Source organism: Bombina bombina, chromosome 6, assembly GCF_027579735.1.
Source record: "Bombina bombina isolate aBomBom1 chromosome 6, aBomBom1.pri, whole genome shotgun sequence".
Taxonomy (NCBI): Eukaryota; Metazoa; Chordata; class Amphibia; order Anura; family Bombinatoridae; genus Bombina; species Bombina bombina.
The window spans coordinates 748,073,314-748,145,402 of NC_069504.1; positions in this window are offsets into that span (position 1 = coordinate 748,073,314).

Consider the following 72,089-nt stretch of genomic DNA (forward strand, 5'->3'; position numbering starts at 1 on the left):
AGTGACGTCATACAAGATGGCGTCCCTTAGATTCCGATTGGCTGATAGAATTCTATCAGCCAATCGGAATTAAGGTAGAAAAAAATCCTATTGGCTGATGCAATCATCTTGGATGACGTCACTTAAAGGTACCTTCATTCTGTTTTAGTCGTCGGATGAAGAGGATGCTCCGCGTCGGATGTCTTGAAGATGGACCCGCTCCGCGCTGGATGGATGAAGATAGAAGATGCCGTCTGGATGAAGACTTCTGCCCGTCTTTGATGAAGTTTTCTGCCCGTCTGGAGGACCACTTCGCCCAGCTTGGATGAAGACGTCTCCCGGTAAGTCGATCTTCAGGGGGTTAGTGTTAGTTTTTTTTAAGGGTGTATTGGGTTTATTTTTTAGATTAGGGTTTGGGCGGCAAAAAAGCTAACTGCCCTTTTAAGGGTAATGCCCATCTAAATGCCCTTTTCAGGGCAATGGGGAGCTTAGGTTTTTTTTTAGATAGTATTTTATTTGGGGGGTTGTTTGTGTGGGTGGTGGGTTTTACTGTTGGGGGGGTTGTTTGTATTTATTTGACAGGTAAAAGAGCTGATTAATTTCTGCCCGGCTTGGATGAAGACTTCTGCCCGTCTGGAGGACCACTTTGCCCGGCTTGGATGAAGACATCTCTGGTAAGTCGATCTTCAGGGGGTTAGTGTTAGGTTTTTTTAAAGGTGTATTGGGTGGGTTTTATTTTTTAGATTAGGGTTTGGGCGGCAAAAGAGCTAACTGCCCTTTTAAGGGCAATGCCCATCCAAATGCCCTTTTCAGGGCAATGGGGAGCTTAGGTTTTTTTAGCTAGTATTTTATTTGGTGGGTTGTTTGTGTGGGTGGTTGGTTTTACTGTTGGGGGGGTTGTTTGTATTTTTTTTGACAGGTAAAAGAGTTGATTACTTTGGGGCAATGCCCCACAAAAGGCCCTTTTAAGGGCTATTGGTAGTTTAGTTTAGGCTGGGGTTTTTTTTTTTTGGGGGGGGGCTTTTTTATTTTAATAGGGCTATTAGATTAGGTGTAATTAGTTTAAATTTCTGTAATTTGTTTATTATTTTCTGTAATTTAGTGGGTTTTTTTTTGTACTTTAGCTAATTTAATTTAATGTAGGTGTATTTAGAGTGTAGTGTTAGGGTAACTTAGGTTAGGTTTTATTTTACAGGTACTTTTGTATTTATTTTAGCTAGGTAGTTATTAAATAGTTAATAACTATCTAATAACTATTCTACCTAGTTAAAATAAATACAAACTTGCCTGTAAAATAAAAATAAATCCTAAACTAGCTACAATGTAACTATTAGTTATATTGTAGCTAGCTTAGGGTTTATTTTATAGGTAAGTATTTAGTTTTACATAGGATTAATGTAGTTGATAGGAATATTTATTTAAATTATATTTAAGTTAGGGGGTGTTAGGTTTAGGGTTAGACTTAGGTTTAGGGGTTAATAACTTTAATATAGTGGCAGCGACGTTGGGGGCAGCAGATTAGGGGTTAATAAATGTAGGTAGGTGGCGGCGATGTTAGGGCCGGCAGATTAGGGGTTAATAATATTTAACTAATGTTTTCGAGGCAGGAGTGCGGCGGTTTAGGGGTTAATATGTTTATTATAGTGGCGGTGATGTTGGGGGCGACAGATTAGGGATTAATAAGTGTAGGTAGGTGGCGGCAGATTAGGGGTTAATAAATATAATGTAGGTGTCAGCGATGTTGGGGGCAGCAGATTAGGGGTTCATAAGTATAATGTAGGTGGTGGCGGCTGTGTCCGGAGTGGCAGATTAGGGGTTAATAATATAATGTAGGTGTCAGCGATGTCGGGGGCGGCAGATTAGGGGTTAATAAGTGTAAGATTAGGGGTGTTAAGACTCGGGGTTCATGTTAGGGTGTTAGGTGTAGACATAAATTTTATTTCCAAAGATAAAAAAGAGTGTGTGTATGAAGCTGTTTCTTGAGAACAAAATTGCCAACCTCAATAGTTGCAAAATCTCACAAATATGCAACTGGTATTGAACAAGAAGTGGAAGTGTTAGAGGAGGCGCCTACGGCTATCTGTTATAAAATAGGTGAATAAAAATAGTGTCTCAAAAAAGTAACATACAAATTGTCACAGAAAATATCTAAAAGTAATATCACAAAAAACACTAATTGACAAAGTTGATAAAAGATTAAAGTATTTATTTAAAGTAGATGTTAATGTTTTAAAAGACAATTCATCGTGATCAGAAATGTGAATCGTAGCTTTCTATATAAAGTGTAGAACAGGTACAGCGGTGGGAGCTAATCACTGGTTATGGGCGGATAACTGGTTGGATTTGTACATATAAATATATCAATCACATCACAGGGATCTTAGCTTAAAGGGACAGTCTAGGCCAAAATAAACTTTCATGATTCAGATAGAGCATGTAATTTTAAACAATTTTCCAATTTACTTTTATCACCAATTTTGCTTTGTTCTCTTGGTATTCTTAGTTGAAAGCTTAACCTAGGAGGTTCATATGCTAATTTCTTAGACCTTGAAGCCCACCTCTTTCATATTGCATTTTAACAGTTTTTCACCACTAGAGGGTGTTAGTTCACGTATTTCATATAGATAACACTGTGCTCTTGCACAAGAAGTTATCTGGGAGCAGGCACTGATTGGCTAGACTGCAAGTCTGTCAAAAGAACTGAAAAAAGGGGCAGTTTGCAGAGGCTTAGATACAAGATAACCACAGAGGTTAAAAGTATATTATTATAAATGTGTTAGTTATGCAAAACTGGGAAATGGGTAATAAAGGGATTATCTATCTTTTAAAACAATAAAAATTCTGGTGTAGACTGTCCCTTTAATATGTATATGATAGTTCTCAAATGGAATACAATAGTGATACATCGGTGTAAAAGAATGATGCAGGTAACAATATTCTAATATATACGTTTGTCTACAATCAACATTATCCCGTTCAAAATACAATATAGGAATAAAAAAAAGTATCATTTGACACAAATAAGGCTCTTGAAAAAAAGTAGGTTTAAAAGAGCTGCAGCTAAAAAATAGAAAAATAATAAAAAATGTTACAATGAAAAAATGTTTGCGTATTTCTTAAAATCCCACATAGGTTATAATCCTCGTATTCTTAGGTTGCATATAATGTTTTGTTAAAATACAATTTGCATGTTGATTTATAGTTGTTAATCCAATAATGACACTGTTCACTGAGTTAGACAACAGTTTCAGAGCTTTAAAATATTGCAATATTGCAACTGAAGAGTAAGTGTTAGAAAGCTTTTATATGGATATCCCTTTAAATTGTGCAACTAAGTAGCTAGTGTACTTTATTGACTTTTTTCAAAGATGTTGTTCACTTGGTAGGATAAAGCAATTGCGGCTTTATTTAAGGCTAGAAAATACCTTTTGAATAATCCTTCTGGTCAGACGGTTCTTTCCCCTTGCATATTTGTAAGATGTATGTATATTAAGATGGTTCAAATTTTCTCACCCTGCTTGACCGGGCTCGCTCAGGTAGTAGTGGCGTCCTTGGACTCTTAACGGATGTAGCAGGATTTCTCAGCAACCAATCCTTAAGCTTGTCTCCTTGTTTGCTGTGAATTCAAATCTCACCTCTCATAGGAAATCGATATTAAGCGGTTCTCCTATCGCCCAATACAAGTGTTTCTGCTACTCACAGTGGGGCGGTCTTGGGAGCGCTGGTGCTCATGTTAACTGGCCAGTTAATTTACGAGTTATGAGCTGGAGCTAGTGGTCTTCTACGCGTTTCGGCTCTGTGATACTTGACAAAGGCTTGCAGTCACAGAGCAAAAGGAGTTTTTACGCTGCTTTTTTGCAGGTGTTGGACTTTTTTTCAGTCGGCTTTCCCCGTTGATTCCTATGGGGAAATCGTGCATGAGCACGTTACACCAGTTCACCGCTGACGTAAGCAGCGCTGGTATTGGAGTGCGGTAATGAGCAAAATTTTGCTCAACGCTCACTTCTTGTCTTTTAAAGACGGGTTTCTGAAAACTCGTAATACCAGCGCTGCATGTAAGTGAGCGGTGAGGGAAAACTGCTTGTTAGCACCGCATAGCCTCTAACGCAAAACTCGTAATTTATATGTAAGAATCTGTACCAGAGTTTTTGTAGCTCCATAAAAAATCTGAATTAAAAATGTATACTTTGTAGACATCTGGTAGATGAAACAATATGGTGGCCCCATTCAAAAAAGCCCTTTGAAGGGGAGGACATCAGATAAAGGGTTACTCTGCAACCTTACTATAATCTTGCCCTTTTAGCAAATATTATTTATGTATTTATTAGTCATAAATTTATATTAGACTCTTAAGACTTCTAAAATATTGATCTGCAGCACCCATGTGTTAGGAAGTTGGCCATCGCTGTACTAAATAATGGCTAGGTCTATGGTTTGTAATAAAGGGGCCACTAAAATACTTGTATGGCCATTTAAAAAAAATCTAACCTCAGTTGCAAGTTGTAATTTACATATACTGAAATACATTACATAAGACTTGATACAAATTGATACTACAGTCATATAAATTCCTAAAAATATTTATCGGAACTATCTATATACATCTATCTATCTACATCTACATATATCTGTCTATCTATCTATCTATACATATTCAAGGAATATAATCATGGAAACAGACGAAAACCAAATGATTGCTTAACAAAATCGATTCATTCATTTGTTTATGCCATAAAAATCCAGAGTGTACACATAGGGGCATATTTATCAAGCTCCGTACGGAGCTTGATGTCCTGCGTTTCCGGCAAGCCTTCAGGCTCGTCGGAAACAGAAGTTATGAAGCAGCGGTCTTAAGACTGCTGCTCCATAATCTGTCCGCCTGCTCTGAGGCCGCGGACATAAATTGCCAGAAATCAACCCGATCGAATACGATCGGGTTGATTGACACCCCCTGCTAGCAGCCGATTGTCCCCGAATCTGCTGTCGGCATTTATCGATGTGTAGCGGACATGATCCGCAATATCGGATCATGTCCGCTCGCACAATCATAAATATGCCCCATAATGTGGCTGAGAACTTTAGAAATACCCATAATGGGTCAGTAGAGGGGCTACAAATTAGAATAGTGGGATGGATCAAACCGGATGTATTAGATCACAACCATTTATTAAAACTAAGGCAGAGAGAGACTATGGGGATAAAAAAGAAGAAGAGAGTTTAACCCCAGGGTCTTAACATAGATTTGGACATACAAGCTTTCCTTTGCCAATATAGAGACAATGGACTAATGTATGTGAACTATTCAGGCTGTATGTATAATAAATTGTTTTTAGCTATTAAAATGTTTTAGCTATTGAGTTGTTTTAGCTAATGAAATGTTTTAATATGCCTTTCCTGCAGGAAATATTCTGGTACATTAACAGTTTGTATATATAAGGGATAGATGGATAATTAATCTGAAGGAGGTAAACCAAGGAAACAACAATAATTATGTTTAATTATGTATTTATATATTTAGTTGCCACTCAAAATGTTTTTTTTTATAAAAGTATATAAGTGGGTGTTTTATACAGAGTATTGTTTTTTATATATTGTAGCCTACTGGAAAAAACAATGTGGGCTAGATTATGACTGGAGTGAAAATGTTTGCGCCTGAGCGATGAGGTTTATTGCTGGTGTTTGTGCTCGTAGGGCATACCGCTGATATTACCAGTTGAAAGTAAATGCGATCGCTTGAGAGCAATCGCAATTTAAGCTAGAATGATTACGACTTAGAGCTCTGGTTAATTGTTTTTGCCAAACTAAAAAGTTGCACAAATCACATCAAAAATACATTAGAAATTACAGTTACACTCATAACACCACCATCTGATAAAAATTATTCACACAAAAGTTATAAAGGCTCATACACATATTTAACCCCTTAAAGACTTTCTATGTGGATTGTGCAATTAATAGCGTGGTCTTGCCGCCATTTCTGGTGACAAGAAGGGAGGAGGGAAAGTATAATAGTGCCTTAAAGGGGCAGTAAACCTACAAACTAATGTTATATAATTCTGCAAATAGTGCAGAATTATATAACATTAGCATAGTGGCAGATTTATACATTAAAGGATTGCAGAGAAATTTTATTTAAAAGTTTATCTTTCCAGAACACCGCTCCTTGCTCTACTGAGCGGGTCTGGTTTTTCCCCAGCGCATCGCGGCAACACTGTCTAGTCACAATGTGCCCAGCCCAGTCGCGCCATTAAACTAAATGTAGCTCGCTCCCGCTCTGGTCTAGTAGCAGGAGTGAGCTACATTCAGTTTAATGGCGCAACCGGGCACGCTGTGACTAGACAGTGTTGCCGTGATGCGCTGAGGAAAAACAAGACCCGCTCAGTAGAGCAAGGAGCCGTGTTCTAGAAAAATTAACTTTTAAATAATAATCTGCAATTTTGTAATGTATAAATCTGCTACTAAGCTAATGTTATATAATTCTGCACTATGTGCAGAATTATATAACATTAGTTTGTAAGTTTACTGCCCCTTTAATGACGGCGACGTATATTGTACGTCGTGGTCCTTAAGGAGTTAAAATGTATATATATGCGTACATATGTATTTATATGTGTATATATGTATTTACAGACATATATACACATAAACACATAACTATTTATGTACACATATATAGAAGTATATTGTAGCCCTTTGCAGTTAAGTAGATGAAAACATGAAAAATCATATTTATGCAATATTCATATTTAATAAAGTGTTATACTGTGTATTTACTGTAACTATTTCACATTCCAATTTTCTGCACATAGAACATATTCTGCTATGCATTTATAAATACAGGGAGTGCAGAATTATTAGGCAAGTTGTATTTTTGAGGATTAATTTTATTATTGAACAACAACCATGTTCTCAATGAACCCAAAAAACTAATTAATATCAAAGCTGAATAGTTTTGGAAGTAGTTTTTAGTTTGTTTTTAGTTATAGCTATTTTAGGGGGATATCTGTGTGTGCAGGTAACTATTACTGTGCATAATTATTAGGCAACTTAACAAAAAACAAATATATACCCATTTCAATTATTTATTTTTACCAGTGAAACCAATATAACATCTCAACATTCACAAATATACATTTCTGACATTCAAAAACAAAACAAAAACAAATCAGTGACCAACATAGCCACCTTTCTTTGCAAGGACACTCAAAAGCCTGCCATCCATGGATTCTGTCAGTGTTTTGATCTGTTCACCATCAACATTGCGTGCAGCAGCAACCACAGCCTCCCAGACACTGTTCAGAGAAGTGTACTGTTTTCCCTCCTTGTAAATCTCACATTTGATGATGGACCACAGGTTCTCAATGGGGTTCAGATCAGGTGAACAAGGAGGCCATGTCATTAGATTTTCTTCTTTTATACCCTTTCTTGCCAGCCACGCTGTGGAGTACTTGGACGCGTGTGATGGAGCATTGTCCTGCATGAAAATCATGTTTTTCTTGAAGGATGCAGACTTCTTCCTGTACCACTGCTTGAAGAAGGTGTCTTCCAGAAACTGGCAGTAGGACTGGGAGTTGAGCTTGACTCCATCCTCAACCCGAAAAGGCCCCACAAGCTCATCTTTGATGATACCAGCCCAAACCAGTACTCCACCTCCACCTTGCTGGCGTCTGAGTCGGACTGGAGCTCTCTGCCCTTTACCAATCCAGCCACGGGCCCATCCATCTGGCCCATCAAGACTCACTCTCATTTCATCAGTCCATAAAACCTTAGAAAAATCAGTCTTGAGATATTTCTTGGCCCAGTCTTGACGTTTCAGCTTGTGTGTCTTGTTCAGTGGTGGTTGTCTTTCAGCCTTTCTTACCTTGGCCATGTCTCTGAGTATTGCACACCTTGTGCTTTTGGGCACTCCAGTGATGTTGCATCTCTGAAATATGGCCAAACTGGTGGCAAGTGGCATCTTGGCAGCTGCACGCTTGACTTTTCTCAGTTCATGGGCAGTTATTTTGCGCCTTGGTTTTTCCACACGCTTCTTGCGACCCTGTTGACTATTTTGAATGAAACGCTTGATTGTTCGATGATCACGCTTCAGAAGCTTTGCAATTTTAAGAGTGCTGCATCCCTCTGCAAGATATCTCACTATTTTTGACTTTTCTGAGCCTGTCAAGTCCTTCTTTTGACCCATTTTGCCAAAGGAAAGGAAGTTGCCTAATAATTATGCACACCTGATATAGGGTGTTGATGTCATTAGACCACACCCCTTCTCATTACAGAGATGCACATCACCTAATATGCTTAATTGGTAGTAGGCTTTCGAGCCTATACAGCTTGGAGTAAGACAACATGCATAAAGAGGATGATGTGGTCAAAATACTCATTTGCCTAATAATTCTGCACTCCCTGTAGATATTCCTATATATATATCTGTATATATTTATACATATATATATATATATATATATATATATATATATATAGTGGTAAGGCATGGAATGCACTCGCTGGTCTTTTTCAAACGTGTAATTTAATGTGTAATTTATTGTAATTTATTGTAACTAAAAGAAACAAACAAAACAAATAAATGAATAAAAACCAAATGAATGAGGAGAGATAAAGCAAGTAAAGCTTTACTTGCTTTATCTCTCCTCATTCATTTGGTCTTTATTCATTTATTTGTTTTGTTTGTTTCTTTTAGTTTTACTCTCTACTTCTGTCCCTTTTAGCTTTTTGTCTATGAGCTGTCTGTGCAGCTTCACATGGGGCCGGCTCTGAGTTGTCACTACGGCTTGTCTTGCACTGATAGTGCACGCCGGAATGAGTGGATCAGCTGTGATTTGTTTACCCAGCAGACAGGAGGCGGTCACGTTACACGCACACTCGATGCGACGTGCTCCCTCAGTGGCTTGACCGTGTGGGGGATCGGAGCTGATGCACCGGTTGATGTGCTCCGACATAGGTTTTTAATCCGCCCCTATCTAGACTGGTATGTACCATAGCTATTCATGCTGGCTAAGTTTGTTTTGTATGAGGCGCAGTGGACCCTGCAATTTATGTCGTATATTTTGGAATTTCATGCTGTGTGATTTTCAGTTGACGCTACTGATGCATGTTTGTACATAGTAATGTTTTAATGATGTCATAGGATGTTTGATTATTTTGTTCACATAAATGTACTTGTGGGCACTTCCTTATATTAAGTTCGATGCACCTGTAACAATATTTGTTTTAACGCTTCCAGTATTGTTTTAACACTTCCAGCATTGTTATACCTACAATGATCTGATGATTTCAGTATATTAACTGGTTACACGATTCATGCAAAGTCACATGACACTGAGCTGTTTACTATGGTTGCTATGGCCACCTTTTGGTGTTTTTTTGTCTTAATTGGGGGTGGGGTTTATGTTTCATTGGATACTTGTGTGCTATAAAAGTTTGCTGATCACTGTGCTTCACTGTCTGAGGAAGGGGATACGTTCCCCGAAACGTTACAATAAATTACACGTTTGAAAAAGACCAGCGAGTGCATTTCAATGGCTTACCACTATTGATTCTTTGTCTGCACCCTGGCTGCTGATTTTTGAAGTGAGAGTGCTCTTCATTTGCTAATATATATATATATATATATATATATATAAATATAGATTGTACAAAAAACCCCATCATATATATATAGAAATATGTATTTATGAATAAATAGAACATTTTGCTATGTGCAGAACATTGGAATGTGAAATATTCATATTTTTATGTCAGGTTAATGCACATGAGATTATGCGATCAGGTTTGCCTGAGAGTAAGGTGTCCCCTTTTTTTCTCCATTGACTTCTATTGGGGATAATGTGAACATGCACGCAATATTGTTAGTTTTTGTGCTCGTCGGGTTAGAGTGCGAAAACAGTTTACTTTCAACTCATAATACGAGCACAACGCGACAAGCACAAAAAGCTAACTTCTAGCGCAATTAACACTCGAGCCGAAGCGTTAGAGCTCTACTTGTAATCTGTACCTGTGTGTTTTATGAACAACTATGTTTACTAATTGAAATAGGGATGAGAGGAAATATTTTTTTTAAATCTTTTTTTTTTATAGTTTTTTGTTATATGAAACTTTCGAATATATTTTTGTGGGGATTTTCACATTTTGTGCGGCTGCTCTGTGACTATTAGAGAACTAACTGGATGACAACATGATGGGAACACTATATAAAGCACTGAGCCAACAACACAGGTATATGCTCTTGATAAAGTCCTGAATACGAAACGCGTAGGAAGAGTTTTTTGTCCCAGACGGACTTTCGTAGAAATCCATTGGATGCTGAATAGGGTGACATTGGACACCAGAAGATCAGTAATTAATTGATGACCGTGGAATACGGAGACCAGCAGTGGGGCTTCAAAACGGACCGGCACAGTGGGACTCTTTTACCATTAACTGGTGATATGCTGTTTTACATTTTAAACACTGTACGTGCAATTTTATGTGCTTGACTGCATTATTAAAATAAAAAATGTTAACGTTTGAATCGGAGGATGCTCTGTTTTTTCTTTTCTTACAGCTTCTAATCAATGTAGTTTAGGCCACCATTACACAGGCTGCAACTTCCCATAGATGGCTTCCAATTGGAATCGACAGTCCATAAAGAAGATACCCCAAAAAAAGACTTTTATTTGGAGCATTTTATACTATGGGGCCGATTTATCAACTGTTGAGCGGTACTCGTCGATATCTGCTGCTGAAGAGTCACCGGAAGTGACGTAATTGGAGATTTAGACGAGTTAGCTATTTCAAACGAACACCTGCACACATTTTTCTCTTGTGATTGGCTAACTAGATGTGTTCTTCTAGATACCAGTAGTGCAATGCGGTTCCTTCTGCAAAGCATAACAAGATAATGAAGCAAATTTGATAATAGAAGTACATGGGAAAGTGGTTTAAAATTGTTTGTTCTATCCAAATCATGAAATAATTTTTTTTTGGGTTTCCTGTCCCTTTAATTAGACAATATACCAGCTAGATTAGACAACCAAATCACCAAATGTTGGATAATAAAATATGTAATGTATTAAATAAAGAATGGAGAGATTGTTAGTAAACTTATCCCACTATTTTTAGTAAATCCATCAGTACTCATCATAATCATGCAGCACATTTTTTCTAATCATTTTAGAAAACAAAACCTGTTCATTAACTCCCTCCTACTGCTCCCATGTAACTTGTCCTGTTACACAGAATAAATGTATCTGTAAAACCCTCTACTCACTTTGTAGGGATTCATATAAAAAAAGTATTCTAATACAACGGTACCCACACACATACAAACAGTACACGTGCTAAAAATAAAATGCAGCATTTAAACAACCTGTTGAGATGTGAATATGCAGGTTGGAAGGAAATCTGGAATCAGCGGGAGCTATGGATATATAATTATCATGTTATTTCCATACTTATCATGTTACTGAACCCCCTGGGCTGTAGGACTGTGTGTATTGACATTTAGAATACATATCTGTGGTGTTTGCAAAAACTGCAGAACATCTATAGAGAAAATGATCTGACATCTGACCTGAGAAATAACAGATTTACATAACACAGCACTATAAAGCATTAGTGTGAGATTTATGTACATACAAAGGTACATTTTGTTATAGTCCAGCTGGTGCTGAGACAACTTCAACTCTTCCATTCACCAGTGGGACTGTAAAAAAAAATCCTTTACTGATGAAACCCTTATTATACAGCTTGGTAACATTCTTTCTGCTTCTGACCAAGAAAAAGTGTCATCCAGCCAAATGAACATATTTAATGACACCTTAAAGGCATACCATTATGCCAACTCAACTTGGATTTAAATAGCATTAAAACTGTCTCTTCCACTAAATTTCTAAACTAATTAATTTTTGATACACACAACCATGTCACTGATTGGCTCCATATGCTAATTTGTCTCTCATATAATAATGTGTGTCAAAAAAGAAATTCGCACACAGGTTTACTCATAATCACATTAAACTGCATCAAAATAAAGCTACTATAAGGCAACAGGAATTATTTAGCATGGAGATAAAGGGTTGGTACAGTTTTTAATGATCTTGAAAACAATCTCAGCTTGCATTTTTGTTAATGATATTACTTGTGAAACTGGATAATCAAAACAAAAACCCCTATGGAGATTATCTAAGAAAAACCATAACCGACTAAAGGTTATTCTCCAATTTATTTGTGGCCCAAAAATCAAATTTTCTTACTTAGTTTAATTTTGCCTTCATTAAAACCTGTATTCCTAATGATTGCAAAATGCTTCCATTCTATTGGTTAAATGTGTTGATTTGTACATGGGTGTCCAGGGCAGTGGGGGGGGGGGGGGGGGAGTTAATTGGAATTTTGCTCTTTATATCCAAAAAAAAAAAGAATTGTGTCTCTTTTTTATGCCAATAAAGCCACCATTTTAAAATAATGTGCATATTATGGGGCTTATTTATCATATGTCTGTTGGACCTGATCCGACAGTGCGGATCAGGTCTGACAGACATTGCTGAATGCGGAGAGCAATACGCTCTCCGTATTCAGCATTGCACCAGCAGCTCTTGTGAGCTGCTGGTGCAACGCCGCCCCCTGCAGGGGGCTGTCAATCAACCCGATCGTACTCGATCGGGTTGATTTCCGGTGATTCCTGTCCGCCTCATCAGAGCAGGCGGACAGGGTTATGGAGCAGCGGTCTTTAGACCGCTGCTCCATAACTTGTGTTTCTGGCGAGTCTGAAGACTCGCCAGAAACACGGGCCCACAAGCTCCTTACGGAGCTTGAAAAATGGGCCCATATGTGTTCAACAACCAACCCTCTCCTGCTGCGCAAGATATTATATTATTTTTTGGGGGAATTATTTTCATGCCCCACCCAGAGAAATTTCTGAAGAAATCCATGAATATAATCAATATTTTCCTGGCATCTAGGACACCTACAAGGAAAAAAATGATAAATAGTCAATAGGAGAGGAAGACAAAAATAAAAAGATAAATTCAGTAGCGGGCTTAATCAACAGAAGGCCCAGATGCAAACATTTTTTGGGCTCCCCTCAAGGTAACTCAATAGTAAGCAATAGTAATAATATACATGTTGCTCTGCATAATGATTTTGAAGATAGATAGACAGACAGATAGATAGACAGACAATTGGATAGATAGATAAATAGATAGATAGGCAGACAGACAGACACAATCAGATAGATAAATAGATAGATAGACAGACAGATAGATAGTAGGCCTGTGCATTTGACAGCTTTGTTAGTCCTGATATTAGTGTGTTGCACTTTCACAAGGATAAATCTCGCTCCAAAAAAAGCCCAAAGCTGCGAGCTAACAAAGCTGCCACATGCACAGGCTTAATAGATAGACAGACATGCACTAATAAAAGGTTCCCCTTCATTAGGATTGAACACCTTCTGCAAACAACTATGTATAGATTGGCTGTTATGCCCCCTTCCCCAAGCACTTGCCACTGCACTTGCTGCACCAATGATAGTTCCTCACCTATATAAGGGCAATTCAATTTTTGTGGTAGTTAGAGGTTAAGGGAGAGTTACATTACCTTGCTGAACAGGAAACTCTGTAGCAACACAGAACATTTTGAAATCTGTGGACCATTTTGCCTTTATTTCTATTTTCCCTTTATTTTTTTCCATTGTTGTAGGCACTGGTACAATCTGCTGCACCCTAAAACTTCCCACCTCTAACAATTTCAGTAAATATTTACCTCATGATTTTCTCACTATCAGAGGCCATGACCAGACAAGCAGGGCTCATTCATTTCTAATACAATTATTTAACGATGCACTGCTCCCCCCTATATCTCAGACCTTGTCTCCAGATACTCTCCCTCCCGTCCCCTTCGCTCTGCTCACGACCTCCTACTCTCCTCTCTTGTCACCTCATCACACTCCTGTTTACAGGACTTCTCCAGACTGGCTCCCATCTTGTGGAACTCTCTGCCTCGCTCCGGCAAGACTCTCTTCTAGTTTTAAAAGCTTCAAGCTCTCCCTAAAGACTCTACTGTTCAGGGATGCATACAACCTACGCTAACCTTTCTTTATACCAGGTCCTCTCCTCCATTGCTATCCCCTGAACCCCTTAGCATGTAAGCCTAAGAGTCCAGCTGTTTGTAGATCACCTTTTTATGAGCTGACTACAACAGTGCAACACTTGGCAGGGCCCTCTACCCATTTGATCCCTATAATTGTTTTGTTGTACCCGGCATTTGTTTATAGCGCTGGGGAATCTGTTGGCGCTCTACAAATAAGTGATAATAATAATAATAATAACGAAACATTTGGAGAACATATGAGTGGGAAGGCATCAGATCATACCATAGAACTACACCTGTAAATTTGCCTAAACCTCAATGTCCTATGCACAGGCCTGCTAGATCGAAATATGCTCCTGTTTCAATCCATTTTTTGCATACTGAGTGATTTCATACCCCAGTTCTGAAAGTGGTTTTATTCATCTACTCACTGTATCTACACCTCATTATCCAGTGTTTTTCCTTAAAATCCTACCTTGTTGTTTTCTGCAAGCCAAACACTTTTAGAAAATAACTTAATTTGCAGAAATACCTACATGCTGTAAAAAACAACAACATAGGAAATGAAAAAAAAACAACAGACAAATGATGTAATTTCTATAACTATAAAGCCAATAAAACCCATAATTTGAACTGTTGAGCCCCAACCCTTTCAAATTTGAGGTCTTTATTAGATATTTCTATGGTGAGTGGTTGATAAAGACCTATTTAAAGTCACTAGAGTCTCCAAACTAGGACAATTGCTGTGGGGTATTATTTATTATTGCAAGAAGCTAGAAGGACGAACGTTTATTTGTAAAAAGAGGATTGTTGCTTTTTCAGTTTTACTCCATTATCACATTGTGCATTTTCATTTTATATGCACGCTTTTTTGAGACACCAGCTACTACTAAGCATGTGCAAGAGTCCACAGTGTATTCATATGTGAGTCTGTTATTGGCTAATGGCTGTCACATGTTACAAGGGTTTGGCAAATTGAAACACATTTTGAAATTTGACAGTAAGTGCTATTGCATTGTCTTTTTATTATGTACGTGTTAATTATGCAATTCTACTGTAATTTTGGGGCCAGAAATGTTTCCTACTTTGGACCAACGTGTAAGTACATAGATAGTTTATGTTATATATTTTGCCACTACTAACTAACGGCTAGATTACGAGTTTTGCGTTATGAGCGGTGCGGTGCTAACTTGCAAGTTATTGTCACAGCTCACTTCCCTACAGCGCTGGTATTACAAGTTTATAAAAACCCGGCGTTATCAGGCAAAAAGTGAGCGTATAGCAAAATTGAGCTCCATACCGCACTCCAATACCAGCGCTGCTGAAGGCTGCTGTGAGCTGGTTTTACGTGCTCATGCACGATTTCCCCATAGACATCAATGGGGAGAGCCGGCTGAAAAAAAAGTCTAACACCTGCAAAAAAGCAGCGTAAAGCTCCGTAACGCAGCCCTATTGATTCCTATGGGGAAACAACATTTATGTTTACACCTAACACCCTAACATGAACCCCGAGTCTAAACACCCCTAATCTTACACTTATTAACCCTTAATCTGCCACCCTCAACATCGCCAACACCTACATTATACTTATTAACCCCTAATCTGCTGCTCCGGACATCGCCGCCACTATAATAAACATATTAACCCTAAACCGCCGCACTCCTGCATCGCAAACACTAGTTAAATATTATTAACCCCTAATCTGCCACCCCTAATATCGCCGCCACCTACCTACATTTATTAACCCCTGATCTGCCGCCCCCAAACTACATTTATTAACCCCTAAACCTAAGTCTAACCCTAACACCCCCTAACTTAAATATAATTAAAATAAATCTAAATAAAATTTACTATCATTACCTAAAAAATTCCTATTTAAAACTAAATACCTATAAAATAAACCCTAAGCTAGCTACAATATAACTAATAGTTACATTGTATCTAACTTAGGTTTTATTTTTATTTCACAGGCAAGTTTGTATTTATTTTAAGTAAGTAGAATAGTTAGTAAATAGTTATTAACTATTTACTAACTACCTAGCTAAAATAAATACAAATTTACCTGTAAAATAAAACCTAACCTGCCTTACACTAACATCTAACCTTACACTACAATTAAATAAATTACATACATTAAATACAATTACTTAAATTACAAAAAAAACAAACACTAAATTACACAAAATAAAAAAAGAAATGATCATATATTTAAACTAATTACACCTAATCTAATAGCCCTATCAAAATAAAAAAAGCCCCCCCAAAATAAAAAAAACCCCAGCCTAAACTAAACTACCAATAGCCCTTAAAAAGGCCTTTTGCGGTGCATTGCCACAAAGAAATCAGCTCTTTTACCTGTAAAAAAAAATAAAACCCACCACCACACAACTAACCCCCCAAATAAAATCCTAACTAAAAAAAACTAAGCTCCCCATTGCCCTGAAAAGGGCATTTGGATGGACATTGCCCTTAAAAGGGCATTTAGCTCTTTTTCAAGTGCCCAAACCCTAATCTAAAAATAAAACCCACCCAATAAACCCTTAAAAAAACACTAACCCCCGAAGATCCACTTACAGTTTTGAAGACCGGACATCCATACTCAACAAAGCCGGGAGAAGTCTTCATCCAAGCCGGCAGAAATGGTCCTCCAGATGGGAAGAAGTCTTCATCCAGACGGCATCTTCTATCCTCATCCATCCGGCGCGGAGCGGCTCCATCTTCAAGACATCCAGCGCGAAGCATCCTCTTCAATCGACATCTTCTTGCAGAATGAAGGTTCCTTTAAATGACGTCATCCAAGATTTGGGGGGTTGGTTGTGTGGGTGGTGGGTTTTACTGTTGGGGGGTTGTTTATTTATTTTTTTACAAGTAAAAGAGCTGATTTCTTTGGAGCAATGCCTCGCAAAAGGCCCTTTTAAGGGCTATTGGTAGTTTAGTTTAGGCTAGGGTTTTTTTTATTTTGGGGGGGGGTTATTTTGATAGGGCTATTAGATTAGCCGTAATTAGTTTAAATATCTGATAATTTCTTTTTTTATTTTGTGTAATTTAGTGTTTTGTTTTTTTGTAATTTAGGTAATTGTATTTAATTTAGGTAATTTATTTAATTGTAGTGTAAGGTTAGGTGTTAGTGTTAGACAGGTTAGGTTTTATTTTACAGGTAAATTTGTATTTATTTTAGCTAGGTAGTTAGTAAATAGTTAATAACTATTTATTAACTATTCTACCTAGTTAAAATAAATACAAACTTGCCTGTGAAATAAAAATAAAACCTAAGCTAGATACAATGTAACTATTAGTTATATTGTAGTTAGCTTAGGGTTTATTTTATAGGTAAGTATTTAGTTTTAAATAGGAATTATTTAGGTAATGATAGTAAGTTTTATTTAGATTTATTTTCATTGTATTTAAGTTAGGGGGTGTTAGGGTTAGACTTAGGTTTAGGGGTTAATAAATTTAGTATAGTGGCAGCGACGTTGGGGGCGGCAGATTAGGGGTTAATAAATGTAGGTAGGTGGCGGCAATGTTAGGGGCGGTAGATTAGGGGTTAATAATATTTAACTAGTGTTTGCGATGCAGGAGTGCGGCAGTTTAGGGGTTAATATGTTTATTATAGTGGCGGCGATGTGCAGGAGGGCCTCGGTTTAGGGTTTAATAGGTAGTTTATGGGTGTTAGTGTACTTTTTAGCACTTTAGTTATAAGTTTTATGCTACGGCTTTATAGCGCAAAACTCTTAACTACTGACTTTCAGTTTACGGTATCGAGCTTGGCGGTATAGGGTGTACCGCTCACTTTTGGCCTCCCAGGCAGACTCCTAATACCGGCGTTATGGAAGTCCCATTGAAAAAGGACTTTTTGAAAACTGCGGTAATTACGTTGCGTTACGGCCAAAAAAGTGTGCGGTGCCCCTAAACCTGCAAGACTCGTAATACCAGCGGCAGTGAAAAAGCAGCGTTATGAGCCTTAAAGCTGCTTTTTCACCCATACGGCAAAACTCGTAATCTAGCCATAAACTAGCTATATGATTTATTTTCATACACAGTATTTGTACATTTGTAGATACAAGTTTCCCAGGAAATTTATGAAAAGACATTTTCAAAAGCAACATTAATGATACATTAGTTTACCAAACTAATGTCACCTGGCACATCACCCTTAGCTACTTATTTACTAACGCTTTTATTGGGCACAGTTGCTTTTCAGATACTATAGTCCTAATAACCTTTATTGATCAGAGGTAATCCATGAGGTAATTATTATTGAACAGATAAAAGCTGTATTGTGCTTGAAAATGTTATTCAATACATTTATAATGCTTGTAGGTACATTGAATTGCCTGCTGCCCTCCAAAAAAATACATGATGATCTGCCACTGACTGGGGATGGGCAGTGAGTTTATCGGTTTAAATGCCAGAAACAAACCAAGCACAGATTCCCCTTCCTAGATGCTAGCAATGCACACAGAGGAGTGATATTATCCCCCATTTGGCTGCCAGTAACAAATAAAAAATCATTTGACCTATTCTACTGCTGAGCAGTGGTTTGACCACCTTTGACTACCAGTAACATACACATAGCAGTCACATAAGATAAAAGACTAGGCGCTAGCGAAACACTTGCAACATTATCCGATTGGTTGTGCTTCCTGACCCTCACGGACCAATCAGATAATTCAAAAATGGCAGAGGGGAGATATGCTCCAGAGCACTCTGTTCTAATCAGAGCCTCAGGCGCAGCAACCGGCTCTGGGAACCTAACAATGGGTCCCATCCCCCCACAACGTGCTTTTATGCCCATTCTGTCCGAGAACCTGCAAAAGCACAGTAGTGGGGGTGGGGGTGGGGCCATGGTTAGGTTCCCAGAGGCGGTTGCAGCACCTGAGGCTCTGATTAGAACAGAGCTCTCTGGAGCTTATCTGCCCTCGGCCATTATTGCATTATCTGATTGGTCAGTGTGTCCTTGAGGGACAGGAAGCAGAACCAATCAGATAATGTTGCAAATGTGTCGCTATCGCCTTGTGATATAAGACAGTGACATTTTACCTTCCTTGGCAGCTATTAACACATCCAGTAGTGTGTTTTTAAAAGGACATTACAAACTAAATACATTTTATAAAAATAGTATTGAGGTTATCCTCCACCTGAGTCTAGTCATGGGTGCAGCCATGTTGAAATCTAGCTTTTACAGCATTTCAGTGCTGACATTTGTGGCAATTCTCCTTTATAAGTGTAACCTAGTTCCAAAATGGCAGCACCCATAATTAGAGGGAGATGCATACATAGTATTTACTATTTAATGCACCTTCCTGTTACTGAGGAAGAAGTTTTGGCACTTATTCTGCGCTCTCACCTCATTACCTGTCCTCTTGACCCTATACCCTCACAGCTGCTCCTCTCCCTCTCTGCTACACTTACCCCTATACTAACACACCTTTTCAACCTCTCCCTCAGCACCGGTATATTTCCCTCATCGCTGAAACATGCACTGGTCACACCTATCCTCAAAAAACCTTCCCTTGATCCTACCTACCCATCCAACTACCGCCCTATTTCCCTCCTCCCTCTTGTCTCAAAGCTTCTCGAAAAACTAGTATATGCACGCCTATCCCACTCCCTTCTTGACCCACTGCAATCTGGATTTTGTCCCCATCACTCCACAGAGACAGCTATTGTTAAGGTTACCAACGACCTACTTACAGCAAAATCAAAAGGCCACTTCTCTCTGCTTATCCTCCTTGATCTGTCCGCAGCCTTTGACACTGTTGACCACCCTCTTTTGCTCCAAACCCTCCAATCCTTCGGCATCTGTGACACAGCCCTTTTGTGGCTCTCTTCCTACCTGTCAAACAAGCAAGGCTCTGTCCTCGGTCCCCTTCTCTTCTCAATCTACACGTCATCACTAGGTTCCCTAATAAAGTCCCACGGTTTCCAATATCATTTGTATGCCGACGACACCCAAAACTACTCTCCACCAGACCTAATCTCCTTCCTTGCTAACCCGTGTCACTAACTGTCTTTCTCACATTTGACTCAGATTCTTCTTTCACTCCTCACATTCATTCCTTGGCTAAAGCCTGCCGCTTCCACCTTAAAAATATCTCTAAAATTAGACACTTCATTACACAAGACACAACTAAGATTTTAATCCACTCTCTCATTCTTTCCCGCCTTGTTTACTGCAACTCTGTCCTCTCTGGTCTCCCTAGCTGCCGCCTAGCACCTTTACAATCCATAATGAATGCCTCTGCCAGACTCATCTTCTATACACGTCGCTCTTCATCTGCTGCACCTCTCTGCCAATCCCTTCACTGTCTTCCTCTTGCCTCTAGGATCAAACACAAAATTCTCACTCTAACATACAAAGCCCTCAACTGCACTGCTCCCCCTTATATCTCAGACCTTGTCTCCAGATACTCTCCCTCCCGTCCCCTTCACTCTGCTCATGACCTCCTACTCTCCTCCTCTCTGGTTACCTCATCGCACTCCCGTTTACAGGACTTCTCCAGACTGGCTCCCATCTTGTGGAACTCTCTGCCTCGCCCCACAAGACTCTCCCCTAGTTTCGAAAGCTTCAAGCTCTCCCTAAAGACTCTACTGTTCAGGGATGCATACAACCTACGCTAACCTATCTTTATACCAGTTCCTCTCCTCCATTGCTATCCCCTGAACCCCCTTAGCATGTAAGCCTGAGTCTAGCTGTTTGTAGATCACCTTCTTAAGAGCTGACTACAACAGTGCAACTCTTGGTAGGGCCCTCTACCCATTTGATCCCTATAATTGTTTTGTTGTACTCCCCCTTAGTTTATAGCGCTGCGGAATCTGTTGGCGCTCTACAAATAACCGATAATAATAATAATCTCACTTCTTTCTGGTGCCATATTTGTAATGCATAGAGGCATATGATGCCTTAAGATGCGATTCCACTTAAAGGGACATGAAACCCCAAATTGTTCTTTCATAATTCAGATAGAGAATGCAATTTCAAACTTTCCAATTTACTTCTATTATTTAATTTGCTTCATTTTTCAGATATCCTTTGTTGAAGAAATAGCAATGCACATGGGTGAGCCAATCACACAAGGCATCTATGAGCAGACACCAATCAAGCAGCTACTGAGCCTATTTAGATATGATTTTCAACAAAGGATATCAAGTGAATAAAGAAAATTAGATAATAAGTGGCCGAATTATCAAGCTCCGAATGGAGCTTGATGCCCCTGTTTCCGTGCAAGCCTTTAGGCTCGCCGTAAACAGTAGTTATGAAGCAGCTGTCTTTTTTTTATTTTTTTTTATTTTATTATTCTAGAGAGCAAACTAATGCTGTGCTCAGTGTATTATACCATAAATGAAGCTAACTTTCGAGCTCTTTATTCTCTCTATTCTCTGCTATGCAATCTCCTATTACTGGATAAGGAGAACTTTTCTAACTTTACGTAATTTATTTTTTTAAGTGGCATTACACGATGTAAATGCTCATCACATACTACAGGTTACCTTATTACTAGTTATATGATGCCATATGCTGTTGAGGGTTTCTAACTCATGACAATTATTTGCATATTGAGGTAATACGTGTGTTTGCTCTCAATTAGCATTACGATTTCCGTTATCTGTTCACTCACACAACCCGAATCCTATTGTAGAACGGTAGTAACAGTTTCTACCTACTGTGCTATATACTAAGGGATTGTATTGAACAGTAAGGTTACCTGTTAATTCATCCATATTTTACAGTATAATTAGATTCATGACTTCTAGGCAAAATGTCAGCCATATTAGATATCACTAACAGTCATGCTTTATTACCATCTTGATGGGGATATACTGTGTAAATGCTCACAATACGCTACACCTTGTATAAATAATAGGTCAAACGATATCAAGCAGTTTGGCTATTTATAAACACTAGGTTGTTAACTAAATGTTGCAAAACCACCGGTGAATCCTCTCAATTATTACCCAGGGCTCATTTATGATCTGTTCACAAACGTTATATTAGCCTTTCTTTGCTCAACTAGCAAAAAGCTATTAATTACTCTGCTATACAGCACATGTTAAACAGCACTATTACTGGGTTATTTATAAAGACCTACCAGTTCTGTTTGATTTTTATAGCATTTGTTACATATGTTAAACATTGCTCGAGCTAGCTTTTTCGTGTATTTTTGTATATATACGATTCTGACTATTTTCTCCACTAGTCAATATTAAACCATTAAATATGGTTTTTGTACCTAAGAGTGTCTCTAAAGAACACAATCCTATTTTATTTACACTAAAGTTATGTTTTATTATTGTTTCCACAATGCTTACATTTGGCAACAGTTGTTTATCATTCCTTATGAGCTAAATCAGCTATACAATCTCTTTATAAACCCTAGAGTGCTAGAAGTGTATTCATAATAAGAGTTGTTTCTCTTACCTCTCTTAAACCCCTTTCTACCCCAATATGTGTAATATATTTAACTAGTCCTAAAGCCCGTTCACACGGGCCATTTGTTGCAGTACAGTGGTCCCACCCCTTGCGTTCTCTCCCTCCCACTCTCTTTTGCTTTCTCTCTCTCCCCCTCTCTTTTGCGCTCTCTCTCCCCCCTCTTTTGATCTCTCTCTCTCTCCCCCCTCTCTTTTGCGCTCTCTCTTTCCCCCCTCTCTTTTGCACTCTCTCTCTCCCCCCTCTTTTGCGCGCTCTCTCTACCTCTCTATCTCCCCTCTCTCTCTATCTCCCCTCTCCCTCTCTCCATCTCCCCTCTCTCTCTCTCCCCCCTCTCTCTCTCCCCCCTCTCTCTTTATCTCTCCCTCTCTCTCTCTCTCCCTCTCTCTTTCTCTCTCCCCTCTCTCTCTCTTTCTCTCTCCCCCCTCTCTCTCTTTCTCTCTTCCCTCTCTCTCTCTTCCCTCTCTCTCTCTCTCTCCCCTCTCTCTCTCTCCCCCCTCTCTCTCTCCCCTCTCTCTCTCTTTCCCCTCTCTCAATCTCTCCCCTCTCTCAACCTCTCTCTCTCCTCTCTCTATCTCCCCCCTCTGTCTCTCTCTCTCTCTCCCCTCTCTCTCCCCCCTCTCTCTCTCTCTCCCCCTCTCTCTATCTCCCCCCTCTGTCCCTCTCTCTCTCTCTCCCCTCTCTCTCCCCCCCCTCTCTCTCTCTCGCTCTCTCTCCCCTCTCTCTCTATCTCCCCCCTCTCTTTCTCTCTCCTCTATCTCTCTCTCTCTCTCTCTCTCCCCTTTCTCTCTCCCCTCTCTCTCTCCCCTCTCTCTCTCCCCTCTCTCTCTCCCCTCTCTCTCTCCCCTCTCTCTCTCCCCTCTCTCTCTCTCTCCTCTCTCTCTCCTCTCTCTCTCCCCCTCTCTCACCCCCCTCTCTCACCCCCCTCTCTCTCCCTCCTCTCTCTCCCCTCATCTCCCCCCTCTCTCTCTCTCTCTCTCTCTCTCTCCCCCCCTCTCTCTCTCCCCTCTCTCTCTCTCTCCCTCTCTCTCCCCCCTCTGTCTCTCTCTCTCTCCCCTCTCTCTCTCTCTCTCCCCCCTCTGTCTCTCTCTCTCTCTCTCTCTCCCCCCTCTGTCTCTCTCTCTCCCCTCTCGCTCCCCTCTCTGTCTCTCTCTCTCCCCTCTCACTCCCCTCTCTCTCTCTATCTCCCCCCTCTGTCTCTCTCTCTCTCTCTCCAATCTCTCTCTCTTCCCTCTCTCTCTCCCCCTCTCTCTCTCTCTCTCCTCTCTCTCCCCCTCTCTCTCCTCTCTCTCCCCCTCTCTCTCTCTCCCTCTCTCTCTCTCTCTCTCTCTCTCTCTCCCTCTCTCTCTCTCTCTCTCTCTTTCTCTTCTCTCCCCCCCTCTCTCTCTCTCTCCTCTCTCCCCCTCTCTCTCTCTCCTCTCTCTTCCCCTCTCTCTCTCTCCTCTCTCTCCCCCTCTCTCTCTCCTCTCTCTCCCCCCCTCTCTCTCTCCTCTCTCTCCCCCTCTCTCTCCTCTCTCTCCCCCTGTCTCTCTCTCCTCTCTCTCCCCCTGTCTCTCTCTCCTCTCTCTATCTCCCCCCTCTGTCACTCTCTCTCTCTCCCCCCCTCTCTCTCTATCTCCCCCCTCTCTTTCTCTCTCCTCTCTCTCTCTCTCCCTCTCCCCTTTCTCTCTCCCCTCTCTCTCTCCCTCTTTCTCCCCTCTCTCTCTCCCTCTTTCTCCCCTCTCTTTTTCTCTCTCTCTCTCCCCTCTCTTTTGCTCTCTCTCTCCCCCCTCTCTTTTGCTCTCTCCCTCTTTTGCTCTCTCTCTCTTCCCCCCTCTCGTTTGCTCTCTCTCTCCTCTCGTTTGCTCTCTCCCCCTCTCTTTTGTGCTCTCTCCCCCCTCTTTTTGTGCTCTCTCCCCCTCTTTTTGTGCTCTCTCCCCCCTCTTTTTGTGCTCTCTCCCCCCTCTCTTTTGTGCTCTCTCCCCCCTCTCTTTCCTCTCTCTTTTGTGCTCTCCCCCCTCTCTTTTGTGCTCTCTCCCCCTCTCTTTTGTGCTCTCTCCCCTCTCTCTTTTGTGCTCTCTCCCCCTCTCTTTTGTGCTGTCCCCCCTCTCTTTTGTGCTCTCTCCCCCTCTCTTTTGTGCTCTCTCCCCCTCTCTTTTGTGCTCTTTCCCCCCTCTCCCCTCTCTCTTTTGTGCTCTCTCCCCCCTCTTTACCCCCCTCTTTATCCCCCCTCTTCTGCTGCTCTCTCTATAATCCTTTTTAGAGCTCTCAGTCTCTGTCACTTACTGCTACAGTCGGCATCTGGCCCCGTCCGCGTCACGCCCGGTCACGCCCGCGTCACGCCCAGCCACGCCCATGACGCACCCGGCCACGCCCACGGCGCACCCGGCCACGCCCACTCCACTTCACACGCGAAGCCAGAAGGAGCCGCTGAGGAGGTCAGTTGGAAGGCCAGGTGTGTTTGTCCTCGCGCGCAGTCTCTACTGCGCATAACAGCTTCGGACAAACACACTTGGCCTTTTATTATATAGGATAGGAGATAAAACTGTAAGATTAAAATCCTCCATTACATAAAAGTAAATACAAAAATGTGAATTGCCAATTGTGCTGATAAGCTATATAATATTTTGTATGGTTTATATATATATATATATATATATATATATATATATATATATACACACACACACATTTTAAGATAATAAACTCTGTATATATACTGTATGTGTATGCACTATCAAGCCAGTGTTCAGTAATTTGCTTGCTCTCCATTTGTGTGTGTCACATACATATTCATTACTTGACCATCTGTCTGCTTATTGAGCTGGGCTCCACAGTTTCTCAAACACAAACAAACAAGATTATTATTTTATAAAGATTTTTAAAAGGCTGATCAAACTCTGGATAATATTTTATATCCCTGTAAGAAGAACAGATTGACCTAGTGATAGTGACATTTTTCTAATAGTTTAAACGTTTGGTCTAGTGTGGGAGTAATGTGACCTGATGGCAGCGACTTGTTTATTGGGTTAAAGGGTAGGAATAGTGCAGAAGAGAAGATAATTAATGAATAATTATCCTAATAGATTAGATGAGTGGATCAGAGTGTAGAAAATCAAATTTAATGCCAAAAAGTGTAAAGTAATTGAGTCAAAAGAAAGGATTAACCGGAAAATTTGCTGGAAAGAAATATTTTCCATGGATGTTTTTTTCAGTAAGGGTGAATTATTTAGAGGGCACACAGTTTAATTATTACTTACAGTGAGATAAATCTTTGATACCTTCATATGCAACACACATATACACCACATGCACATAATTTAAAGGGATAGTTAACAACCCTTGTTTTGGTGTAAAAATTGTGCTTTGTCCTATGCTAACTAGATAGACCAATAAACAAAATCTGTAACATAGGTTTTCAAAGTTACAGGCTTTGCTTTTTGACTTCTCAACGGAACGTGGGACAAGTAACATTTTCAGAGAAATGCAAGAAGTGTTTAATATCCTTTTAATGCTGAAAAAAGTCCACAGTAATTGAGTTACTTTGCAGAAAATACTAACCTCTATACATTCAGCAGAGGGGGCTGTTACTACTGGTGTTCCTCAGGGGTCAGTTCTGGGGCCTGTTTTGTTTAGCATACTTATTTGTGATATCAACAAAGGGCTACAGGGGAAAGTATGTCTGTTTGCAGATGATACAAAAATTTGTAACAGAGTGGAGGTTTCAGGGAGGGTAGACAAAATGAGAATTGATATACAATAATTGGAGGATTGGACAAATGACTGGGATCTAAGTGTACAATTATGAATTTAGGGAGGAAAAATACAAATGTTAATTACAGACTCAATTACACTTTACTGGCTGTTACAAATGAGGAATAGGACTTGGTAATTATTATTATCAGATGATTTAAAACTTAGTAAACAATGTAGTAATGCAGTGAGTAAGGCCAGCAGAATGCTTGGATGTATTGGTAGAGGTATTTGCAGCAGAAATAATAAGGTTCTTATGCCACTTTATAGATCATTAGTTAGGCCTCAACTTGAATATTGTGTGCAGTTCTGGAGGCCATATCTTTAGAAGGATATTAACAAACTTGAATCTATGCAAAGGAGGGCTACCAAAATGGTACATGGACTAAAAAATAAAACTTACCAGGATAGGCTCAATTACCTTAATATGTATAGCTTAGAGGAGAGAAGGGAAAGGTGATATGATAGCAACTTTTAAGTACATTAAAGGGCTTTGTAAAACTGAGGCTGTGGGTATTTTACATAAAATGGAAAATTCAAGAACAAGGGGTCATGATCTCAAGCTGAAGGGTAGTATATTCAGGAGTAATTTGGGGAAGCGCTTCTTTACAGAAAGAGTGATTGATTTATGGAATAAACTTTCCTCAAGAGGTAGTAATGACAAACACTGTGGGGAACTTTAAAAATGTCTGGGACAAGCATACAAAAAAATTCCAACTCCAACCACAAACAGAATTACTCTGTGGTGCCCCCTTTTTCTGTTTTAGAATCCTTTTAGATGAGTACACCCCCCCCTCACGGTGGCTAAAGTGGACCTGTCTGTATTTATATTTATCATAAGGTGACTCCCATTTGGTGCATTTAGCATAGGATTTGGACTTTTATATGTATTTATGTATATATATATATATATATATATATATATATATATACACACACACACACACACATACATACAGTATATACACACACATATACAAAAGGGACAGCACAATCTCACAGAAATGTAGAATGCCATGGTGCACTGCAAAGTGTATCCAATTCAGTCCCAAAGCACATGTACTCCGTGGTCTTAAGTGAAAAATCACGTTTATTCAATCAAGGTTAAAAAGACAACGTTTCGACACATTGCTGTGCCTTTGTCAAATGTCAAAAGATACAACAAAAAAACTAAAAACAATGATATAAGGTGAATCCCATTTGGTGCATCCCTGGGTGCTCACAGGAAGTGCTGTCCCCAGAGTCACAGGCAATTAACCCCAGACAGGTCTGAGTGCAAGAACCATAGGGAAAATTACAAAACAAAATACAACACACAGAGAAAGTCCAGCCGAGCATGTTGCAGGGTCATAGGATGTGTACCCAGTCCAGTCGGAGAGTGCAGTCCCCTTCGGTGTTTTGTATATGTCTGGGTTGATTACATAAGCTTGTGCATCCTTCACTTTTTTCCAGTTTGTTGGATTGAGAGCTTGCATTGTGTGGCTGTTTTAGGGCCCCAGGTTTTTGGAAGGGACCCTGACGTGGTACCTGGGCTTGTCCCATTTGGCCAAATGCGGTAACTAACCCTTCCATTTTTGCTTTTAATCTTAGCTGAGAGCTTGTAAGGGAGTGCTGGACTTTCTCTGTGTGTTGTGTGTATATATATATATCAGGGCTCAAAATTTCCACTAGCCCACTAGCCATTGGCGAATGGAAATTTAACGGTGGCGAGTGAAAGTTAGTTAGTGAATGCTGAGTCTGAAGTCTGGTGGCATGTTGTAAGTAGCAAAGTTGGCACATTATATTTGCAGAATGTACTTTCCTATTGCCGCACTGACAAACACACATTTTGAGCTATGTGCTAAAACTATTATCTAAAGGGATATTATATATCCATGAAAGTGCAAGGATATGTTATTCCTCTAGGGTTGTAGGGACTCTATTAGTGCTTAGACTGTTACTTCTGAGAAGGTAAACAGGGGCAGAGACAGAGAGACTGCAGAGAAAAAGTGGGAGTGGAGAAGAAGGAAGAGTTAAGGGAGAATGGAGAAAAAAAAAGAGTGAAAATATATGAGAGAGGGGAAAGAGAGTGTAAAGAGAAGATATGACCTGAAAGAGAAGGGAGTGGGTAAAAAGAGAGATTGAAGAGAGGAGGGATTTGAGAAAGATAGATAAGAGTGAGAAGGGAGAGATGATTATCTCCAGGTCTTCTATGACCTTCCATGACTGTCAGCACTCAATACATTCTCTCAGTTCAACAACTTCCTTTTTCTATCCAGCTGTGGTCTTCCCCAGAATCCCTAGTTGATGTTTCTAACTTCTATGAACTTATTTTTGTTAATTTTTTTACTGAAGTAGCATTATTTAATTTGTTATGGTATAACATAAAAACAATATTACAAAATGTTTCACAATGACTAAACATATGCAAAGAGGCGGTGAAGTAGTGGGTGGTATTAAAAGTAGCGAGTAACATTTTGTCCTTGCTAGTATCTTAGGACTTGAAATTTTGAGCCCTGTGTGTATATATACATATATATATACACACATATATATATATATATATATATATATATATATATATATATATATATATATATAATTATAATACACAGCAATATTCATATCAGTTATTATTATTTTATCTTGTATAAAAAAAGAAACAGCTTTTAAGTAATTTATGAACGCCACATCTTGAGGAATTATAACAGCATGCTGATAAAACATTGTGGGGTATAATTAATGGGGTTTTTTTGTTTTATTTTCCTTTTCTTGATGTATGCATTGAAGCAGTTGTATGTTTGCTTCAAATGTCCTCACCCATATAAATGTTTTTTTTGGTGGGGAGGGGATTTTTTTTTTTTTAAAATTGTTTAAATTATTTTTCAGATGTTTTTTTTAGAACATGATTTTAAACGATTTTAAATTGCATTTTTATAATTTTTTAAATCTTACTTGTCAAAAAAAAAATAAAAAATTACAGAATAAAACTTATCACTTCATTTTTTTGTTTGCTCTATAGAACACTTTCCCTTTTTCCATTACTCTTTCAGCTGTATTAGGTTTTGGGACCTTTCTTCTTTTTTTCAAAGGGGATTGAGAACTAATTTATTTTATATGTAAATCAAAATATGTTTACATAATGGAGGTACAAATGTTTTCTCACTTTAAATGTATTTAAACTTAAAGGGACAGTCTACAATATAATTGTTATTGTTTTAAAACATTCATAATCCCTTTATTACCTATTCCCCAGTTTTACATAACCAACACGGTTATATTAATATAATTTTTACCTCTGTGATTACCTTGTATCTAAGGACCTTCTGAAAGACCCCTGATCACATGACTGTGACTATATAAAATCTATTGAGTTGCATTTAGTATTGTCTTGTGCTAACTCTTAAATAACTCCCTGTGCCTGAACACAGTCGCCTAGATTTAGAGTTCTGCGTTAGCCGTCAAAACCAGCTTTAAGGGGTCCTAACGCTGGTTTTGGCTGCCCGCTGGTATTTAGAGTCAGTCAGGAAAGGGTCTAACGCTCACTTTCCAGCCGCGACTTTTCCATACCGCAGATCCCCTTTCGTCAATTGCGTATCCTATCTTTTCAATGGGATCTTCCTAACGCCGGTATTTAGAGTCTTGGCTGAAGTGAGCGTTAGAACTCTAACGACAAAACTCCAGCCGCAGAAAAAAGTCAGGAGTTAAGAGCTTTATGGGCTAACGCCGGTTCATAAAGCTCTTAACTACTGTGCTCTAAAGTACACTAACACCCATAAACTACCTATGTACCCCTAAACCGAGGTCCCCCCACATCGCCGCCACTCTAATAATTTTTTTTAACCCCTAATCTGCCAACCGCAAACCGCCGCAACCTACATTATCCCTATGTACCCCTAATCTGCTGCCCCTAACATCGCCGACACCTACATATTTATTAACCCCTAATCTGCCCCCCCCAATGTCACCGCTACCTTACCTACACTTATTAACCCCTAATCTGCCGACCGGACCTCGCCGCTACTCTAATAAATGTATTAACCCCTAAAGCTAAGTCTAACCCTATCACCCCCCTAAGTTAAATATAATTTTTATCTAACGAAATAAATTAAATATTATTAACTAAATTATTCCTATTTAAAACTAAATACTTACCTGTAAAATAAACCCTAATATAGCTACAATATAACGAATAATTATATTGTAGCTATTTTAGGATTTATATTTATTTTACAGGCAACTTTGTATTTATTTTAACTAGGTACAATAGCTATTAAATAGTTAATAACTATTTAATAGCTACCTAGTTAAAATAATTACAAAATTACCTGTAAAATAAATCCTAACACTACACTATCAATAAATTAATTAACTAAACTATATACAATTATCTACAATTAAATCAACTAAACTAAATTACAAAATAACAAACACTAAATTACAAAAAATAAAAAAAAGATTACAAGAATTCTAAACTCATTACACCTACTCTAAGCCCCCTAAAAAAATAAGAAAGCCCCCAAAATAAAAAAAATGCCCTACCCTATTCTAAAATAAAGTTAACAGCTCTTTTACCTTACCAGCCCGTAAAAGGGCCTTTTGCGGGGCATGCCCCAAAGTAAACGTCTCTTTTGCATTAAAAAAAAACATACAATACCCCCCGCAACATTACAACCCAATAGTTTAGTAGTTATTTAATTTATTGATAGTGTAGTGTTAATAACTATTTAATAGCTACCTAGTTAAAATAATTACAAAATTACCTGTAAAATAAATCCTAACTATTTAATAGCTATTGTACATAGTTAAAATAAATACAAAGTTGCCTGTAAAATAAATATAAATTCTAAAATAGCTACAATATAATTATTCGTTATATTGTAGCTATATTAGGGTTTATTTTACAGGTAAGTATTTAGCTTTAAATAGGATTAATTTATTTAATAAGATTTATTTTATTTAGTTAGATTTAAATTATATTTAACTTAGGGGGTGCTAGTGTTAGGGTTAATACATTTATTAGAGTAGCGGCAAGGTCCGGTCGGCAGATTAGGGGTTAATACTTGAAGTTAGGTGGCGGCGATGTTAGGGAGGGCAGATTAGGGGTTAATACTATTTATTATAGGGTTTTTGAGGCGGGAGTGAGGCGGTTTAGGGGTTAATACATTATAGTGGCGGCGAGGTCCGGTCGGCAGATTAGGGGTTAATAAGTGTAGGTAAGGTAGCGGCAATGTTGGGGGGGGGGGGCAGATTAGGGGTTAATAAATATTATGTAGGTGTCGGCGATGTTAGGGGCAGCAGATTAGGGGTACATAGGGATAATGTAGGTTGCGGCGGTGTGCGGTTGGCAGATTAGGGGTTAATAATAAAATGCAGGGGTCAGCGATAGCGGGGGCGGCAGATTAGGGGTTAATAAGTGTAAGGTTAGGGGTGTTTAGACTCGGGGTTCATGTTAGGGTGTTAGGTGCAGACTTAGGAAGTGTTTCCCCATAGGAAACAATGGGGCTGCGTTAGGAGCTGAACACTGCTTTTTTGCAGGTGTTAGTTTTTTTTTCAGCTCAAACTGCCCCATTGTTTCCTATGGGGATATCGTGCACAAGCACGTTTTTGAAGCTGGCCGCGTCCGTAAGCAACGCTGGTATTTAGAGTTGAAGTGGCGGTAAATTATGCTCTACGCTCCCTTTTTGGAGCCTAACGCAGCCCTTCAGAGAACTCTAAATACCAGCATTGTTTAAAAGGTGCAGGGGAAAAAAATACGCGTAGCTAACGCACCCCTTCTAACGCAAAACTCTAAATCTAGGTGAGTGTTATCTATATGGCCCACAGTCTCTTGTTGTGAAAAACAATTTAAAAAGCATGTGATAAGAGGCAGTCCTCAAGGGTTTAGAAATTAGCATATGAGCCTACCTAGGTTGAGATTAAACTAAGAATACCAAGAGAAAAAAGCAAATTTGATGATAAAAGTAAATTGGAAAGTTGATTAAAATTACAAGTCCGATCTGAATAATGAAAGTTTAATTTTCGACTAGACTGTCCCTTTAAAGGGCAGTGTTTTGCAAGATATATAGTATATATCAGTGCACACAGGCAGGCACACACACACACACACACTGTATCTTTAAAAAAAAAAATCAATGTTACTTAAAGGGACATTCCAGTCAAAATGTTAATGTACATAGATTAATTAGCTCTTTGAATAGAAACATATTTGCAGTATACATTTATTGACAAAAATGCTTCTAGTAAAAGTTATCACTGTTTTACTGTTAAAAATTTTCTCTGCACGTGCATGTGAAGCATAACTAGATATTGTCAGCGCATCAGCATTTTAAATACTGCAGCGACTCACAGCACCAGTGAAGCTTGTTTTATGTTAGCAATTAACATACAGCTAGATTACGAGTTTTGAGCGCTATAGGGATTTTAACGACCGACACAAAAGCAACGTTATTTCACATCCCTATAGCGCTGCTATTACAAGTTTTTAAAAAGCGGTGCACTACTCTTTGTAATCAGAGAACAGGGTATTGCGGTGTTTCCTTATTTGGACGATATCTTGGTACTAGCTCAGTCTTTACATTCTGCAGAATCTCACACGAATCAACTAGTGTTGTTTCATCAAAGACATGGTTGGAGGATCAATTTACCAAAACGTCCCTTGATTCCTCAGACAAGGGTCACCTTTTTAGGTTTCCAGATAGATTCAGTGTCCATGACTTTGTCTCTAACAGACAAAAGATGAATAAAATTGGTTTCAGCCTGCCGGCACCTTCAGTCTCAGTCATTCCCTTCAGTGGCTATGTGCATGGAAGTTTTAGGTCTCATGACTGCAGCATCAGACGCGATTCCCTTTGCTTGTATGCTAAACCAATGGTGCAGGGATTATACAAAGATATCACAATTAATATCCTTAAATCCCAATGTTCGACTCTCTCTGACTTGGTGGTGAGACGAACATCGTATAGTTCAAGGTGCCTCTTTTGTTTATTCAACCTGGACTGTAATCACAACAGATGCAAGTCTTTCAGGTTGGTGAGCTGTCTGGGGATCTCTGACAGCACAAGGGGATTGGAAATCTCAAGAGGCGAGGTTACCAATCAATATTTTAGAACTCTTTGCTATTTTCAGGGCTCTTCAGTTTTGGCCTCTATTGAAGAGAGAACTGTTCATTTGTTTTCAGACAGACAATGTCACAACTGGGGCATATATCAATCATCAGGGTGGGACTCGCAGTCCCCTAGCTATGAAAGAAGTATCTCAGATACTTGCTTGGGCGGAATCCAGCTCTTATCTAATTTCTGCGGTACATATCCCAGGTGTAGACAATTGGGAAGTGGTTTATCTCAGCCATCAGGCTTTACATCCGGGGGAGTGGTCACTCCATCCAGATGTGTTTTTTCAGATTGTTCAGATGTGGGGTCTTCCAGATATAGATCTGATGGCTTCCCACCTGAACAAGAAACTTCCCAGGTACCTGTCCAGGTCCAGGGATCCTCATGCAGAGTTGGTGGATGTGTTAGCAGTTCCTTGGTTTAACTAACCTGCTTATATCTTCCCGCCTCTAGTTCTTCTTCCAAAAGTGATCTCCAAGATCATCATGGAACATTCGTTTGTGTTTCTCCAGCATGGCCTCACAGGTTCTGGTATGCAGACCATGTCCAGATGTCCAGTTGTCAACCTTGACCAGATCTTCTGTCTCAAGGACAGTTTTTCCATCAGGATCTCAAATCATTCAATTTGAAGGTATGGAAATTGAACGCTTAGTGCTTAGTCATAGAGGTTTCTCTGACTCAGTGATTGATACTATGTTACAGGCTCGTAAATCTGTTTCTAGGAAGATTTATTATCGAGTTTGGAAGACTTATATTTCATGGTATTCTTTTCATAACTTCTCCTGGCATTCTTTTAGAATTCCTAGAATTTTACATTTCCTTAGGGATGGTTTGGATAAAGGTTTGTCTGCAAGTACTTTGAAGGGACACATCTCTGCTCTGTTTTATTTCACAGAAAGATTGCTAAACTTCCTGATATTCACTGTTTTGTTCAGGCTTTGGTCCGTATTAAGCCTGTTATTAAATCAATCTCTCCTCCTTGGAGTCTTAATTTGGTCTTGAGAGCTTTACAGGCTCCTCCTTTTGAGCCAATGCATTCTTTGGATATTAAACTACTTTCTTGGAAAGTGTTGTTCCTTTTGGCTATTTCTTCTGGTAGAAGAGTTTCTGAATTATCTGCTCTTTCTTGTGAGTCACCTTTTCTGATTTTTCATCAAGATAAGGCAGTTTTGCAGACTTCATTTAAATTTTTACCTAAAGTTGTGAATTCTAACAACATTAATAGGGAAATTGTTGTCCCCTCTTTGTGTCCTAATCCTAAGAATTCTTTGGAGAGACCCTTACATTCTCTGGATGTTGTAAGAGCTTTGAAATATTATGTTGAGACGACTAAAGATTTCAGGAAGACTTCTAGTCTATTTGTTGTCTTTTCTGGTTCTAGGAAAGGTCAGAAAGCTTCTGCCATTTCCTTGACATCTTGGTTAAAGCTTTTGATTCATAAGGCTTATTTGGAGTCGGGTCAGGCCCCGCCTCAGAGAATCACAGCTCATTCTACTAGATCAGTCTCCACTTCGTGGGGTTTTAAGAATGAAGCTTCAGTTGATCAGATTTGCAAAGCAGCGACTTGGTCTTCTTTGCATACCTTTACTAAATTCTACAGTTTTGATGTATTTGCCTCTTCGGAATCAGTTTTTGGTAGAAAAGTTCTTCAGGCAGCTGTTTCAGTTTGATTCCTCTGCTTATGTTTTAATTTTTTTTTTTTTTCAATTATAAGAAAAACTTATTCTTTTGGTTGTGGATTTAATTTTTCAGCGGAAAATGGCTGTTTTTATTTTATCCCTCGCTCTCTAGTGACTCTTCTGTAGAGTTCCACATCTTGGCTATTACTATCCCATACGTCACTACCTCATGGACTCTTGCCAATTACATGAAAGAAAACATAATTTATGTAAGAACTTACCTGATAAATTAATTTCTTTCATATTGGCAAGAGTCCATGAGACCCACCCTTTCTATGGTGGTTATGATTTTTTGTATAAAGCACAATTATATTTCCAATTCCTTTTTTTGATGCCTTTTACTCCTTTTTTCTATCACCCCACTACTTGGCTATTTGTTAAACTGAATTGTGGGTGTGGTGAGGGGTGTATTTATAGGCATTTTGAGGTTTGGGAAACTTTGCCCCTCCTGGTAGGATTGTATATCCCATACGTCACTAGCTCATGGACTCTTGCCAATATGAAAGAAATTAATTTATCAGGTAAGTTCTTACATAAATTATGTTTTTGGGTGTTTTTTTTTTGTTTAGGGTCTGGGCATGTAAAAGAGCAATGGGGAGCTTAGTTTTTTTTAGATAGTTATTTTATTTGGAGGGGTTGGTTGTGGGGGTGGTGGGTTTTACTGTTAGGGGGTATTTGTATTTTTTTTACAGGTAAAAGAGCTGTTATCTTTGGGGCAATGCCCCACAAAAGGCCCTTTTAAGGGCCATTGGTAGTTTATTGTAGGCTAGGGGCTTTTTATTTTGATAGGGCTATTAGATTAGGTGTAATTCTTTTTTTATTTTTGATAATTTGTTTCTTATTTTTCGTAATTTAGTGGGTCTTTTTTGTAATTTAGTTGTTTTTTTTGTAATTAGATACTTTTTGTAATTTTTAGAGTAGTGTTAGGATTTTTTTAATGTGTAATTTAGTTTAATTTAATTGGTAGTTAGTTTAATTGTTAGTTTAAAATTTATTTATTTAATTTGACAGGTAAGTTTTAATTTAAGATAGGGAAATTGTAATGTTAATAGTAATAATTAGGGATGCACCGAAATTTCGGCCGCAGAAAGTTTCGGCCGAAAATAGCATTTTTTGTTATTTCGTTTTTCGTTTTTTTTGCCTTTTATTTTCGGCAAAATTATTGTGTAGCATATTTTAAGTTTGATGCCAGCCTAGAGCTGCTGTTTGAGTTCATTACTTGACTTACTGTTTTGCATATAATAATAGTTTTCTAGGACTATACTTTATTTTGATAATTGGTAACAAAACAAAAACGGTTAAATCTGATTCTGTTACACAGAACTAAATAAAGAATAATACTAGCGATGCACCAAAATTTGGGCCGCCAAAAATGTGCAATTCCAATTTTGGCCCAAAGGACCAAAATGGCTAAAAATGTACAGCCCTCCCCTGTTCTATTGAGTTACATGTCTATCCTTAGCATAAGGTGAGCAGCACAGCACTGGCATGGTACACAGAGCACACACATAAGTACCATGACATGATGATATTTGAATCCAGCAGACAAGGAAACCAAAGTTCTGAATAGTGAATACAAATATCAAAGGAGGATAAGTAACATGTTTATAAACACTTGATATTATCAGACACAGCCCTAAGCACACACAGTGAATATCTTTAAGCCTTATATACAGTGCTCATACATCAGCCTCTTGTGCGTAGACATTCTATTCGCCTGAGGCAAATATGCGGGCACACTTTATAAGCATAAGCCCCAAGCTCGCACACAGTTGGTACAAATTAGCACCCACCAGACAGTGTAAACAAAAAAGCACAGTAACTTTCTATAACCACCTTGAACGTAAGGTTGTAGCTAAGTCCAGTGGTCCTGGTGATAGGTGACAGGCAGACTCCATTTGGGGCTCCGGACATATAATCTGACGGGTCAGTGTGAGACCCGAACCAGGAACTAGGAAGAGATACGATGAGAGACGATCAGGTGCAGCCACGCTCATCACACGGATAACTACACCCAAAAACAAAACACATGTCCACCTCATATTGTTGTCTGGCTATAACCACGCTCTCCCTTATAGCTCCAGTTTCACTGCAGATCACGCCCTACTGTACAAGTGACCATGTCCATTTATTGGAGCTTTCCCGCCTACAAGCTCTCTCAGCTACACACACACACTATAGTTAAAAAAGGTTTCGTTTTGGTTTTCGGCCAGGATCATCCTGAATTTTCGGTATCGGTTTCGGTCCAGAATTTTCATTTCGGTGCATCCCTAGTAATAATTAGTTTATTTCGTTGTGGGGGGTGTGACGGTGTGGGCGGACGGCAGATTAGGGGTTAATTATATGTAAATAGTGTTTGTGATGCGGGAGGGGGGCGGTTTAGGGGTTAATAGGTTTATTATAGTGGTGACGATGTCGGGAGTGGCAGATTAGGGGTTAATAAATTTATTATAGTGTTTGTGATGCGTGAGGGCCTCGGTTTAGGGGTTAATAGGTAGTTTATGGGTGTTAGTGTACTTTTTAACACTTTAGTTATGAGTTTTATGGTACAGGTTTGTAACGTAAAACTCATAACTACTGACTTTAGATAGCGGTACGGATCATGTGGTTATAAGGTGTACTGCTCACTTTTTGGCTTCCCAGGCAAACTCGTCATACCAGCGCTATGGGAGTCCCATTGAAAAAGGACTTTTTTAAAAGTGCGATACTGACGTTGCGTGATTGGCTAAAAGGTGTGCGGTTCACCTATACCGACAAGACTTGTAATAGCAGCGTTAGGGAAAATAAAGCGTTATGGGCCATAACGCTGCTTTTTCACTCATAACGCCAAACTCGTAATCTAGCTGAAATTGAGTTATTCCCGGATGGTACAAACACCTTAGGCTCTCTGAGCAAATGCTGTGTTTAAAATGCTGGCGCACGGTGCATACTTAAATACACATTTGAAACAGCTATAGCTTGCATTAGAAGCATTTTTGCTAATACATGCTTATTACAAAAATGCTTCTATTCAAAACTGAAATGCATTGCTTTAGATTCCAGTTTTGGCTGGAACGTCCCTTTAAATAATATAAAATGTCAGATACACAGTTCTCTTACAAAACAATGAAACCTTAATCACATGTATCCAAAATATAAACAAAACTTGCAGTTAGTGTTTTACATGCATCCTTTGTTTAAAAGCATACCTAGATAGGCTCAGAAGCAGCAATGCATTCCTGGGTGCTAGCTGCTGATTGGTGGCTGCATATAAATGCCTCATCATTGGTTCAAGAGATGTGTTTAGCTAGCTCCCAGTAGTGCATTGCTGCACTTTCAACAAAGGAAACCAAGAGAATGAAGCAAATTTGATAATAGAAGTAAATTAGAATGTTGTTTAAAATCAATTACTCTATCTGAATCAAGAAAGAAAAAATTGGGTTTCATGTCCTTTAAATGAAATTTGAATGCCTCATACACTCAATTCTGACATTGGTAATACAGTAAATCACAGAAGCCAGATTACATTATGCAACATCATGAACCATGTTCCCTTTTCAAATGTTGTTCTTGCCTTTTTGTTTTTTTGTGTACATCTAACTGTGCCTACAAAAAAATAAGTAAAAATGTAATCATATTAATGCACTCATATCAAAGTATGTTCTGCAGGTCTTGAGAATGCATCTCTAAATTAAAGAGACACCAAACTCAAACTGTAATTCTCTTATCTCAATGCATTTTGACAGTTTTTCCCCCAGCTAAAAAAGCCCTAGTTCATGTGTGCCATTTAGATACCATTGTGCTCACTCCTGTGGATTTATTTATGAGTCATCACTGATTGGCAAAAATGCAAGTTTGTCAAAAGAACTGAACTAAGGGGCAGTCTGCAGAGGCTTAGATACAAGGTAATCACAGAGGTAAAAAGTGGATTAATATAACTGTGTTGGTTATGCAAAACTGGGGAATGGGTAATTAAAGGGATTATCTATCTTTTTAAACAACAACAATTCTGGTGTAGACTGCCCCTTTAACTTAACACATAGGGCCTGATAATGAAAAACTCATTGGCATTGGAAAAAAAAAATCATGTAAAATATTTGTGTGTGTTTTTGGAGCATTAAAGTGCAATATATTTGTCTCTCCTTTCCAAAATTATTTGAGGAACCTCTTAGTAATGGTGAGACTTTTTAGATAATATTTTAAACTGAATGTTGTACCCCATGTGCAAGAAAGAAGTCATCATCAAAAAACGTTTTCCTGGATATAAAAGCAAAGAGCGAATGCTATGTATAGTTTTTATAATTTGTAATTGGGTCTGAGTTGCATTTAGTTTGTAAAGGTAATGACTGCCCTCCTGTGATGGAAGGTTGGAGCTGCATCTGTTACAGTTCACTCCTTTACTTAGAAGACAAATGATGAATTCATTTAATAATATTTCTGTGGAATTATAATAGCATAATATGATAGAGTCTCTGAAAACTATTAAATCTGGAACATTTGTGTAATCATAAGTTAATTATTCAAGTCATAATCAAATCTTTGGGGCTCACTTAAATAAAGGTCTCTGGTCTGGCAAAAATGATTTAAAACGTCTCATTACTGTGAAATCTCATGAAAAAATTTAAAAAGGCAAATTTTAACTTGTAAAGTTCTAGATGTGAGGAAGAGGAGACAACTATGTTAAAATATAATGCTTAAAAAACGATTTTGTATGATTTCTCTCCATGCCAACAAGGTTTTAATTATTGGAACCCTAAGTCTTTTGCATGAATCAACATTTCAATAGCTAAAAACTATAGATTTGTGTCATGGCATTTCAAAGACAACAATTTACAGGACAGCACAGAGGTGCACGTGTCCCTTTCATATAGTTTTGCCACTGAGCCAATCGGCAAGCTGCCCAGCACTGGCATTCTCCCTGAATGCTGCAGACAATAAAATACAGAAACAATAGCATTCCCTCTGTGCTTGGCTGTTGTTTAACTTGACTTGCAGCCCATACCTGCTGGCCAGTTCTGCTTATTTAAAGGGATATTAACCCTAAAAATGTATTTTGTGATTCATAGCATATAGTTAAAACAAACAATCCAATGTATTTCTATTATCAAATTTCTTTGTTCCCATGGTAATCTTTGTTGAAGAGATACCTAGGTAGACATCTGGAGCTCTTCATAGCAGGACATAGTGCTGTATATATAATAGAAGTAAATTATAAAGTTGTTCGAAATTATTTGCTCTATCTGAATCATGAAACATTTTCATTTACCCACCAATAAGCAAGCATAACCCAGGTTCTCAACCAAAAATGGTCCGACTCCTATGCATCACATTCCTCCTTTTTAAAAAAAGATATCAAGAGAACGAAGAAAAATTTATAATAGGAGGAAATTAGAAAGTTGCCTAAAATGGCATACTCTATCTGTATCATGAAAGAATTTTTTTTGGATTTAGTGTCCCTTTAAGGACAAGAGCTATTTTTACATTTCTGTAATTTTCCTCTTACTCATTTACTGTACCCACACATATTATATACAGTTTTTCCCGCCATTAAATGGACTTTCTAAAGATACCATTATTTTCATCATATCATATAAAATCTGATGAAAATTTTTTTTAAAAACACACTTTTTTCTAACTTTGACCCCCAAAATCTGTTACACATCTACAACCACCAAAAAACAACCATGCTAAATAGTTTCTAAATTTTGTCCTGAGTTTAGAAATACCCAATATTTACATGTTCTTTGCTTTTTTTGCAAGTTATAGGGCAATAAATACAAGTAGCACTTTGCTATTTCCAAACCATTGTTTTTAAAAATTAGCGATAGTTACATTGGAACGCTGTTATCTGTCAGGAATCCCTGAATAACCCTTCACATGTATATTTTTTTTTTTAGTAGACAACCCAAAGTATTGATCTAGGCCCATTTTGGTATATTTAATGTCACCATTTTACTGACAAATGTGATCAAATAAAAAAATAATTCACTTTTTCTCAAACTTTTTCACAAACTTTAGGTTTCTCACTGAAGTTATTTACAAACAGCTTGTGCAATTATGGCAAAAATGGTTGTAAATGCTTTTCTGGGATCCCTTTTGTTCAGAAATAGTAGACATTTATGGCTTTGGCATTAATTTTTGGTAATTAGAAGGCCACTAAATGCCGCTGCGCACCACACTTGTATTATGCCCAGCAGTGAAGGGGTTAATTTTAGCTTTAGTGTAGTGTAGTAAACAACCCAAAGTATTGATCTAGGCTCATTTTGATATATTTCATGCCACCATTTCACCACCAAATGCGATCAAATAAAAAAATCATTCACTTTTTCACTAACTTTAGGTTTCTCACTGAAATTATTTACAAATAGCTTGTGCAATTATGGCACACATAGTTGCAAATGCTTCTCTGGGATCCCCTTTGTTCAGAAATAGCAGACATATATGGTTTTGGCATTGCTTTTTGGTAATTAGAAGGCCGCCAAATGCCACTGCGCACCACACTTGTATTATGCCCAGCAGTTAAGGGGTTAATTAGGTAGCTTGAAGGGTTAATTTTAGCTTTAGTGTAGAGATCAGCATCCCACATGACACATCCCACCCCCTGATCCCTCCCTAACCCCCCTCAAACAGCTCTCCTCCCTCCCCCACCTCACAATTTTTACCGCCATCTAAGTAAAAAAAAATTTAGATTGATTCTGCAGTGTAGGATCCCCCCTTAATCCCCAACCTCCCTGATCCCCCCCATACAGCTGTCTAACCCCCTATACCTATTTGCCACCATATATATTTTCACGATCGTTTCCAGCACTTGAACACACTGAGGACGTATTTTGTAGGACGTACCCTGCATGTCCTTGGTCGTTAAGGTGTTAAAGGTATACTAAACCCATTTTTTTCTTTTAATGATTCAGATAGAGAAAGCAATTTTAAGCAACTTTCTAATTTACTCATATTTCTCACTGAAATTATTTACAAACAGCTTGCGCAATTATGGCACACATGGTTGCAAATGCTCCTCTGGGATCCCCTTTGTTCAGAAATAGCAGACATACATGGTTTTGGCATTGCTTTTTGGTAATTAGAAGGCCGCTAAATGCCACTGCGCAACCACACTTGTATTATGCCCAGCAGTTAAGGGGTTAATTAGGTAGCTTGAAGGGTTAATTTTAGCTTTAGTGTAGAGATCAGCATCCCACCTGACACATCCCACCCCTTGATCCCTCCCTGACCCCCCTCAAACAGCTCTCTTCCCTCCCCCACCTCACAATTTTTACCGCCATCCTAAGTCAATTTTTTTTTAGATTGATTCTGCAGTGTAGGATCCCCCCTTAGTCCCCAACCTCCCTGATCCTCCCCATACAGCTGTCTAACCCCCTATACCTATTTGCCACCATATATATTTTCATGATCGCTTCCAGCACTTGAACACACTGAAGACGTATTTTGTAGGATCTACCCTGCACGTCCTTGGTCGTTAAGGGGTTAAAGGTATACTAAACCCAATTTTTTTCTTTTAATGATTCAGATAGAGCAAGCAATTTTAAGCAATTTTCTAATTTACTCATATTAACAATTTGTCTTCATTCTCTTGCTGTCTTTATTTAAAAGGTTGTAATCTAAGCCGGCCCATTTTTAGTTCAGAACGTGGGTAGTGCTTGCTGATTGGTGGCTAAATGAACAAAGAAAAATTGACAAATGGAGTAAATTAGTAAGTTGCTTAAAATTGCATGCTGTATTTGAATCATGAAAAAATCAATTTGTGTTTAGTATTTCTTTAAGGCCTTTTATTTATCCTCTGAATTTTGTTACTTTTCTACTTCTACTTTTGAACTTATCTACTCAATTGGTATCCATTAGAGAAAATAGATATTAATCTCAACAGATTTCTATTATGGAATCTAGCACAGACCTGACAACGTTAAAAAATATGCTATAATGTGCACTAATTTGCATATTATGTGATGTCACCGGAAGTGACATCACAGGAAATAGGGTAAATGACAAAACATTAGGCTTTTAAAAATGTTATATTATTAATATGCCTTTTTTTTATTATTTAGTAATACTTTATAGGGATCATACATAAAAATAAAAATCATGTCTAACCAGTTCACATTCCTATCTGAATTGTACGCTGAATTTATTCTCAGGGCAGCCTTGTTCATATCTATGGCAGTCAAAATTAAACTTTCATGATTAAGATAGTGCATGCAATTTTAAACAACTTTCCATTTTACTTTTATCATCAAATTTGCTTTGTTCTCTTGGTGTTCATTGTTGAAAGCTAAACCTAGTTAGGCTCACATCTATGCTAATTTCTAAGCCCTTGAAGGCCACCTCTTATCTCAGGGAATTTTGAAATGTTTTTACAGATAGAGGGAGTTAGTTCATGTGTGCCATATAGATAACATTGTGTTTACACCCGTGGAGTTACCTAGGAGTCAGCACTGATTGGCTAAAATGCAAGTCTGTCAAAAGAACAGGGGGAAGTTTGTAGATGGTTAGATACAAGGTAATCACAGAGGTAAAAAGTGTATTAATATAACAATGTTGGTTATGCAAAACTGGGGAATGGGTAATTAAGGGATAATCTATCTTTTTTATACATAAACATTTTGGAGTAGACTGTTCTCTATTCCTGATCCTGAAGCACTGTGATTGTGTCTGCTTTCATGGTTGTAGACAGCCTAGGCCCAGGAAAAGGTAGAGCTGACACTGTACTATAAAGGGATTTCAACTTGCCTGCTTCAGCTCAGAAGCCACAGTGCACCGAGTCTGCATTCATCTTTGTAGCCAGTCTGGTCACAGGTAAAAAGCTGACACTGCACCAAACAAAAAAAAAGATTTTTTTCTTTGCTACCTTATAAACTATCAGCAATCGCCCCTGTACAATTGTACCTTTCATTTGAGTCTTTGGCTGCAGTCTGGGCTCACTTACACAGCGCAGCTCCTCCTATACTCATTAACATTAGGTGGAGAAAGCAGCCCTGGGGCCCGATCCGATATGCAGCGTCGATGCAAAAGCCGGTGATGCCAAATTCTGCGCTGGTTTGGTAACCTATATACGGCGTAACATAGAAGTTACGCTCGTATATTTCTGCCTTCGCCCGTAGTTTTTTGCCCCATAGACTGACATACACAACACGCGCAGTTTGGTATCCAATATACAGCGTAAGGACTTACGTGGCGAAAATGGAGAAATCTTACTCCATTTTCACCTCGCCACAAAATGCAGGCGTAGCAAGCCTTACGCTGAGTATTGGAGCACCGTAACTCCCTAAACTGCCTGCAAAATAAAACCTAACACCTAACGCATGCGCAATGTCTATCTACCTGTCAACCACAATCCCCCACCGCAATACCTAATAAAGTGTTTAACCCCTAAACCGCCGCTCCTGGACCCCGCCCCCACCTACATTAAATGTATTACCCGCTAATCTGATCCCCCTACACCGCCGCCACCTATATTAAATATATTACCCCCTAATCTGATCCCCCTACACTGCCGCCATCTATATTAAATATATTACCCCCTAATCTGATCCCCCTACACCGCCGCCATCTATATTAAATATATTACCACCTAATCTGATCCCCCTACACCGCTGCCACCTATATTAAATATATTACCCCCTAATCTGATCCCCCTACTCCGCCGCCACTTATATTAAATATATTACCCCCTAATCTGATCCCCCTACACCGCCCCACCTATATTAAATATATTACCCCCTAATCTCATCCCCCTACACTGCCGCCACCTATATTAAATATATGACCCCCTAATCTGATCCCCCTACACCGCCGCCACATATGTTAAATATATTACCCCCTAATCTGATCCCCCTATACCGCCGCCACCTATATTAAATATATTAACCCCTAATCTGATCCCCCTACACCGCCGCCACCTTTATTAAATATATTACCACCTAATCTGATCCCCCTACACCGCCTCCACCTATATTAAATATATTACCCCCTAATCTGATCCCCCTACACCGCCGCCACCTATATTAAATATATTACCCCCTAATCTGATCCCCCTACTCCGCCGCCACCTATATTAAATATATTACCCCCTAATCTGATCCCCCTACACTGCCGCCACCTATATTAAATATATTACCTCCTAATCTGATCCCCCTACACCTCCGCCACCTATATTAAATATATTAACCCCTAAACCTAAGTCTAACCCTAACACCCCCTAACTTAATTATTATTTAAATAAATCTAAATAATATTAATATTATTAACTAAATTATTCCTATTTAAAACTAAATACTTACCTATAAAATAAACCCTAAAATGGCTACAATATAATTATTAATTACATTGTAGCTATTTTAGGGTTTATATTTATTTTACAGGTAACTTTGTATTTATTTTAACTAGGTACAATAGCTATTAAATAGTTAATAACTATTTAATAGCTACCTAGTTAAAATAATTACAAAATTACCTGTAAAATAAATCCTAACCTAAGTTACAAATATACCTAACACTACACTATCAATAAATTAATTAAATAAACTACAATTATCTAAACTAAAATACAATTAAATAAACTAAACTAAAAAAACAAACACTAAATTACAAAAAATAAAAAAATATTACAAGAATTTTAAACTAATTACACCTAATCTAAGCCCCCTAATAAAATAAAAAAAGCCCCCCAAAATAATAAAATTTCCCTAACCTAAACTAAATTACAAAAGTAATCAGCTCTATTACCAGCCCTTAAAAGGGCCTTTTGCGGGGCATTGCCCCAAAGTAATTAGCTCTTTTACCTGTAAAAGAAAGAACAATCTCCCCCCCATTACAACCCACAACCCACACACCCCTACTCTAAAACACACACGATTCCCCCTTAAAAAAACCTAAGTCTAACGCCCAAGTGGTCCTTACCTGTCCTGAAGACCGGCGGAGAAGGTCCTCTTCCAAGCGGCGACCTCTTCTTCTTCCAGGAACCAGCCGGCGCGGAGCGAAGAGGTCGCCGCTTGGAAGAAGACTTCACTGCCTGGAACAGGACCTTCTCTGCCGGTCTTCAGGACAGGTAAGGACCACTTGGGGGTTAGACTTAGGTTTTTTTAAGGGGGGATCGGGTGGGTTTTAGAGTAGGGGTGTGTGGGTGGTGGGTTGTAATGGGGGGGTTGTTCTTTCTTTTACAGGTAAAAGAGCTGATTACTTTGGGGCAATGCCCCGCAAAAGGCCCTTTTAAGGGCTGGTAATAGAGGTGATTACTTTTGTAATTTAGTTTAGGGTAGGGAAATTGTATTATTTTAGGGGGCTTTTTTATTTTATTAGGGGGCTTAGATTAGGTGTAACTATCTTAAAATTCTTGTAATATTTTTTTATTTTTTGTAATTTAGTGTTTGTTTTTTTTGTAATATAGTTTAGTATATTTAATTGTATTTTAGTTTAGATAATTGTAGTTTATTTAATTAATTTATTGATAGTGTGGTGTTAGGTGTATTTGTAACTTAGGTTAGGATTTATTTTACAGGTAATTTTGTAATTATTTTAACTAGGTAGCTATTAAATAGTTATTAACTATTTAATAGCTATTGTACCTAGTTAAAATAAATACAAAGTTACCTGTAAAATAAATATAAACCCTAAAATAGCTACAATGTAATTATTAATTATATTGTAGCTATTTTAGGGTTTATTTTATAGGTAAGTATTTAGTTTTAAATAGAATTAATTTAGATAATAATATTAATATTATTTAGATTTATTTAAATAATTATTAAGTTAGGGGGTGTTAGGGTTAGACTTAGGTTTAGGGGGTAATATATTTAATATAGGTGGCGGCGGTGTAGGGGGATCAGATTAGGGGGTAATATATTTAGGTGGCGGCGGTGTAGGGGGATCAGATTAGGGGGTAATATATTTAATATAGGTGGCGGCGGTGTAGGGGATCAGATTGGGGGTAATATATTTAATATAGGTGGCGGCGGTGTAGGGGGATCAGATTTGGGGTTAATATATTTAATATAGGTGGCGGCGGTGTAGGGGGATCAGATTAGGGGGTAATACATATAATGTAGGTGGCGGCGGTGTAGGGGGATCAGATTAGGGGGTAATACATATAATGTAGGTGGCGGCGGTTTAGGGGGATCAGATTAGGGGGTAATACATATAATGTAGGTGGCGGCCGGGTCCGGGAGCGGCGGTTTAGGGGTTAATACATTTATTATTAGGAGTGAGGGGGGGGGGATTGCGGATAGAGGGGTATACGTGTCGGGATGATGTTTGGGAGGCGTGTTAGACAGTTACAGGATATTTAAAAGTTTAGTAAGATTTTTTAGGCGCAGGCAGTTTCTATAGTGCCGTAAGTCACTGGCGACTCCAGAAATTTGCACTTAGGCTTATTTCTGGACATTGCTAGTTTGTCCGACTTACGGCACTTCAGAAACTGCCGGCGGGGTATATTGGATACCCCGATGTGCGAGGTGAAACTACGGGCGGCGCGGGTTCCCTCGCTTGCGCCAAAAACTACGCTGTATATCGGATCGCGCCCCTGGTGTGGTGCTCTGTCACACAGCAAACTCCCTTTCCTGAAGAGGGAGGAGACTCAAGGAAGAATCTGCTGCTTCACTGACTGCTTTAAAGGGACATGAAACCCAACATTTGTCTTTTAAACAACTTTTCAGTATACTTCTATGATTAAATTTGCTTCATTCTCTTGGTATCAAAATTAAAGAATAAGGGTTCAAAATTCAAGAACAAGGGGTCATGATCTCAAACTGGGTAGTATATTTAGAAGTAATTTGAGGAAGCGCTTCTTTACAGAAAGGGGTAATTGATTCATGGAATAAACTTCCACAAGAGGTAGTAATGGCAAACACCGTGGGGGAATTTAAAGGGACATTAAACACTAACTAAATGCTAGATAGACTGATGCATTCAAAGAAAAGGTTAGTCTGCGAATAACATCTACATGTATTTTTTAAAGTTTAATTAGATGTTTAATACTGACAAAATAAGTCTAAAGTTTTAGTGTCTATAAAACAATGGGAGCTCCCATGTTGTAACTTACCTTGCCTGCTGTAGCCAATTAGGGACAGTTATAAATAAGTTACTAGCCGTGCAGCCAGTTATTATTATCATTTATTTGTATAGCGCCGCCGAATTCCGTAGCGCTGGGCTGTGTGGAATATAACTGTGTCCTGCACTTCCATTTCTAACAAGAACGGAAAAAGCTCACAATTTCAGAATGTAATTACAGGAAAGGGGAACAAAATAAATAATTAAAATATATTGCTCTTTTTTATATATATATATATATATATATATATATATATATATATATATATATATATATATACGATCAATCATTTTATATTACCATCTCAAAGTGTTTAATGTCACTTTTAGAATGCCTTGAACAAGCATAAGGCTATCCTACCAACTAGATGAGTTTATACATTTAGGAAATATTGGGCAGACTTGCTGGGCTCTTATCTGCCGTCATTATCTATGTTTCTATCATTTGTTGAAGGAGCAGCATTGCACTACTGGTTTTCTAACTGAATACATGGGTGAGGCAATAAAAATTGATATATATATATATATATATACTGTATATATATGCATCCACCAATCAGCAGCTAGAACCTAGCTTTCCAAGATAAACCTTTCAGCAAAGGATAACAAGAGAAGGAAGCAAATCATGAATATCTTATTATGACAGCACCATATAACAGTAAATAGCTGTGTTTTTATAATTTCTCCTGGTCCCCTTGGCATGGTGTGAAATCTTTACACTGTTGTGTGTTCAGCAGAGCTGTTTGGAAATCGGGTGTGAGATGGCAAGGCTTAACCAGAATATTCCAGTGGAAATATTGTAAACTGAGGTATTCTGTAAAAAAGTCCCCTAATTTGGATGTCCTGATGTGCTATACAAGGATCTATTTTTCAGTGTGAGAAGGCTCTATGTTTTTGTTTTCTTTGCATTAAACATAATAAGTTAAAGTTGTTTATTGTGTTTTTTTAAACTAACAGGAAGTAAAGCTGATTATAGGAATAAAGCTCAATGGCTGTTTAGGAAGACTTCAGCCGCTCTGTGGGTAGACAGTAATAAGGGCTGCCTCAGTTTCATTTGTGTGTCCAGGTTTGAAGATGAGACAGGACATGCAAATGGTGGGAAACAGCCACAGCCAGAAAAAAGGTAACATTGCGCATTTGCAACAAACGGCACATGCTTACAGTTATTTCTCTCTTGCGTGTCAGTGTGTCTTTGTGTGGGAGTGTGTGTGTAAGAGTCTTTGTGAGTGAGAGTGTGTGTGTCTTTGTGTTTGTCAGTGTCTTTCTGTGTTCGTGTGCGCGTTAGTGTCTTTGTGTGTGTGAAATAGAATGTGTGTGTGCGTTAGTGTCTTTGTGTGTGTGCTAGTGTGTTATAGTCAGGGATGTGGACTTGAGTCGCATTACTTGGACTCAAGTCACACATTTGATGACTCGACATGATCAAGGAAAACTTGTAACTTGACTTAGACTTTGACAGTAATGACTCGAGACTTGACTTGGACTTGAGCCCTATGACTTACAGGTCTTTATACATTCTAAAGGTCGGAATTGTGACCTAGGATGGTCCCTGGAGAATGACAAACAAAATTTTTGTTTTTATTACACCACAAGATATTTAATAAGTGAGCAATTTGAGACCATTTGTGATGATTTTAGCATTAAAGATAAATTAGTTTATATTATTAGTGATAATGCGGTCAAAATGAAGAAAGCCTTCACTGTGTGCTTCCCCACTGAACAAGAAGACATACATGATGAGGACCAACTTGATGATCCACAGCTCTGCAATGACCTAAGCCAAGAAGACCAGCAATCCTTGGATGCTGTTATGGCAAGTAAACCACAGCTTCAGTGTTTCGCCGATACTCTTTAGTGGGGGGCGGCTTGAAAGAAACAAAAGTGATGTTGTGGGCTCTCTCAAAATTATCCAAAATCAGCTCATTGCTTCACAAAAGCACCACATTCAAAGACATTTTTCAGTCTGAATTTGGAGAAAGAAGGATTCCAGCTGCTGTTAACACAAGGTGGAACTCAACACTGAGATGTGATCATCAAAAGATCTGTTGTGTTCTGGAAAAGTCTGAACATAAGGAACTGTTGTTCACATCAAGGGAGTGGCATCAATTGAAGGACTTGGTGGACATCCTGAAGCCATTTGTAGAAGCAACAGATTTGACCCAGGGGGAGAAAATGGTAACAATCAGCTCTGTTTTTCAATCTGTTCTTGATCTGAATCACCACTTGGAGAAGCTGAAGTCTCAGGTCTGTTTCTTAACTAGCCCAGAAGTCTGCAGTCATCCCTGATCAAAAGACTCCTTGGAATCTTTGCCAATGTGAAAATAGTAAGCACAAAAGATAGAATTACTGTGCCTTTTTCAGACCCAATCTACGCTAAAAGCAGCTGTCTTGAATTCAGCTTTTTTACTGCAGTGGGTAGAGCATCACATGCTTGCCCTGAAGTCAAGGAAGTGGTTGCCCAAAAAGTAAAGGGTAAATATTATCATGCTTTAAAGGGATATTTAACCCATTTTTTTCTTTCACGATTTAGATAAAGCATGCCATTTTAAACCAATTTCTAAATTACTATTACTACTATTATATTTTTTTTCTTCATTTACTTGGTTCTTGGTGTCTTCATTTTAAAAGCAGGAATGTAAGCTTTGGAGCCATCCCATTTTTGGTTCAGCACCTGGGTAGCACTTGATGATTAGTGGTTATGTGTAGCCAGCCATCAATCAGCAAGCGCTACCCAGATGCTGAATCAAAAATGGGTGTATTCCTAATCTTACATTCCTACTTTTTAAATAAAGATACCAAGAGAACAAAGAAAAATTGATAATAGGAGTACATTTGAAAGTTGTTTAAAATTGCATGCTCTATCTGAATCATTAAAGAAAAGTTTGGGTTTCATATTCCTTTAAAGATTTTTCCTGTAATGGCACACTTTAAATGATTGAAACAAAAACAGATTTTAGTTTAACTAACTGCATCGTTAGTTGTAATAGTATTATTTATTTGTTACTTTCTGCTGTGCCTACTCTTTGCTAGAACTGATCTTGCAAGATGCTGTTGAGGATGTATCTGCTGCTTCTAGTTTTGAGGATGAAAAGAAAGAGGTTCACAGCCTGAAGATGAGGTGGGGCTGTTTGCAGTATATCACAAGAAACCAAGAAAGGACGTTGGGACCACTCCAGCACATCAGCTAAGTCACTACCTTGACATATCTGAAGGTCAGAATGCTCTCTTGTTCTGGGCTATGAACTCAAAGACTCTTCCAGCACTATTTAAAGTGGCCATTAGGGTCTTGGCAGTCGCTGCTTCTAGTGCTCCGGTGGAGTGTGTTTTCAGCCATGGAGGCATCATACTATGGCCCCATCGTGCACAAATGTCTGATAGACTTTTGGCCAATTTAATCTTTTGCAAGTGCAATGGCTAATAGGGTTCAAAGAAAAGAACCCTCACTCACATTGACTCTCTCTCAAAGTATGACAGCACAGCATTTTTAATTAATTGGGTTTTTGGGTACTTGACAGTTGTGAAATTTCTATAATAATTTTATTACTCTCATTTGTCCTTATGCACAATTTCAAATTTTAAATCTCACATGAAATTGAACTGGGAAAAGATAAACATATTTTAAACACCTTCCTGGTATGAATTAGTATACATCATATACAGTAATTAATAATCTGACACTATATTATGCAAAGAGTACTAATGACTTGTTGAACACTTGAAGCTTAAAGCTGAGGACTTGACCAAGACTTGCCTTTGTTGACTCAAGACTTGACTTGGAACTTGATTTGGATTTGCTTGTCTTGACTCGGGACTTGACTTTGGACTTGCCTGCCTTGACTTGGGACGTGACTTGGGACTTAAATACAAAGACTCGAGACTTACTTGTGACTTGCAAACCAATGACTCGGCCCCACCTCTGGTTATAGTGTGTATGAGAGTGTAAGTGGGTGTTAGTGGGTGTGAGCATGTGTTAGAGAGTGTGTGAGAGAGTGAATATCTACTGTATATGTGAGTTTGTGTTAATGTGCTATATCTGCAAGGCTCTGTCCTTGGTCCCCTTCTCTTCTCAATCTACACGTCAATACTAGGTTCCCTAATAAAGTCCCACAGTTTACAATATCATTTGTATGCCGACGACACCCAAATATACTTCTCTGCACCAGACCTATCTACTTTCTTGCTAACCCGTGTCACTAACTGTATTTCTCACATCTCTAACTGGATGTCCTCTCACTACTTCAAGCTAAATCTCTCCAAAACTGAGCTCCTTATTTCCCCCCCTTCTTCAAAACTCTCCACCCCCAATCTTTCTATAAAACTGTCAACAACTCCATCATTACCCCTACCCCGCATGCCCGATGTTTCGGGGTCACATTTGACTGAGATCTTTCTTTCACTCCTCACATTCAGTCCTTTGACTAAAGCCTGCCGCTTCCACCTTAAAAACATCTCTAAAATTAGACACTTCCTTACACAAGACAGAACTAAGATTTTAATCCACTTTCTCATTCTTTCCCGCCTAGATTACTGCAACTCTGTCCTCTCTGGTCTCCACACCTGCCGCATAGCTCCTTTACAATCCATAATGAATGCCTCTGCCAGACTTATCTTCCTTACACGTCGCTCTTCATCTGCTGCACCTCTCTGACAATCCCTTCACTGGCTTCCTCTTGCCTCTAGGATCAAACAAAAAATTCTCATTCTGACATACAAAGCCCTCAACTGCACTGCTCCCCCCTATATTTCAGACCTTGTCTCCAGATACTCTCTCTCCCATCCCCTTCGCTCTGCTCATGACCTCCTACTCTCCTCCTCTCTGGTTACCTCATCGCACTCCCATTTACAGGACTTCTCCAGACTGGCTTCCATCCTGTGGAACTCTCTGCCTCGCTCCACAAGACTCTCTTCTAGTTTTAAAAGCTTCAAGTGCTCCCTAAAGACTCTACTGTTCAGGGATGCATACATCCTATGCTAACCTTACTTTATACCAGTTCCTCTCCTCCATTGCTATCCCATGAACCCACTTAGCATGTAAGCCTAAGAGTCCAGCTGTTTGTAGATCACCTTTTTAAGAGCTGACTACAACAGTGCAACTCTTGGCAGGGCCCTCTACCCATTTGATCCCTATAATTGTTTTGTTGTACTCCGCCTTTGTTTATAGCGCTGCAGAATCTGTTGGCGCTCTACAAATAACCGATAATAATAATAATAATATAGGGGCATATTTATTAAGCTCCGTATGGAGCTTGATGCCCCTTGTTTCAGCTCGCCAGAAACAAAAGTTATGAAGCAGCGGTCTAAAGACCACTACTCCATAACTTGTCCACCTGCTCTGAGGCCGCGGACAGAAATCGACCCGATTGAATACGATCAAATTGATTGACACCCCTGCAGGGGGCGGCATTGCACCAGCAGTTCACAAGAACTGCTGGTGCAATGATAAATGCCGACAGCGTATGCTGTCGGCATTTATCGATGTGCGGCGGACATGATACGCTACTTCATATCATGTCTGCTCTCACATTGATAAATATGCCCCATAGTGTGTACTCTGCAAACAATATTTTGCCATGCTGTCCACGGCACAGGAGAGTTCAAGTTTTTTTATGTGCATATTAAAATACCATCTTATTTACGCAACATGCAAAAAAAACAAAAAAAAACAACAACACTTCAATGCCCTTTTGCCTTACCTTAATAAAGCCTAGGGGGCCGATTTATCAAATGTCTGGCGGACATGATTCGCTACAGCATACGCTGTCTGCATTTATCATTACACAAGCTAGCAGGGGGTGTCAATCATCCCGATCGTATCATCCCACCTAAGAGGTCACGGACAAGTTAAGACCGCTGCTTCTTAAATCCTGTTTCCGGCGAGCCAGAGGGCCCCTATAGCTTTTCATGATCAAACTGTTTGTTTTAATTATTAATAATCTAATTAGATAAATGCATTTGTTTCGTAACAAATGCGCATTAGTTTAAAACACAGATATTTGTCTTGTTTGAACAAGACGAATATCCGAACAAATGCAGCATGAAATTTAAAGAAAATGAAGAAATAGTGCAGAATTTGGTAGTATTCCTTCGTTTCCTTTAAATAGTTAAAAATTCTTACCTAAGCACGCTGGAGGGCCTCACTAAACCACTCCCGGGGTCTGCACTAAAGGAGCTGTTAGCGTGTCCATGGCTCTGTGAAGAAGAGGAGTGGGTTAGCGCGACTCTCCAGCGCACTTTAGTAAGTATTTTAGTCGCTACAGATAAAAAATTTTTACTTGTAGCAGTGAAATGTGTACATTCGTTTAACAAAATCTAATGTAAACGTCCACAAATGGTTTTTATTTGTTTAGTTTAAAATGAAGTATTTAGAATTTCCGTAAATAACGATTCGGCCTAAACTAAAATTTTGCCTCTGCGCATGTCTAAATCTAATCAATTCATAAACTTATGGGTTTGAAATTCCAGTTTTGAAATAGCATATCAGTTCAGATAAATGGTTACATGATCTTTGTGGACGAAAGAACCACAATCTCCAAATATTTTCAATTTTCTTAATGGACAATCAGGTCAATATTATTATTCCAAAATCATGACCAAGCTAGAGAGATAAAGGTGAGATTGCAAAAGTATCCAGGAACCACGGTTGATTGGAATTCTCCATAAGTGGTTTCACAGATGCAGAAAAACAGGTGTCTTATCTGTAGTGTATTGTGGGTAAATCAATATTATTTACATATTATGAAGCTGCCAGGTGTGAACAATTTAAACAAACTTTATCAATATAATATTTCAACTAAAAGTTTAATTCTGTTTTTTCAAATTAAGAATTTATTTACAGATGCAAAGCTCATAAAAGTAAAAATAAATCTAGTTGTATTTAGTTCCAGTATGTATACGTGCTCCATGTCCTTAATAATAATAGTAAATCTTAAATAATTAAAGGGACATTAAACTCCTCTTGTTTGTGTGTGAAAACTGTGCTTTTAATTGTCCCACACTCCCTAGAGAGGCAAAAAAAAGCAAAATTTAACCTAGGTTTTCAGAAAGCCCCAAATACCTATAACAGCTGTTTGATTTACTGCATACTGGTAAGATAATTTGCTTTTTGTTCTTTTACACAAAAGATAATAATGTCTTTTTAATTTCAAGTCAAAAGCAACTCCTTTCCTATTCAGATAGAATCAGTATGGCTTCTAACTTTAAATCTGATAGGCTTGTGTTACAGGCTTGTGTTACCGGCCAATCAGTGCACTGGGGGATGAGGAAAGTAATGTTTTTTGGCATGAAAAAAAGTGCAAACCTTCCAATTTTTTTTCACATGTTGGGAGGTCTAGCCTGCTACCTCCCTGCAGTTGTTCATTGTCCTTGGGACATGAAACCCAATTTTATTTCTTTCATGCTTCAGATAAAGAATACAATTTTAAATAACTTTCCAATTTACTTCTGTTATCTAATTGCTTCATTCTCTTGGTATCGTTTGTTGAAGAAACAGCAATGCACATGGGTGAGCCAATATCATGAGGCATCTATGTGCAGCCACCAATCAGCAGACTTCTAAGCCTACTTCGGTATGCTGTTCAACAAAGGAAACCAAGAGATGAAACAAATTAGATAATAGAAGTAAATTAGAAAGTTGTTTATCTGAATCATAAAAGGAAAAAATGGGTTTCATGTCTCTTTAAGGCACTGCCTGAGTTACTCCCATAGCCTCACCCAGAGACACCCACATGCTTATTACACAGAAGAGTTATAAGATACACTTCTAATAGAGGGCGCTATCTTTAACATATATACACTGATAAAAACAAAGATATTTTTATATATATATATATATATATATATATATATATAAATACAAAAGAGGGGTCCGGATCCAATGTTAGTATACCAATACTAACATTGGATCTGGACCCCTCTTTTGTATTTATGCACCGATTTTCAGCGCTTTGTGGATGAAGGAAGCGCTACCGTCCGGATACATTAATTACATGCTGTCGTGTGACGTCACCCCACGCTCCATTGTGCCGTAGGAAGAAGAAACAGGAAGTGAAAGACGGGTAAGGCAGAGCGCATAGCTAGATTGTGTATCGTATATATATATATATATATATATATATACACACATTCACAGCAAGATAATCAGCATACTGTATGTATCAGTGATTAAGTATGCAAGCCATAACAGTCTCTATGAACAAGAGTCCCAAATGGAGGTAATGTATGGAGCCAGATAGTGGTCACAACGGTCTTTTCCTCCGGCATAGGAAAAAATCCCAAACTCCTACGGGAGCAGCACTTTTATTACACCTTCATTGTCGAGTGATCTAGAACAAAATATGGAACAGCAATGCACATGGGTAAACCAATACCATGAGGCATCTATGTGCAGCCACCAATCAGCAGACTTCTAAGCCTACATTGGTATGCTGTTAAACAAAGGATACCAAGAGATGAAACAAATTAAATAGAAGTAAATTAGAAAGTTTTTTATCTGATCATAAAAGGAAAAAAATGGGAAAAAAATCCAAAACTCCTACGGGTGCAGCACTTTTCTTACACTTTCAGTTTCGAGCGATCTAGAACAAAATACCTGTGTGTATCAGTAGTATAAAGAAAAATGGAATACAAAAAGACCCCTGTGACAGGGTACTCACATTTCCTTATAGCACTCAGACAGTGCTATTAGACACAGACTGGGTATTTATACAGCAACCCAGCTTACTGTTCTCCAGGGATAGGCAAGGGGTCCGTACATGGACAATGGTGTCCGTAACTAGCCCCTGCAGTGTCCGCCACAACCTTAGTATATATTTTCTTTCTGATTAAATAATAGGAATACAAAAGATATGTAGTGTGAATAAAGTTAATGACTTGTCAAGAGACTGCTAGCGATATTGGGTGATAAGTTATGGAATAAATAAAGCCTGAGTGAAATACTGAATGGGTATCTGCATTTGTATAATAACACCCAGCGCTATATAATGACAGTAGTGACACTGGCACATGGGTATAGCCAGAGGAGGGCTGGTTATAGAATCAGTGGTATCTGCATCAGTATAATAACACCCAGCACTATATAATGACACAGTAGTGACACTGGCTCATGGGTATAGCCAGAGGAGGGCTGGTTATAGAATCAGTGGTATCTGCATCAGTATAATAACACCCAGCACTATATAATGACACAGTAGTGACACTGGCTCATGGGTATAGCTAGAGGAGGGCTGGTTATAGAATCAGTGGTATCTGCATCAGTATAATAACACCCAGCACTATATAATGACACAGTAATGACACTGGCACATGGGTATAGCCAGAGTAGGGCTGGTTATAGGATTAGTGGTATCTGCATCAGTAAAATAACACCCAGCACTATATGACACAGTAGTGATACTGGCTCATGGGTATAGCCAGAGGAGGGCTGGTTATAGAATCAGTGGTATCTGCATCAGTATAATAACACCCAGCACTATATAATGATACAGTAGTGACACTGGCTCATGGGTATAGCCAGAGGAGGGCTGGTTATATGATCAATGGTATCTGCATCAGTATAATAACACCCAGCACTATATAATGATACAGTAATGACACTGGCTCATGGGTATAGCCAGAGGAGGGCTGGTTATAGGATAAGTGGTATCTGCATCAGTATAATAACACCCAGCACTATATAATGATACAGTAGTGACACTGGCTCATGGGTATAGCCAGAAGAGGGCTGGTTATAGGATCAGTGGTATCTGCATCAGTATAATAACACCCAGCACTATATAATGACACAGCAGTGACACTGGCTCATGGGTATAGCCAGACAATGGCTGGTTATAGGGTCAGTGGTATCTGCATCAGTATAATAACACCCAGCACTATATAATGACACAGCAGTGACACTGGCTCATGGGTATAGCCAGACAATGGCTGGTTATAGGGTCAGTGGTATCTGCATTAGTATAATAACACCAAGCACTATATGACACAGTAGTGACACTGGCTCACGGGTATAGCCAGACAATGGCTGGTTATAGGATCAGTGGTATCTGCATCAGTATAATAACACCCAGCACTATATAATGATACAGTAGTGACACTGGCTCATGGGTATAGCCAGAAGAGGGTTGGTTATAGGATCAGTGGCATCTGCATTAGTATAATAACATCCAGCACTATATAATGACACAGTAGTGACACTGGCACATGGGTATAGCCAGACAAGGGCTGGTTATAGGGTCAGTGGTATCTGCATCAGTATAATAACACCCAGCGCTATATAATGACACAGTAGTGACACTGGCACATGGGTATAGCCAGACAATGGCTGGTTATAGGGTCAGTGGTATCTGCATCAGTATAATATCACCCAGCACTATATAATGACACAGTAGTGACACTGGCTCATGGGTATAGCCAGACAATGGCTGGTTATAGGGTCAGTGGTATCTGCATTAGTATAATAACACCAAGCACTATATGACACAGTAGTGACACTGGCTCATGGGTATAGCCAGAGGAAGGGTGATTATAGGGTCAGTAGTATCTGCATCAGTATAATAACACCCAGCGCTATATAATGACACAGTAGTGACACTGGCTCATGGGTATAGCCAGAGGAGGGCTGGTTATAGGATCAGTGGTATCTGCATCAGTATAATAACACCCAGCACTATATAATGACACAGTAGTGACACTGGCTCATGGGTATAGCTAGAGGAGGGCTGGTTATAGAATCAGTGGTATCTGCATCAGTATAATAACACCCAGCACTATATAATGACACAGTAATGACACTGGCACATGGGTATAGCCAGAGTAGGGCTGGTTATAGGATTAGTGGTATCTGCATCAGTAAAATAACACCCAGCACTATATGACACAGTAGTGATACTGGCTCATGGGTATAGCCAGAGGAGGGCTGGTTATAGAATCAGTGGTATCTGCATCAGTATAATAACACCCAGCACTATATAATGATACAGTAGTGACACTGGCTCATGGGTATAGCCAGAGGAGGGCTGGTTATATGATCAATGGTATCTGCATCAGTATAATAACACCCAGCACTATATAATGATACAGTAATGACACTGGCTCATGGGTATAGCCAGAGGAGGGCTGGTTATAGGATAAGTGGTATCTGCATCAGTATAATAACACCCAGCACTATATAATGATACAGTAGTGACACTGGCTCATGGGTATAGCCAGAAGAGGGCTGGTTATAGGATCAGTGGTATCTGCATCAGTATAATAACACCCAGCACTATATAATGACACAGCAGTGACACTGGCTCATGGGTATAGCCAGACAATGGCTGGTTATAGGGTCAGTGGTATCTGCATCAGTATAATAACACCCAGCACTATATAATGACACAGCAGTGACACTGGCTCATGGGTATAGCCAGACAATGGCTGGTTATAGGGTCAGTGGTATCTGCATTAGTATAATAACACCAAGCACTATATGACACAGTAGTGACACTGGCTCACGGGTATAGCCAGACAATGGCTGGTTATAGGATCAGTGGTATCTGCATCAGTATAATAACACCCAGCACTATATAATGATACAGTAGTGACACTGGCTCATGGGTATAGCCAGAAGAGGGTTGGTTATAGGATCAGTGGCATCTGCATTAGTATAATAACATCCAGCACTATATAATGACACAGTAGTGACACTGGCACATGGGTATAGCCAGACAAGGGCTGGTTATAGGGTCAGTGGTATCTGCATCAGTATAATAACACCCAGCGCTATATAATGACACAGTAGTGACACTGGCACATGGGTATAGCCAGACAATGGCTGGTTATAGGGTCAGTGGTATCTGCATCAGTATAATATCACCCAGCACTATATAATGACACAGTAGTGACACTGGCTCATGGGTATAGCCAGACAATGGCTGGTTATAGGGTCAGTGGTATCTGCATTAGTATAATAACACCAAGCACTATATGACACAGTAGTGACACTGGCTCATGGGTATAGCCAGAGGAAGGGTGATTATAGGGTCAGTAGTATCTGCATCAGTATAATAACACCCAGCGCTATATAATGACACAGTAGTGACACTGGCTCATGGGTATAGCCAGAGGAGGGCTGGTTATAGGATCAGTGGTATCTGCATCAGTATAATAACACCCAGCACTATATAATGACACAGTAGTGACACTGGCACATGGGTATAGCCAGAGGAGGGCTGGTTATAGGATCAGTGGTATCTGCATCAGTATAATAACACCCAGCACTATATAATGACACAGTAGTGACACTGGCACATGGGTATAGCCAGAGGAGGGCTGGTTATAGGATCAGTGGTATCTGCATCAGTATAATAACACCAAGCGCTATAAAACAATGTTTTTAATTTCAAATGTACCTTGGTGTCCTTCACTAAGGTCTATACTTTGGAAAATGTACGCCACAGCCTTTGTCTGTGCCTATCCCTGCTGTTCTCCCTCCCAAATACAGGAACTCAGGAATACAGGAGCCCAAGGAGCAGGAACTCAGGAATCACAGGAACAAAGGACTGCTGAATTTTCAACAGCTTGGTACTTCCAGTGGAAGCGATTGGTATAAAGCAAGCAGTGTAGGTTCCAATTAAAAGTTCAATAAACAATTTATTAAAAGTAATTAAAATTACATGTTTAAAATAAGAACCATAAAGGCAGGGTGTACTAGCAGACCCTCCTTAGAATGCTACACGTTTCTCAGCGCTTCTAAACGCTGTTTCATCAGGCATACAAATATGGCTATAGTTAGCCTTTAAATATACATGCTTTACCAATCACCTGGGCACCTCCCTCACAGGGGAGCAGTCCCAGCCAATTAACCCTTTGTTTAGAGTGCATATTTTCCTCCACCGCTCATACTTGAATTTTTTTTTATTGATATATACAAACGATACAATGTCAAGCATAATGTGTAGAAAAATATCTTGAATCTCCCTTAAAGGGACACTGAACCCAATTTTTTTCTTTCGTGATTCAGATAGAGCATGACATTTTATGCAACTTTCTAATTTACTCCTATTATCAAATTTTCTTCATTCTCTTGGTATCTTTATTTGAAATGCAAAAAATTCATCCACCAATAAAAAAGTGCTGTCCAGAGTTCTAAACCAAAAAACTAGGTGCCTTCTTTTTCAAATAAAGATAGCAAGAGAGCAAAGAAAAATTGATAATAGGAGTAAATTAGAAAGTTGCTTAAAATTGCATGCTCTATCTAAATCACGAAAGAATAATTTGAGTTCAGTGTCCCTTTAAATTCAAATAGTATTCAAAGTCAACCTCTACTAGATACATAGTGGTGAGGTGAGTCCCATAGTTACAGGTGTTTAATATAATATATTTATTTATAAACCTCAAACAAACTACCTTAATAATAAGGTGTGTAAGTCTTCTTATAATTATGGGACCTAGGAGAACGATTTCTTTTCGTATAGATGGTCATACCAAAAGAGGTGTTTATAAACAGTATCAGATATGATAAGGGGCGTGGCTATAGTGACAATGTGCTCCATAGTTTCAAGACATGCCCCGCCCCCTGTCACCCATAACCCCAACATCCTGCAGTGCTATAAATTTCTTCACAGAAATTGCAATAGATTAAATACTTTTAATACAGATCTGGAGCAAGATTACTTGTGTCATTATGCTACGGTCTAAACAGCCAACACTTTATCCTCCCTCTTTATGTGCATTTAATAAAGAGATGACCATCTTGCATAGAACTGATGAATCATACAAGACCTTTGTGATGAAAGTGGGAGTGTGATATCACCGGATGGGGGCGTGGCTTATAGCCGTTATAGTCTATGTCGCAGTTACTAAGTTAGATGTATTGTGCATACTTCTGTGCTCTGCTGTATACTTCTATGCTCTGCAATAAAATAGCGCTGTACCTTCTATGCTGTGTTCTGCATCTCATGACAACCTTATCAGTTATTTTTTAATTACTTATCGGCATTTTATAAATATATTGTAATATTATGATATCTCTTTCTATCAGGACTGAATGGCAGGATCAGTAAGACTAAAAGGGACATAAAATATGTAGTAATTACAAGACCTTTTTGTAACCTTGCAATATATTGATATAACAGTGTAAAAACCTTCTGATTATATTAACATATTATAGGCTAGATAACATATTGCATGCTATTATTAGTGCAGGTGCAATATTGCTATATAGAAATAGTGTTAACTTGAGCGTGTATTACAAATTGTATTACAACGTGTTCATTCAAACTCAATCAAATTTAGAGGGATAGTCAGGTCAGAATAAAACAATTTATTCAGATAGGGCATGCAATTTTAAACAACTTTCCAATTTACTTTTATCATCAAATTTGCTTTTTTTTCTTGGTATTCTTTGTTCATATGCTAATTTCTAAGCCCTTGAAGGCCGTCTCTTATCTCAGTGCATTTTGGCCGTTTTTCACAGTTAAACACTGCTAGTTCATGTGTGTCATATACATTGTGCTCACTCATATACATTGTGCTCCTGTGTAAACATTCATGAGTCAGCAGCACTAATTGGTTAAAATACAAGTCTGTCAAAATAACTGAGGTAAGGGGCAGTCTGAAGACACTTAGATAAAAGGGGGGCGATTTATTATAGTGCGAGCGGACATGATCCGCAAATGCTGCCCCCGGCACATTTGCGGGCAAACAGCCGCTAGCAGGGGGTGTCAATCAACCCAATTGTATCCGATTGGGCTGATTGCCTCGGCCGCCTCAGAGGTGGCGGATGAGTTAAGGGGCTGTTTCATAAATCGACCCCAAGGTAATCACAGAGGTAATGTAACTGTGCTAGTTATGCAAACATGGGGAAGGGGTATCTTTATAAACAATAACATTTTTAGTATAGACTGTCCCTTTAAAAAAACAATGTGCACCAAACACCACATAAATACTTTAAAATAAACCCATATATACACTATCTGATAAAAAAACATTAATATAAAGGTTAAAAGGTATATGTATATTACAATGTGTTTGAATAGACTACAATACATAAATGGGCTATAATATATATATATATATATATATATATATATATATGTGTGTGTGTGTGTCTAAACAATAATTCCATAATCATATTTAATAATGTGTTTTACTGAGTATTTACTATAAATATTTTATCTTTTTATAAAAGTAAATGTTCTTTGTGTTTTGATATTCCTATGTATATCTGTATATATCTATACCTATATATATTCATATAGATATATAGATATATATTTTACATTAACATCATCATATATATATAGAAATCTATATTTAAAAAAAAATTCTACCTGAAGAACATTGGAATGTAAAATATGTGAAATGCAATTCTGATTTTGTGTCAGGTTAGCGCAGATGAAGCATTAGTTATCTTAAGGCGCGTTATGTAAATTTTTAATATAAAATATTGAAAAAAAAATGAATAATAATTATTAATAATTATTATACTTGCTATAAAATATACATACATATTGAAATGTTTTTTTTAGGGCGGAGACGACTGCCGAGCCTGGCAGATGTGCAAGTGAGGAGCTCTCTGTCCAAAGACTTAAAATTAGACATTTTCTCCATCTAAAAGATCAGAAGTCACCCACAAATACTAAGAATAACTAATAGGCAATAGTAGATTCACATCTGCAACCACTATCTACCAGCTATGGACGCCGTGGACGCAACTACTGATGTGCTTGAGATCTCAGGGCTTGCACCGGTCGTTTGCTAGTACCTACAGCATTCCAGTAGAAACTTGGATGATCAGGACTGGATTCCGAGGTTCACATTACTTGGTATGTTAAACTAGCATTCGAACACTAAAGAGGGAATTATGTCTCGGAGATGACTGCTTGGCAGTGGCGTGAGTCACCATCTTGGATTTTTGACACGTCGCTACATGCTATGTGAGTCCTTCTATTCAGCACTCTACCCACTATCTTGAACATCACGGATTCTGGACATCATCCTACCTCGATATACCAGGGTAAGAAGCAACCCTCCACTCACACTAATGATCTAGCCTACCTTATATATCACTAAATATGGAAGCATGCATAAGCAAACGATTTGTCACATTAGAGTCCCAGTACAACACTCTTATACAGGAGCTGAGGTCTGATCCCAGCCCAGTCCAAAGCTGCTACGAGGAACATGGGACAGAGCCTAATGATATTGGGTCTCCACCTGATACTTCAGCCTACTCTTACGATTTGGTTCAGCCCGCAGGAAATAATATATTAGAGGATCAGCTGGGGAAGGAAGAATATCTTTTTCCGTTAACTCAGGAGGATTCCTGGAATAATACTGAAGCCTGTCTTACATCAGACTTTCCATGCAAAACATACAGCCACTGGGACCTGATAATCTGGGACTTTCTCAGTTTAATGACGTTGCTGGGCTTACTGCAGTATTTACATCGATTTACCCACTCTATATCACCACTGTTTATACGCTCCTTTAAGACTGGCATTGGGTAATGTTCCTTAGGGCACTTTGTTTACTTATGGAGCTACACCCCTGTGACACTAATCTCCTAACGGTTATATTGATGATGACTATAGTGTCTGATATTAAGTTCTCCCAATATGTAGATTTATTCTATTCAATCTACGGTTGAGCTTTATAATCGTTCCGCTCCCACTTACAACTGACATTTCCTTTATATATGTTATGAATACTATTACTGTTTCATATTTACTTAAAATCTTATGCTAGTTTAATAACAGCTCCTTTTTGAAATGTTACTTAGCAAAGCATATAGGTGTTATCTTTTACACGTCAAAGATGTTACTGAGTCGCACATACGGGATATAACTTTATAACTAGTAGCCTAGAAACTAGGGTTTCTAAACTAGACAGGATTGATCTATTATATTATATGTTGGAGTGTGTTGCTTGTGGCCGGAGCGGCATACTGTAGTATTCCTGTAGTAGATAACTTGATATCTAAAACCTACCATTGATGTTTTGCATACATAGTATTCCATATCTGCTATTATCTAGCTATAGCTAACAGATATCTCTTACTTTATATCAACAGAGCGGAGACACCCTGACATTTCTAGTATTATAGGTACATATTTTACAAGATAGGCTGCATCATTACATTTACGCTCTTTCCGGTATTAATGCAGCTTACATGACATTCTGCTACCTCATGTGTAGTAGTAGAACTTATCATTACAATTGAGATTTCATCTTGTCGGTCACCCATTTTCATAAGCTTTACTCCGATTTGAGTTTCTCTTCTGCCACAGGTCTATGCACACGAATATCTCTACACACCGCTTCCAAGTTTGAGGAGTAGAATCCGCCACTATATTTGTCTATACTCTCAATCACTCATGCTACTAACCAGTAAGGATAGTCTGATATCTACATATCTAGGTTCAGGACATTTTTCCCCGTGGTAGCTAACTAACTGATGTGAGATAGTCCATTTGGTCTGAGTTTATATAACCCTAGCTAGCGTTTCTCACATAGAGCGATTCCAACTCATAACAATAATTATAGCACAAGATCTGCTCAAGATGCAACAGGCTAAACATATGCAACTAATGTCCTTCTCTTTCTCCACAGACTTACAGAACAGATTCATAAGGGTTACAACAATATACTATCTTTTTATACTTAAAGGGACAGTCTACCATAGAATTGTTATTGTTTTAAAAGATAGATAATCCCTTTATTATTACCCATCCCCCAGTTTTGCATAACCAACACAGTTATATTAATATACTTTTTACCTCTGTGATTACCTTGTATCTAGGAACCTTCTTCCAGCCCCCTGATCACATGACAGTGACTGTTTATTATCTATTGTCTTAAATTTAGCATTGTTTTGTGCTAAATCTTAAATAACCCCCTGTGCCTGAACACAGTGTTATCTATATGGCCCACTTGTACTTTCTGTCTCTTTGTGTTGAAAAGAGATTTAAAAAGCATGTGATAAGAGGCAGCCCTCAAAGGCTTAGAAATTAGCATATGAGCCTACCTATGTTTAGTTTAAACTAAGAATACCAAGAGAAAAAAGTAAATTTTATGATAAAAGTAAATTGGAAAGTTGATTAAAATTAAAAGTCCTATCTGAATAATGAAAGTTTAATTTATACTAGACTGTCCCTTTAAATTCTCAGAGGCCCAAAAGTATTCACTTGTATAACATTCTAGCTGGCTCCGACCTCCCACTCCCACTCCCCACCCCTTTTCATATATTAGAGCGGCTCTCGCCCGCTGAACCTCCCTTCCCCAAAAACCATAAAGCCAACTCCCCCTTGCTCCAATCTTTTTTGTATAGTTACTCTAATATATGTTTTTCTACTGCAATCCGAGGACTATTTATATTCTTCATTTAATATAAAATCGAGGTTCCATAATTATCTATACAAAATTTCCTTAGACATAATAGCCCAATTTATGCTAGACTGTCAGGCCTACTTACTAGTTACATGGCATAGATTGCTACATCCTCACACAGACGGTTGGAATAATAGTCCAAATTATATACTATATGGGCGTAGTGTTTTCTATGTGTCAAAGGTTTCCAGAATGTACGCCTAGAGTAGTTTTTGACCTGCAGTTGTACTATGTCTATATATTAAGAATGTATGTCTTACCACAATGTTATTATTATATATTGACGATTCTGTATGTAACATTTTGCAAAACCTCAACGAAAAAATATTTATTTAAAAAAAAAAAAAATGTTTTTTTAGAATTTTTATGAACATCTATTCTAATAATTATTAATAATTGTAAACCAATTATTATTTAAAGTGATGGTAAACTCTCCCCTTTTTAAAATCAGGAATATTAGTGATATTTTAGATAACGTTTAATTCATCAGTTGTAATGAAGATGCGCAATAACTTACTTTTTAATATAGAGCTGAAATTCAAATACCCCACGCTCTGGCCGCTGACTTCAAAAGTATTTTTTTTGTAAGCACATGTTTGAACTGTTCTCCAATCAGCGCTGTAGGCGTACGGCACTTTTCTTGTAGCAAGAGCCCAGATTGAAGAAACTGTTAGCTCACAAAAAATTTACTTTTGAACTGGACGGCCAGAGCGCGGGTATTTGAATTTTATATCTGCATTAAAAAGTAAGTTATAGTGCATCTTCAACTGCTGAATTAAACTCCATCTAAAATATCTCTAAAATTCTGGATATATTTATACAAATGAGAAAGTTTACCATCACTTTAAAAGGTTTACTTATGTTGAATCTAAGAGCACAAGACATTCTCAATAAAAATATTACATACCAATTTATTTGTTTGCATAATATAGGTCAGACAAATAAATTGTAGATATAATATAGTAAATATTGCATTATTAAAATCAAAACCTGTACATTTATTATTTTATTTTACTTTAAACATAATGCCTTTGTAAACTAATAACAACTAACTTTTATGTGCAGGTACATTTGTTAAACTAACTGGACAGATAATAACTGGGGTGAAGATCTTAAAAAAAACTTCTTCATTTATATCCATTAGAACATGACCCTTACATTTTACTCAAATTACCCTGTCATCAGCATTCCTCCTTCTGTACGCTTTCAAAGTTATAAAGCCATTTGCCCATTAACGTTTCTTCCATTATGAGTTTCTAAATGGTTATAAAGTTTCAATAAATCTTTCTCTTTTTCATGTAACTGGGAATGGGCTTGTTTGTTAATGTTACTTTTGGTATAAAATGTTTCAGTGATCAGGGCCGGTGCTATAATAAAGGCAGACTATATGACCACCTAAGGACGCCTCTTTTGGTGGGGGGGCAAATTTAGTGCATGACATAATTTTTTTTAATTTAATATGTATATTTATTTTTAAGGTACCTAATTTGGGTTTAAAATTATGGTTAAAATGGGAGGGGACTCCCCTGAAACATAGGGAGGAAGAGAGTGCTGGTCATCCAGAACAGCTGGAAGCATTTGACTGACATATCTCACCGCACAGCCACTGCGCTCTCTGTAAAACTTTAGCAACCTTTATAAAAGTTGGTGGAGACAACAGTGTGACTTAGGGAAAGTCAACATCAGAATTTTTGTTGTTTAAAAAGAAAGATAATCCCTTTATTACCCATTCCCCAGCTTTGCATAACCAACACTGTTATAGAAATATACTTTTTACCTCTGTAATTACCTTGTATCTAAGACTCTGCAGACTGCCCCCTTATGTCAATTCTTTTGACAGACTTACATTTTAGCCAATCAGTGCTCACTCCAGGGTAACTTCACGTGCATGAGCTCAATGTCATCTATATTAAACACATGAACTAATGCCCTCTAGTGGTCAAAATGCATTCAGATTAGAGGCAGTCTTCAAGGTCTAAGAAATTAGCATATGAACCTCCTAGGTTTAGCTTTCAACTAAGAATACCAAGAGAACAAAGCAAAATTGGTCATAAAAGTAAATTGGAAAGTTGTTTAAAATTACATTTAAAGGACTGAAATAAGGGGGCAGTCTGCAGAGGCTTAGATACAAGGTAATTACAGAGGTAAAAAGTATATTTCTATAACAGTGTTGGTTATGCAAAACTGGGGAATGGTAAATAAAGGGATTATCTATATTTTTAAACAATAACATTTTTGGTTGTTTACTATCCCTTTAACAGACAAGAATTTGATGTGATAATGGAAATCTATTTTCTTTGTCATTATAGATAAAATATCTATAGTTGGTTAACACATAACTAGAACTTTTTGTTAAGAAACTAATGGTGGGGTGTATAATTTTTTATTAAGTGGGGGTGCGGCTAAATTTGTCTTTGCTAGTGATACATTGATCTAGTGTTTGCTGGGGCTGCAAAAAAATAAATGTTTTCAAGTAAGAAGCAAAAGACCCATATAGATATACTAGATGGGCCTTTTGGTTTTAAACTGTTGTCAAATGTAAACAGTTTTGCATGTAGTCAAACTACTAATGTCACTTAAATAACCAATTAACTACCAAGCTGCTGCTCTCTAGAGCATAATGAAACAGCCACATTTAGGCTTGAGAAACGCGTTGCAAAAGTATTCAAGTTTTTAATACTACCCGTAGAGCTTAATAACTTTATCTTAGACACTGTGGGCAAGATTACAAGTGGAGCAGTTGTTTATGCTCTTGTTCATGCGTTAACTCCACTAGAAGTATGCTTTTTGCATGCATTGGGTGTTGCACACTGATATATTCCCCCATAGTCTTCAATGGAGCGCAAAAAAAACACCCACATGCGGAAACCCGATCACATTTTCTCAAGTGCGGTAACCCAACATAAAATATTTCACATTCCAATGTTCTTCACATAGCAGAATATGTTATATTTATTCTTAAATACATATTTATATATATATATATATATATATACACACACACACACAGACACACACACACAGAGAGAAGCACACTCACAGGAACGAACAACCGGCTCAATACCATTGTTAGCCTGTTCTATGGTGATTTACCACCTGGGCGCAGCTTCTTTTAGCCCAGTAATGCTTTTCACAGAGTAGAACTTTCCTGTAGTATATCAATCTGATCCCGCCTTTTTACAGTCAGTTCAGCGCCGAAATACCAGGCAATTCCTCTCTGAGCAAGGAACACAGCAACCCTACACGATTGTTTCGGCCTTCATTGGACCTCGTCAGTGAGGTGTAGCCATATTCCTCTAAGCACACTGAGCAAGGAGTCCACGTCTGGTTTCACCTTTTTCCCATAGGGAGACTAAATACATACAGAGAGAAGTGCACTCACAGGAACGAACAACCGGCTCAATAACATTGTTAGCCTGTTCTATGGCGATTTACCACCTGGGTGCAGCTTCTTTTAGCCCAGTAATGCTTTTCACAGAGTAGAACTTTTGTAGTATATCAGTCTGATCCCGGTCAGTCCAGCACCGAAATACAGGGAGAGGCGTTTGGACCAGAGGGAGGTGTTTTGGATTTTTTTTTATTTTTTTTTTAATAATTTTTTATTGAGGGTTTTTCATAATGACAACGAAAAAATTGTGGCATATACATATTTCAAAACATAGCAATGATTGTCGCAATAACAATATAACAGGCAAGAAATAAAAGAAAAAATATATATAATGAATGCCAAAATACATCTGAAAACCTCATTTTGTGTTTTTATGTGATAATATGGGTAGCTATTATCCCAGGCCATAATGTTAAAAAAGGCACTCTGAAAGAGCACTGTAGCTACCATATAGACCCATTTTATTCTGAACTAGTTTGTACTTGAATGCTTCGTATTGTTAAAGTCAGGGTCATAATATCAAGAGCTACATAAAAAAACAAAGGGGGAATTAGGGAATTGTCAACGGGTAAGCACCGCTTATACCAATAATTTTTCTATATAACAATATTATAGCATACTTAAATTATTTGAAGGAAATAATAATAATAGCAATATAAATAGCTATGGTCAACTACAGTGGGGGGGGACGGCAGACCATAGGAATGTTAATGAACAGGGTCACTTATTTATCGTTGTATAACATGTGGCGTGTAAGACTGCGCTATACGAGAGTTAAATGTAATTTGTAATGGGTATCAGGGAAGGGTAGGTATAGCTCCAGCCTGGTTAGGATGAGACCCATGTATCATTATTGGAGCATTTATTCAGTATCTCCCCTCAGGGAAATTGTCACCACTGGACAAGGACGGTTAGGGGATAGTGGATATGACCCGCTCACAGATAGAGAGCGGGAAAGGATGAGGGGAGATACAGTCTGTAAAGAAATGTCATGGGAGCTAGCGGCTCCATAAAGAAGCCCGGGAATATTTAGAATAGATAAAAAGTAAAAATATATTGGGAGTAATAAACAGCATGTAAATATGGGCTATACTAAACGGTATTAAAGATAAAAGTTGGGTATAATTGTATATTAATCCTTTAACATCTGGGGAATATGATATATCTGATAAAAATTAGTAAAATGAAATCATACTAAACATTAAGTATATACATGGCTAACCCCTTTCTATCATGGTAGTATAGGGTCTAGCAGGTATAGGTATATAGTTGTGGTACAATAGGGGAGCATAACTAGGAGTACTACGTGGTTTGGGATACAGAAGTACATATCAAAACCTATGAGCAGCCATAGTAATCTATAAAGTACCTATAACAATAGCAAATAATAGCACTACATTATATAGAGTAATATATGAGTACTTAAAGAACTAAAATAACTGCCTAGATTATTCTGCGGGATCCAGAATTTAAGTTTCTTCATAAGAGGTTTAGCCTCCTCCTTTATTTAGCATTAGAATTTTAGCAGCCTCTGAGAGGAGAAACACAGCCATAATAATTACATAAGGGTCCATGACAGAGAGGGCATGAGCTCTTAATCGCAAAATGTAGGTAATGCAAATAGACTATTATGAACCAATACTGGACCTGTTCTTTTCTAAATTATGTAGGGTTAAGCTCTATGTAGTATGCTTATGGTAGTGAAATTACGCGTTTTTGCCAAAAGCAAACACAGACATACACAGGAACATAGTATAAATATGTAGAATGGAACTCCTCTTAGGAATAAAGAGAATATACACAAAATCCAGCATTAGTGAAAACAGACAGAAGTTGCATGCTTAGGGTGATATGTAGTGTCAGAAGGGTTTCACTTCATGGCATATCAAGTGTAAACAGCATTCCATAATGTAGGCATATTTAGTGTGACTGTTAACATAATCTCATGTATAGCTCTGTATATATAGTAGTTAATGAGCAACATTTATCAGTGAGCTCAAGAGTGGCAAGACAAGATATAGAAAGAAACTGTAGGAGTTCTCTTGCCTCCAGTACTGAGATAGGGTATCGCTAGTAGCAGGGTCATAACATAGACAGGGTGTTAGCAAGGCATATGGCTAGAAGAGGGTCAATATTGCAAAAAGTGTGACATATTTAGAATGCTGTGGTATGAGTGTGTATATAGTAGTGAACGTTCTATAAAAGCTGCAACACTCTAAAAGTTATCAAATAGAGTAAGGAGTGTATATCACCTAAGTAGTAGTAGTTATGCAAAAATTGTGTAGTTGTGCAGATGGGGCATTTTAATACACAATACAGGT